This window comes from Coregonus lavaretus (genome assembly GCF_964263955.1).
Source record: "Coregonus lavaretus genome assembly, chromosome: 2".
In the NCBI taxonomy this organism is placed as follows: Eukaryota; Metazoa; Chordata; class Actinopteri; order Salmoniformes; family Salmonidae; genus Coregonus; species Coregonus lavaretus.
In genome coordinates this window covers 15,119,227-15,191,315 of record NC_139989.1, presented here as the reverse complement: position 1 = coordinate 15,191,315, position 72,089 = coordinate 15,119,227, and the positions used below count along the sequence as shown (strand labels likewise).

The 72,089-nt window shown below is 42.5% G+C and overlaps 2 protein-coding genes across 2 annotated transcripts; both read left to right on the top strand.

Annotated features, from left to right (window-relative positions):
- Window positions 1–12,247: 12,247 nt before the first annotated feature.
- On the top strand, window positions 12,248–16,442 carry LOC311144082 (ras-related protein Ral-A-like). The gene is made up of 5 exons (XM_084180040.1): window positions 12,248–12,316; window positions 14,123–14,383; window positions 15,340–15,548; window positions 15,645–15,819; window positions 15,983–16,442. The coding sequence occupies exons 2-5, from the start codon at window positions 14,270–14,272 to the stop codon at window positions 16,103–16,105; spliced, it is 621 nt and encodes a 206-aa protein (XP_084036166.1). The 5' UTR covers window positions 12,248–12,316; window positions 14,123–14,269; the 3' UTR covers window positions 16,106–16,442.
- Window positions 16,443–26,337: 9,895 nt separating this feature from the next.
- On the top strand, window positions 26,338–35,628 carry LOC311137891 (cyclin-dependent kinase 13-like). Its single transcript, XM_084172498.1, has 14 exons — window positions 26,338–28,035; window positions 29,158–29,700; window positions 29,824–29,991; window positions 30,128–30,267; window positions 30,495–30,665; window positions 31,480–31,669; window positions 31,894–31,950; window positions 32,124–32,225; window positions 32,365–32,442; window positions 32,614–32,730; window positions 32,823–32,954; window positions 33,092–33,291; window positions 33,467–33,934; window positions 34,169–35,628. The coding sequence occupies exons 1-14, from the start codon at window positions 26,891–26,893 to the stop codon at window positions 34,855–34,857; spliced, it is 4,200 nt and encodes a 1,399-aa protein (XP_084028624.1). The 5' UTR covers window positions 26,338–26,890; the 3' UTR covers window positions 34,858–35,628.
- The last annotated feature ends 36,461 nt before the right edge of the window (window positions 35,629–72,089 follow it).

Sequence of the window (72,089 nt, the reverse complement as noted above, 5' to 3'; positions counted from 1 at the left end):
GATATCTTTTGTAGATCTTTCCCCAAGAACTGAAGGGCTGTGTATACCTTGATCTTCGTCTCACTAAAAGATATTAGACTGGTTTAGCGGCATGATAACAGGCCAATGACATTGAATCTCAACTAGTGGTAAAAAGGCAGTACTTGTCTCCAGGGATGTTGTACAGGGAGGAAAGGCCTTCCAGTTTCACTGAGAATTCTTCAAACTTCTTTGACCTGTGCAGTAATAAACAGATAGGGGTAATCTGAAGAGCCAACATTGTATACTTTGATAGAACTTCGTAAAATAAAATGTCAGGTGACCTCAGTTTGTCAGTTGACAAATTGTATTAGTCAGACCTTGTGTATTACATCTTACTTCAGCAGTTGAAGAAGTGACTCGCTTGACTGTAACACAAAAAAATATATATGATATGAGTAATTTGAACCATTACAAATGTTTTCCTATATAGGAATGAAACAATATCAGTCTACTACCACAGGGGCTTCTCCGTGTTGGGCCAACTTGATGTCCTCCACCCCTCCCCCAGGCAACAGTAGGACCTCTAGGTAGAACATGTCGGCTGTGAGGTAACAGGTTGTCTCAGTGGGGCTCAGGTGGGACCCCATCCTGTACAAAACAGAGGTCAAGGCTCAATAATGAGAAATGCCATTGCAAACACCAGAGGAGAGGGTCTCTGACAACAAGAGTGTGATGAGGTTATTTTAGTGTATAGTTCATGTTTAACATCAAATGAATTCCATAATGTATAGGCCTAAGAATTTTGCCATCCCAAATCAGGACACTCAAGAGATGCCGCACTGACTTGGAGCATTCAAAATGGGTAGAGGTCCCTTGATTATCCAGTAGAGGGACACAGAGTCTCTGTATTATATTACAGAATGAAAACAGATTACAAAAGGAATCATATTACCCTCTCTGTTTGGCTATTATCTCCAACCGTGATACCATGGTGCTCAAAGAGGACACTGGAAAAAAGGACAGAAAACAGTTTGGGAAATAATTTCAGTGAAGTGACCATTTAACAAATGGCAGACACCATAATCATAATTCTGCATGATGACCTTCAACTAGAATGGAGTGCATTGTAACTGATACTAGTCTATGCAGAAGATTTAACTTAACCTTGATAGCTGATGTAGTGAATATAAATAGCTAATGTTTTCTTCACCATTCAGTGCTTCATGGAGTATTTTCAGACACCTAATCAGTGATTCACAGGGTTTGGTGTCACCTCTCGATTTGTCCTATAAAATACAGATAAAGACATTTCTGAGCAGCTCAAGTATCCTAAAAGAAAGCACTTACTGCATAGTATGACATCAGAGTTTATGAGAAAGCTAATCTCTTCGGAGTCTTCAGGAACTGAATGTATTTAGGGCTTAAGACTGAGCAGCATCGTTGAGAGCAGACATCTACATGGCCCAGGCCCAACTTCAGCTGCCTTATCCCCTCAGACCGCACATCACATCCCTGTCTGCCCAACAACCAGTCTCAACCCCCCACAGGCCCTGGAGACTGACTGCTGCCAAGCTGAACTTCCTTCCGAGGCTACACAACAACACAATCATACCCAGTCGTGGAGTGCAACTGGACAATGGCCATGGATCGATCAGGATAGATTCATCACATCAGAGTCCAGAAAGACAGTGTCCAACTGACGTAATTCCAAAATCCTCTAAAATGACAAACAAGAGCTTTTAATTGTACCCCCACTCACGTTGAATCTATACAATGATAGATCTGGGTAAGGTGTTGGAAAGGGGGTGGCACTTATTACTGGAAATTATTCCTGTTGGTGACAGATCATACCAGTTACTCATAGTCAAATAAGGGACCAGTTGTTATGTAGAGTTATACTAATCTGGCTAAGATAATCTTGGAATGCCAACATCTGGAAGGCATTTCAAGTCTTGTGGCTGAACAGTCACGGATGTTTGTCCTCTTGAGACAAGTTTGGTGAAGCATTAGCCCAAGATGTACTGTTAAGGAGTGAAGGCTAGCCTACTCTATTAAGGTCCAAGACCCTTCCTTATGTAATGTTCAGAGGTAAACTGGCTCTGGCTCTGGCAGCCAAAACAGCCAAATACTCCATCTAAACGTGAATCGGTTCTTAATCGCGATACGGTTCTAGAAACATAAGGCCCTCTACTTTCATATGAAAAAATAATTCCCCAAAATATGATTGTTTTAACACGCTTTGTTGCGGAGGTCCGGGGGCCTGCCCCCCAGGATATTTTTTTGTAGAATGACTGAGGTCACTTCTGAGGACAAAAAAAACAAACAAAAAACACATTCAACTCCAAAATGTATGAAAATTGTATTATGTTGACAACATCTGAAATATAACTGATGCGAGCCACTGCACTGTTGGGAAATGAGGAGGAGCAAGTGGCGTCTGTGTGATCGTGGCTCTCATTCGCACCACTGCTCGTTCCGTTTGCCTATACATTGTAACTTGTCATTGATCTTAAATGGATAGTGCGAGATTTTGGCAACTAAACCCTTTTTCTATTTACCCAGAGTCAGATTAACTCATGGATACCATTTATGTCAATGCGTGCAGTTTGAAGGAAGTTGAAGGTAGTTTCGCGAGCCATTGCTAACAAGCATTTCTACAGGAACAGCTAACATGCTAGATGTTCCCATAGAATTCCAGTCATTGCACCAATGCTAGTTAGTAACTTCCTTCAAACTGCGTGCAGACAAATCGTATCCATGAGTTCATCTGACTCTGGGTAAGTAGAAAAAGGCATAATTGCCAAAATCTCGCACTATCCCCTTTAAAAGTGCCTCTGCAGAAATAAATAAATATATTTTTGGGAGTGGCAGAAATGATTTAAATGAATATAGGGGAAACACTGATTAACATGTAGACAGAGCATCGGGACTGTTGCACACATTGGTGGCGCTGTTATAAATGCTTCAACTGAGAACCAAGAGCTAGGTGAAGCATTAGCCCAGGTTCTGGACCAAGGTTGTATCTCGGTCTAGCAGCAAAACACTAAACCAATGTGCAACTTATTTATCAGTCAGTGGACGGTTGGGAATGCGATGACGAGCTGTGCCCAGGAAATAAATCAAATTGTTAGATGTTAACACCCCACCTCCAAATCAAAACCAAACATGGATTCCATGTTGTGTTCTCACTTTGGAGCACACCTTCTTCTTCGGGATTGGGTTGGCGGATCTCATCCAACTTTTAGGTGCATACACCGCTACCTACTGTACTGGAGTGTGAGGCCAGTCATGGCCTACCTACATTTAATTAACAAAATTACCCTGCCAACTATTAGCCCTCACTAAAAAAAAAAAAAAACACCCCATTCCACTATTTAATCCTATCTAATCCTACTCCAGGTCAACGGTCTGGGAGGACAGAACACTACCATTCAACACCCCCTGCAAATCTTCTGCATTAAAACCTCGCAATCTCAAGTACTTCTCTGCAGCTGCCACCACAACCTCTATTTTCTGTGACTTACAGTACGTTCCATTTCTGCAGTACAGTTGACAACCATGGCTAAGAAACCCACCTTACTGAAGCACATATTCCCATCCCTCTCCATTGGTCTCTGCCTACTCACAGGAATCCTCTCAGGATCCCTCACCCTGTACCCAACTTCCTCTACAACGCTCTACACAGCTTCAGCATACGCCACTCTGTACTAACTGTGCCACTAGAGATCCTGGTTCGAATCCAGGCTCTGTCGCAGCCGGCCGCGACCGGGAGACTCATGGGCGGCGCACAATTGGCCCAGCGTCGTCCAGGGTAGGGGAGGGAATGGCCGGCAGGGATGTAGCTCAGTTGATAGAGCATGGCGTTTGCAACGCCAGGGTTGTGGGTTCGATTCCCACGGGGGGCCAGTATAAAAAAAATATGTATTCACTAACTGTAAGTCGCTCTGGATAAGAGCGTCTGCTAAATGACTAAAATGTAAATGTACTCTGACCCTGGCAACCTCAACCTGCCTTTCTCTCACCAGCCATCTCTGATCTCCAGCCCATTGGGCACCCCCACAGCTAACACACACACACACACACAACTTTCTCCACCAATACTATGCATTCCTTTGTCTCATGCCCTCCTGCACACATCTAGGAATCTCCCTCCTACACACTGCTGCAACATGACATAAGCTTGACACCTAAAACACCGTAATATTTTCAGAACAAAAGCTCTCACAGGATAACTGACACATCCTAACTTGACCTTGTCAGGCAAAGACATCTAACAATTGGATTAAATTATTTTCTGCACGGGCACTGCTCAGCAAATGCAAATGATGCATTACCAACCCACTGACTTACCCTCCGAAGTGGGAAAAGCATTGCCAAACAGGCACAGAATCAGGTTGGTAAATAAGTTGCATGGTGGGTTAGTGTTATAGTGCTAGACTGAGATACAAACTCTGTCTTGAACCTGGGCTAGGTGAAACATATGACATTGGAGGATTATTTCAGAAATATTTCATTAATACTTACCATACACCTGCGAACCAGTTTAAAGGTCTCATTCCATGTCTTTTCTGCATATTTTGTGTGCAGGTGAGAAATGAAGGATTTACTCCCAACCACTGATGGGCAGAAAATTAAGAGCTTAAGATACAAAAACATTGTATGGCGACATCAAACAGAAGACAGCAGACTGGAAATAACAATTGCCTTGTGTGTGGTGTGAATGGGGTCAAACACCAGGCTGAGCCTCTATTAGTTAAATATCTGCATTCAATTTCTTCCCTCAATTACAACATCTTGAATATTTACCTCTGTTTCCCTCTCTGAATTACATTAGTTCACCAAGCACTAGTCTGATTGAGCAGGCTGTAATGCACAATTAGCTGGTATACAGCCCGAAACTAATGACTGCAAAATTGTGTAATTGTTCTTTAAAAGCCAGAATGTTGAATAAAATACGTTTGAACTTACTCTTGTGTTGTCTGTACAGTTTGTCCTTCAGCCCCTCCCAATTTGAGACAACATATCCACAGGAAAGTATTGTTTACACGATTTTTTAGTGCAGAGTACTGAAGTTTACATTTCTATCACCTGGCACATGCGCAACACCATGTAAATACCTGCTGCCTTCAGTTAGTATGCATGCATCATGTGCACAGGTGTTTGCTCATGCACAAGATGGAAGTAGCCTACATGCACCCAATGCATGCATACTAACTGAAGTCAGCAGGTGTTTACATGCTTTTGCGCATGTGCCAGTTGATAGTAGAAATTTCTACTTCAGTACCAGCGCTCTAAAAAGTCAAGTAAACAATACTTTCCTGTGGATATTTTGTCTAAAATTTCGACCATTTGAAGGACCAACACCACGGACAACCAGTAGAATAAGTTCAGATGTAATTTTTATTAAACACTGCCTTGTAAGGAACGTTTACACGATTTTGCAGTCATTAGTTTCAGGCTGTATATACCAATTAATTAATCAGACTAGCCAAGCACATCTCTCACCTGCCATCTTCAATTCCATCTTGAACCAGAAGTTGGTGCAGATGCGGTTTCAGAATGAAATAAACTGTTGGGTTCCCTCAAAAATAAGCCTACTCTGAAACAGGTCAACAACAACAAAAAAATGGTGTGATGACGCGCACAGGAGAGCGTCCATCAAGTCGGACAGGACACCAATGATTTAAATATACACAGTAGATGACTGACAGGGGGAGCTGTTTTGAAGACCCTGCGCCTCCATTTTGGCACTCCCCCACCGCTGTGAAAAGTATTTTGGAAGCTATAGAAATGCATTAATTAATGTCCAAAAATAATAATTGTACGTTAATTATTTTACAGACACCTTAATATTTAAATTATATTGTGTGAGCTAAACAAATGAAAAATATAAAACATTTTTAAAGTATAATTTTTTGAATATTTAAAATGTCACTGTCCGCAATAAAACAAAACAAAAATACTTACATACCCGGTATATGTAATTTTGTCCTTGATACATTGAAATACTTTGGAATTAATTCATTCCTATGGAGGACTGCCTCATCTGGGGAGTGCCAATATGGCCTACAGGTGGCTTCAAAGACTCTCATTGGCCAATACATATTAATCACATCCAGGGTTTATATACATTATTTCATCACCCCATCCCTTCATTTCGCGCCAAACACATACTGTTTGCTAATGTTTGTTCATTTGTCTAACGATTTCAAGCACATTCCAATTGTAACACTGTTTAGGCTATTTAGAGTATAGATTGCATATCGCCAACCTGTAGCTTACTCACCGCGGATTGTTTGTGGACTGGACTCATTTATTGCAGAGTGCGCATATATTGGTCACGTCCACATAGTTATCCAGCAGGTGCAAGCACTTAATAATGTTCTTTGTTTTTCTTCTTCTTTGGAATTTGGTTGGCGGATTGCATCCAACTTTTAGGTGTGAGGCCAGTCACGGCCTACCTACATTAAGTTATCTTAATTAGGGCTGTTCTATGTTGAAGGGTGTGTTTCCTAATGTCTTTATTCCTTAAAGATGCACTATGCAGAAATCTATGCAGAAATCGCCATTTCCTAGTTGCTAAAATTGTAATAGTTTGCCTAATTTCAGTTTTATTTTACAAAACAAGCAAGTATAGTTTAGAAAATCATTGTACCATCTAAACCGCTGTGAAACATATTTTCCATAACCAAAAATATTGTATTTTCAGCTGTTTGAAGCTGTTGTACAAAACTGAAAGTGAAACAAGCAAATTAAACTTAAGAACGGAGAACATAGGAATAGCGCACATAGAACAGTTCTACCGCTTCTTGGACTTGCTTTCAATGAGAATGACAGATCTACAACACACATTTCTATGTGAATTTGGTGAGTTGCCCAAAAAGTTGCATATTGCAGCTTTAAATGTTTATGTGATATTATATCCTGATATTGTGAAATGTAATAGCCTTTGCATTGGCCATTGATACAATAACTATTGAGAAGTATTGATTATTTAGTGAAATATTCATGTTAAATGATGAAATACCGGTTTATTTGCATTTTGGATATCCCAGTGTCAGGCTTTAATACTTTGGGATTTTGGCAAAAATGCCCTTTATCTACTTCCCCAGAGTCAGACAAACTCGTGGATACCATTTTTATGACTCTGTGTCCAGTATGTTAGCGTTGGCTTGCAAAACTACCTCTAACTTCCTTCATGCTGGGCACAGAGACATAAGAATGGTATCCACATCTGACTCTGGAGAGGTAGATAAAGGGCCTCATTGCCAAAATCCCGAAGTATCCCCCTAACCTGTTCTGGTTGGTACTTGGGGAGCGTTCAGCAGGAAACAATGTTTTGTAACGTTCAGATAGAAATATATGTTATGTAAGCTAGAACAAACATGCCTCTCTGACATTTAGGCTGCGTTTACACAGGCAGCCCAATTCCAATCTTTTTTTTTAGCTAATTGGTCTTTTGACCAACCAGATCAGCTCTTTTGCCAATATTTGGGCAAACTATAATAGAATTGGGCTGCCTGTGTAAATGCAGCAGTAGAACAAGGAATCATGTCTAGCCATTTGGGGGCTCTAAGCGAGATTTGGTTGCCCCCGCTCCCCTCGCGGGCAAAACATTTTAGTGGCCACCCTCTTAATAATAATAATAATAATATGCCATTTAGCAGACGCTTTTATCCAAAGCGACTTACAGTCACCTGCAGTTCTACACATTTTGCCATGGGGTGACGAGAAAATATTGCAGTATTAAAGCAAGTTTTCAGCAGTTCTACACATTTTACCATGGGGCGGAGAGAACATTTTGAAATTTCATAACAATGTTCATGTAATTCTACTCATTTTGCCATGGGTCAGAGATAATTTTTGCAATTTTAAAGCTAATTTCCTGCAATTTTACACATTTTGCCATGACTTATGCCATGTTAATGATATATGAGTGAGCATGACCTATATGAGTGGGCATGACCTGCGTGCCCGGTTAGTACCGGTCGGTATTCGGCCATGATTACTACAAGTTTAGATAGCTGGCTAGACTAACTTACCAATCTAAACATTGTTTGCTGACATGGCTAATTAAGTGACTGACATAACAAGAGAGAACTTGCTGATGCACAACCAAATGTCGAACGTGCACCTTGTGTATTCTACTATTCTAACTCTCAACAGTAATTTGAGACCCGGACTGAGTTCCCAAAAATCCCCTGGCGGCCAGGGGCCCTAAGCAACCGCTTTTGTCGCTTATTCCTGGAGCCGGTCCTAATGTTGTCTCTCTTCATGGCATTTCTATCTGTAACGTTCGACAACATTTGGCTACTGAACGTGGCCCTGGTTGCTCATTTTCAGGAGAGATTAGGCTTGAGTGACCTGTTGTGCCAGGGCTCTCTAGACTCAGTTGTGTTAGGAATTATTGACACTGTCCTTTTCGGCATGTAGTGAATTGGCCATTTAGATAATCTATTTGTTATTTTGACAGTGTCTGTCATCAATGTTCAAATACTCCCACCCGTCTAGTTTGTAGAGTCGATTCGAAAAGGTCAGAGTACGTATTTTGAATAAGGCTGTTCATTTGGGAAACCCTTTTGAAGTCACGAGGATGGTGAAGAAGGCGTTGGGAAAAGTGGATGCAGTCAAAGTAACCAGGAGTGGTATGGTGTTGATATTGTGTGTATCTAAAGAGCAAAAGGAGTGTGCATTGTGGGTCGCAAAAATATCGTGGACAGCTTTGATTTTCGGAGCAGGGCACCGGTAAAAGGTGTTATCTCTGGCGTCCCGTTGGACATTGATAATCAATATCTTAGGCAAAAATGTCCAGGAGTAGTTCATGCACGTTGCTTGACCCATATGGAGAATGGGAAAAAGGAGCAAAGTGTATCTCTATTATTGATGGTTGATGAAGAGTATCTACCACCCTTTGTAAAGCTGGAATATATAAGATATGCCGTAAGAGCGTTCGTGCAATACCCAATGCAATGCAAGAAATGTACAAAGTTTGGCCACGTGTCAAATGTTTGCAGACGGAAGGAATATGTTATTGAAGAGTCTGTGAATGTAAAATGTTGCAACTGTGGTGGGGATCATATTCCCGAATTCCCTGAGTGCCTTGTTAAGGTGAAAGAGGTTGATGTGCCAAGGATCATGGCTGTACAGCACATCTCCTATGTGGAGGCAGTGAGGAGAGTTGAAGGGGCAAGAGGCCACAGTTCTGAAGAAGATATGGCGGTGGATGCACCGCAACCAGTTGCAAATGTTATACGTCAGTCAAATTATCTGAATACATTTATTGTGAAGATGGTGGATTTTGTAGCATTTATAGCCTCCGTTATTAATTGTACTGCACAAATATCCAAGAAGCCCAAGCAGCTGGACATCATTATATCTGCAGCTGAGAAGTTTTTAGGCCTCCAAGACTTCACGGCAGAAGCACTGCAAGGACTACTGTCGCCAGAAAATGTCCCGCCCTCACGGGATCCTTCTGAGCCTGTGTAGGGACCTGATTAGAACAGAAAAGCAGGCAGAGTTAGTTTCATTTAAATTCTGTTATTGATAGTTTGCATGGAATTGTTGTATTTTTTATATATATATATATATATATATGATCTTTACCCTGCATTATTTCCTTTTTGGGATCTTTATTATCCACCTGTAAAGTAGGTGGTGGAATGCACATATAATTGTTGCGAACGCCATTATACCAAAGAAGAGGTGGTCGGATTCCCATTTGGGGAATGGGAATTGGCGGCGAGTAGTGCGGACGAAATGGAGGAAATGGAGAAAAAGTTTGTGAAGCAACAGCTGTGCTGGAATGCGAATTGTTAATATTGTGTGGTAGCCAGGCTCAGCAAGATAATATTTTGGAAATGGAAAAGCTTAATGGGAAGAAGATTAAAAGCCATGTCCCTGGTGCTTATGCTAGATTGAGGGGAGTCATCACTGGGGTCCCAATATCTATGTCCACAGATAATGTGAAAATGTGAAGGGAGGCAGAGTGATTGAGGCCAAAAGGTTGATCAGTAGGAAAGAGGGTCAAAGAAGTGAAAGCTTATCAGTGATGCTGAGGTTTGAGAAAGTCTTGCAGAGAAAAGTACAGATAGGACTCCTTAGTTTGAATGTTAGAGAATTTGTCCCATATGCACTGCAGTGTTTTAAATGCCAAAGAATGGGACATGTAGCTGCTCAGTGTAAAGAAAATAAAAGATGTGCCAAGTGTGGAGGGGCACATGATTACGGTGAATGTGGAAGCAATGTGCTTCAATGCCATACAACACTCCTTCAGTAGCCTCCAACTGCTCTTAAACACTAGTAAAACTAAATGCATGCTCTTCAATCGAACGCTGCTGGCAGACCCGTCGCCAGACCTCAGTCTTAAGGGGGGCATATGAAATGCATGGGAGGGCAGGGCACAATTATTATTAGCCTACAGTACGTATATTTAATAATAAATTCCCTCAAGTGGGGGGGGGCACAAGCATTTTGGGGGGCGGGCGCGGCCCCCTATGGCCCGCCCATAGCGACGGGTGTGGCTGCTGGCACCCGCCCACCCGACTAGAATCACTACTCTCGACGGGTCTGACCTAGAGTATGTGGACAACTACAAATACCTAGGTGTCTGGTTAGACTGTAAACTCTCCTTCCAGACTCACATTAAGCATCTCCAATCCAAAGTAAAATCTAGAATCGGCTTCCTATTTCACAACAAAGCCTCCTTCACTCATGCTGCCAAACATGCCCTCGTAAAACTGACTATCCTACCGATCCTTGACTTCGGCGATGTCATTTACAAAATAGCCTCCAACACTCTACTCAGCAAATTGGATGTAGTCTATCACAGTGCCATCTGTTTTGCCACCAAAGCCCCATATACTACCCACCACTGTGACCTGTACGCTCTTGTTGGCTGGTCCTCACTACATATTCGTCGCCAAACCCACTGGCTCCAGGCCATCTATAAATCACTGCTAGGCAAATCCCCGCCTTATCTTAGCTCATTGGTCACCATAGCAACACCCACCCGTAGTATGCGCTCCAGCAGGTATATCTCACTGGTCATCCCCAAAGCCAACACCTCCTTTGGCCGCCATTCCTTCCAGTTCTCTGCTGCCAATGACTGGAACGAATTGCAAAAATCTCTGAAGCTGAAGACTCTTATCTCCCTCACTAACTTTAAGCATCAGTTGTCAGAGCACCTTACCGATCACTGCACCTGTACACAGCCCATCTGAAATTAGCCCACCCAACTACCTTATCCCCATATTGTTATTTATTTTGCTCATTTGCACCCCAGTATCTCTATTTGCACATCATCTCTTGCACATCTATCATTCCAGTGTTAATACTAATTGTAATTATTTTGCACTATGGCCTATTTATTGCCTTACCTCCATAACTTGCTACATTTGAACACACTGTATATATATTTTCTGTTGTATTTTTGACTGTACGTTTTGTTTATTCCATATGTAACTCTGTGTTGTTGTTGTTTTTATCGCACTGCTTTGCTTTATCTTGGCCAGGTCGCAGTTGTAAATGAGAACTTGTTCTCAACTGGCTTACCTGGTTAAATAAAACAATAAAAATGTGAAGGTTAAGTGCTGTAATTGTGGGGGAGAACACAGTGCAGCATTTGGTGGATGTCAGGTACAGAGAGAGGGTAGAGAAGCTCAGAGATATAGGATCAGTCATGATGTATCGTATGCAGAGGCTTTAAAACAGATTGGTAGAACTACAGTGTAGATTGATGGAGTTTACATGGATGTACCTGTAGTATGTGTATTTACTGTCGGGCTGGTGCTTCTGATGGTCCTGGCATGGTTTCGAGGCCTGTTCAGAATGTGCGGTGTCAAAGGACACTTTGATAATGAATAAAGTTGACTTCATAGCTTTTATTGGTAAGGTTATCAATACGACTCGGGTTGTGGAAAGCAGAAATGCCAGGTTTAAGGTTATTGTGGAGACGGCAAATAGATATTGGGGGTAACAGATGTTACTGTTGAAATGGTTGTTGACATGCTGAACAATCCTAAGGGTGGAGTGTTTCAGCATGATATAGATCAAGTTTAATGGGGTTCGGGAGGGGGGAGGGTGTGGTAGAAGTTAGGAATTTATTTGGTTTTGAATTTTCATGGTAATACAGAATTGGACAGATCATGATTGATCGTACATTCCAGCACAGGAGGTGGCGGCATGACTTAAAATATAGTTTGCGGACCACCATGATATCATAGAAGAAGAAGATGCCAACGAAGAAGACTTGACTGGCTCTTGTCTTGTTGCCAGGATCGCGAGAAGAGGATAAATGAACGATTTCCTCGCTACCAGCTGTCATTTTTGTAGCCTGTGTCGCCCAAATTGTCCCAAGGTAAGGGTATTTCCAATGCATGCTAGCTAGCCCAACCTTCTACCGCACTTTGAAGAACAAGTTAGCTAACGTTAGTCACCTGGCTAAAGTAGCTAGCTAGCTACAGTACATCTCGTTGTTTTAGTATGGGAAACTAGCTAGTTTGTAATGTAGCCAACTACGATAACTAGCTTAGCTAGGTGACGTTAGCTTGCTTAGCGTCTGCAAAACGAGCTAACGTTAACTAGCTAGCTAGGTTGGCTTCCTAGTGAAATGGCAGGTAGCTAACGTTATCTAGCTAAATCAGTGAAACAATCTAGCTAGCATTTTCTTAACTCTAGCTAATTATAATATTTATTAGCAAGGGCTTTTCAGTTCGTTGTGTCCTGGTAACATTAGCTAACTACCTAGCCTCTAACGTTATTCAGTGTTTTGTCAAGGAATCAACTGTTGCCATATGGGACGGTTTGCGTCTTGATGCAGTAGCCCTGCTTTTCTAGAAGCAGAGATGGTGCTTTCTTCCACTTAGATACACATGTAGGGCATTACGCCCACGTCTGTATCAAAAACACCATACAGCACTTGACATTTCACTTAGTTCCACTGAACCTAGCTTAGATCTTTATTTCCCTGACACATTGCCGCTCTCTTTCTTCCCTTACAGCGTCCTATTTCTTATTTTTAATGGACGGAATGCTAACCAATCCTTGTTTGGAATCAGGACATACAGTGAATTCGGAAAGTATTCAGACCCCTTGACTTTTCCCACATTTTGTTACATTACAGCCTTATTCTAAAATGGATTAAATAGTTTCCCCCCCTCATCAATCTACACACAATACCCCATAATGACAAAGCAAAAACAGGTTTTTAGAAATGTTTGCAAATGTATTAAAAATAAAAAACAGATCACATTTACATAAGTATTCAGACCCTTTACGCAGTACTTTGTTGAAGAACCTTTGGCAGCGATTACAGCCTCGAGTCTTCTTGGGTATGACGCTACAAGCTTGGCACACCTGTAGTTGGGGAGTTTCTCCCATTCTTCTCTGCAGATCCTCTCAAGCTCAGTCAGGTTGGATGGGGAGTGTCGCTGCACAGCTATTTTCAGGTCTCTCCATAGATGTTCGATCGGGTTCAAGTCCGAGCTCTGGCTGGGCCACTCAAGGACATTCAGAGACTTGTCACGAAGCCACTCCTGCGTTGTCTTTGCTGTGTGCTTAGGGTCGTTGTCCTGTTGGAAGGTGAACCTTCGCCCCAGTCTGAGGTCCTGAGTGCTCTGGAGCAGGTTTTCATCAAGGATCTCGCTGTACTTTGCTCCGTTCATCTTTCCCTTGATCCTGACTAGTCTCACAGTCCCTGCCGCTGAAAAACATCCCCACAGCTTGATGCTGCCACCACCATGCTTCACCGTAGGGATGGTTCTCAAGGATGATAAATGGAACAGGATGCACCTTTGCTCAATTTCGAGTCTCATAGCAAAGGGTCTGAATACTTATGTAAATAAGGTTTTTCTGTTTTTATTTGTAATAAATAAGCAAATAATAGGAAACTGTTTTTGCTTTGTTATTATGGGGTATTGTGTATAGATTGAGGAAAATACCTTTTTTAAATCCATTTTAGAATAAGGCTGTAACGTAAAATGTTTTGAAATGTCAACATACATTTTTCTAAATTCTCAGTTTTTCATTGATCCAGCCAAGTTTGTCTTAAAACTGCTGTGAGAGTGCTCCCTTGTGGCAGTAGTGCACAATGCAGCGGTGTGAATTATGTCTTTAATATACTGCAACTCGTCATGTTATGTCTCCTTTTTTTTTTTCATTCTAGGGGACAAGCTCAATCTGCCTCACGTTGCAGTTGGGAGTCTGCTGTCCAATCTATCTGTCTTACCCTCCGATCCTCCCTCTTCCCCCTCCTGGTTCCTTCCCGAACCTCTTCCTCTCCTTAATCCCTCTCTACTTGGAGTGAACCACCATGGCAGCAGCAAAGCCCAAAGGACAGAACTCTCTGGCCCTCCACAAAGTGATCATGGTGGGCAGTGGTGGAGTGGGGAAGTCAGCCCTCACTCTGCAGTTCATGTATGACGAGGTAAGAAATAATATTTGTCAGAAGAGCATGTTTTTCAGTCAAGGTTGGCTGTTTTGGGAGGCCTACTTCTCTTCTGGATAACATACGTTTTTGGCCTACATCCAACTAGGCCAGGGGTGGGCAAGCTTTTTGGCTCGAGTGCCAAATCAATATATAGATAGATGGATATAGATTTGGCCCTCGAGCCAAAAAGTTTGGCCACCCCTGGCCTAGATAGTTGGTTGTAGGCCATAAACATCTGTTATCCAGAAGTTATTTCAAAATATATAGGTCCATTATCATTTCTACATTCTGTCTGAATTTAGATGTTCAAGTTAGGGATGCACCGATGTGGATGTTCTGGGCTGATACCGATATCCAATTTTCTTTTTCATTTTATGGTCTTTTTAACCATTGTAGCACAGAAACTGCAGGTACATTTCTATGTTCATAAGGCTAATAAGAAAATATGTCATAACTTGAATATGGTAATGGAGTTACTATTTGCATCAGTATGTGACTGAAATGCATCAAATGTATTGGGAAGTTCAGGAAAACATCAGGGAAGCTCATCAGGTAATTATTGTTTGTGTAGAAAGGAAGTCCCTTATGTCTCCTGCGCGACTGGTGAGCGCTGTAGAGAATCCCCCCCCCCCCCCCCCCAAAAAGAAAACATGTACGTGTCACAACCGTTCAAAAGTTAAAGCCAAATTTGTACAAAGAGAACTGAAACCGCTCTGTCTGTATGAAACCGCTATGGCGGATATCTGAGTTTACTCACGTAACTATGGTTCTATGAACTAAGCGGCACGTTCAGTTGACAAGATACAAAAATATTCCAGGAACCTTCTGGCGGTCTAAACCAAACGTCAGTTTGGCCGGCCTTGATCTAGGCTTATCTCATTACCCCAATTTTGCGGTTGTGTGCATAAACTCACTTGGTAGTAATTGATTGTGTGTTGATGCTACCCCCTTAGTTTGTTGAGGACTATGAACCAACCAAAGCGGACAGCTACAGGAAAAAGGTAGTTCTGGACGGGGAGGAGGTCCAGATAGACATCCTGGACACTGCAGGACAAGAGGACTATGCTGCCATCCGGGACAACTACTTCCGCAGTGGGGAGGGCTTCCTCTGTGTCTTCTCCATCACTGAGGCAGAGTCGTTTGCAGCTACAGCAGACTTCAGGTTGAGCAGCACGACAACTCCATGTGGTTACATGTCATAGTCCCATAGTTGTTAAATGTCATAGGTCCACTGTCATCTAATGACTCTGCTCTGCAGGGAGCAGATCTTGCGGGTGAAGGAGGATGAGAGTGCACCCTTCCTCCTGGTGGGGAACAAGTCTGACTTGGAGGACCGGCGGCAGGTCAGCGCGGAAGAGGCCAAGGCGCGTGCTGAGCAGTGGGGCGTGTGCTACGTGGAGACCTCTGCCAAAACCCGTGCCAATGTCGACAAGGTGAGTCAGACGGGTTGAGGCGGGTTGCATCTACCAACCAGGGCTCAGCAGTCTGCTCCCAGCTCCTCTACATTCACAAACTGCAGAGAAGGTTGTCTTGGATGTTACATAGTAACATGGTGCCATATCTGTAGACGGACTGTGTTTATACTCGTCTTTGCAGGTATTCTTTGACTTGATGAGAGAAATCCGAGCGAGAAAGATGGAGGACAGTAAAGAGAAAAACGGCAAGAAGAAAAGGATAAGTTTGGCCAAGAGGATTAGAGAGAGATGCTGCATTTTATAGTGACAAGGGGGCCAGTGATGACTGCTTTATGTATATACATATTTCACCTATTTTTGCATTTGATTTGTGCCCATAGAATCCCCTTACTCCTGGTTCTGGTACCCAGATTCTGGTCTTGGATCAGAAGTAACTGGTTGTTTGAACAAAAGGTGAGTGGTACTGACAGTGGCAACTGGTTCATGGTCAGATTTGGCAGTCCCATAGGCCTTGTGTTGCTCAATCGATCCTTCATGCTCTGACACTCCTCAAACCTGCAGCCTCTAGTTCTCCTGGACCACAACTGTGGGACCACATGTTAGAGATGGCACAGACTTAATGTGGTAAGAACACCGGGCTTGGCTTCTCTTTGTATGCTGATAATATATATATATATATATATATATATATATATATATATATATATATATATATATATATATATATATATATATATATATATATATATATATATATATATATATATATATATATATATGAATATAACTTAAATGTAAGCATATCCAACAAGACCATGGTCATATTATATGACTGAGATCTTGGACAGCCCCAAACCCAGAACATTTTCCAATTTCTGAGAGGGACCATTTCCAATTGACATGATTTGACACCGATTAACCAGATTGAATGAGAGGACAAAAGCCTGCATGCCTCCAGGGCCGGGTTTCCCAAGTTCGTTAGAAACTTCGTAGGAGCATCAGTAAATCTCAGAGCTGTTTCCCAAAACCATCATTACTAACTTGCATTTGAAAACACTCGTAATCTAACAACTGCTTCAGACCACTCGTAGAATAGCTAAAGTGTGTCAGATCTTTCACCCTCCCGCATCACTTTACACACTATCTCAGTTAAACACAAAGTGTTTGTCTCTTTGACCGCTGTTAACTTCATAGTTGAATACATATAGTCTACAAAGTTTGCAACGCTACAAACAAGCGAAGCAATGACAAAACAGGCTTAAAATGAAAACCGAGATGACTATATTGTAAGATAGATATTAGACTACGTATTTCAGTCATATTGAAATCACTTTCTTGTTTAATCAATTGAGTTATATTTAGCTAATTGTAGGCTACTGTAAGATGTGCCACATCTGGTTTGGTGCATTATTATAGGCTAAACTGCCTCAATATTTGCGGCCATAGGTGATCGTACTTTCTCTAGGAGCATGTCCTTCATAAGTATTGTGTATTCTTTCTAGGCCCAGGACTAGATTTGAGTGGTATTGATTTTTAAGTCATAGTTGGACATTAAATTATTTTAAAAATAAACCAAAACTCTAAATCCAGGTATACTGTTGATGCGTACACTCATTTAAGTTTTCAAAACTTCAAAATTGTGTACATAAGCACACTAACAAGCTTTGTTCTCCTCTGTTGTGAGGGGAATCACTGTTTTATTATTTACACTCCCTTTCATTAATTCTTGGAGAGAAGACCAATTCTTTGGGTTCTCGTTCATTATGGTAGAATGGTGTGAAACGTTTTGAAAGTTTTTACCAGAACTTGTTCAGTAAAGTAATTTACCTGTCCTTTACTTCATTTACCTTTTCCATTGGAAAAGTTAGGTCCTGTAATTAATGAGCATGACCAGAAATCACCTTCATGTTCTCTCTCTTGGTTTCTATAGCACCAAGTCCTTTTCATTATTGCTGCCTCAAACCCACTTGTTACAGACTGGGTGAACTGGATTATATCTAAACATGTACTAGATCTTTGGTCTTAAAAGGCAACTGCACTTCCTAATTTGGCATTGTTTTAGACTTGGTTCATTAAGAAATGCTAGTGGCCATGACTGAATTCAAATGTGAGTTGGTTCGTGGTCTGGTTTGATTTGTGTGTTCGCAGATGGGAACAGTTAGCCAAATTAGTTAGCCAATTAGCTTCAGCCAGCTGGTGTGCTACCGTGGCAAAGTTGGTTTGACTTTGGATAGCCTATCTCTGGGAATAGTAGGGACCGTCAATAAATTACACAATGTAAATGGAAAAATATTTTCTCATTAATAGCATTAATAGTTGTCTCATTAAATGCTTTCAATATTTGTATATGAATTTCTAAAATTTTATATTTGGTTAGAGGTTTTAAAATCATTGAAATTTTGAGATATTGACCTTTTAAAAATATTGACCTATGTACATTGTGTAATTTACTGATGGTCCCTAACTAGCCCCATAGGCATTATGATTGGGTAGTGTGCAGCTGTGGTCCGAATTGATGATTTACTTGGGTGCTGCCAGCTGTGGGCAGGATTAAAATAAACCCAACCCACGGAAAACTGTTACGATAGCCTTCATTCCGTGACATCATTTTTATTTATTTTGTATCATCTCGCAAATATCCGTTTTGGACGAGACTGACTTTATGACAAATTAACCTACAGTGGGCTCCAAAATTACTGGCACCCCTTACTGGTAATGCACAAACAATACTTTAAAAAATATAAACAGTATAATTATAGAGAAACTCAAAATACCAACATGTGAGAAATACTGTACTATATTAATGTTCCAATGGAACCCACCAAAATTATTTATTAATTTAATTAAAATCAATGTCCTCCAAATCAAGGTTTCACAATTAATGGGCACCCTTAAAGATGATTGTAAATAACATCTACCAAAATTAAACCAGGAATTAAATTAAGTTGAAGTCTTAAGGAACTACATTGAGCCATTACATCACTTCCTGTTTCATTAGGGTATAAAAATGAGGTGACACGCATGCAATATCCCTTTGTCATCCAACACCATGAAGAAAACAAAATAACTGGCAGTTCAAAAGAGACAGATGGTTGTAGACCTTCATAAATCTGGTAATGGCTACAAGAAGATCCACAAACGATTGAATATACCACTGAGCACTGTCAGGGCAATTATTAAAACATTTAAAAGATATGGAACAGTTGGAAACCTCACGGGTAGAGGACGCAGATGCATTTTGCCCCCCAGGATAGGGAGGACGATGGTGAGAGAAGACAAAATCCCCAAGAATCACTGTGAAAGAATTGCAGGCCTTGGGGTCACCAGGTTTCAAAAAGCACCATCAGACACCACTTCCACAACCACAGGCTCTTTGGAAGGGTTGCCAGAAGAAAACCCATTCTGACCCCAAGACACAGACACAAGCGCTTGGAGTTTGCCAAATGTCATTTAAATTATGACTGGAATAAGGCGCTCTGGTCAGATGAGACCGTTTTGGTCAGATACAGCATCGGCATGTTTGGCGTCGAAACAGATGCATACAAGGAGAGGCACCTCATACCCACGGTGAAATATGGTGGTGGGTCAGTGATGTTTTGGGGCTGTTTTAATTCCAGAGGTCCAGGGGCACTGGTTAAGATTGATGGCATAATGAATTCCACCAAGTATCAGGCAATTTTGGCTGACAATCTTGTTGCCTCTACCAGAAGGCTGGGACTTGGCCGTAGGTGGACTTTCCAACAAGACAATGACCCAAAACAAACCTCAAGATCCACACAGAAATGGTTCTGTGACAACAAAATCAATGTTCTGCCATGGCCATCTCAGTCGCCGGACCTCAATCCAATCGAAAATCTGTGGGCTGAGTTGAAGAGGGCAGTTGATAAGCGCCAACCCAAGAATGTGAAAGATCTTGAAAGGATCTGCATAGAGGAATGGTCCAAAGTCCCTCCAAATGTGTTCCTTAACCTTGTCAAACATTACAGGAAAAGTCTCCATGCTGTTATCCTTGCCGGAGGTGGTTGCACTAAGTACTAAATGAGGAGTGCCAATAATTATGAAACTTTGATTTTGGTGACATTTATTTTGTATTAAATAATTGTATGATTTTGGTTGGTTCCATTGAAACTTTAATAAAGTACAGTATTTTTCACATTTTGGTATTTTGAGTTTATCTCTATAATTATATTGTTTTGTGCATTGCCAGTCAGGGGTGCCAATAATTTTGGAGCCCACTTTACACTTTTGAAGTAAATTTTGACACTAAAATAAATGTTTGACTCATATCGATGCTACTTAGACCATTTTCAAAACGAGAAGTTGCTTTTTAGGGACAGTCGCTCTTTAAGGTCCTCCATGAGAGCTAGGTTGTGTTCAATAGGCAGGGAAACAGAACATTTTGAAACTGAACATTTAGTTTGTGTAGTACCCCCGAAGGTTTATCTCTGAACATGACCCTGATTCATGTCAAAACAGGGTGGTGACTTGTGGCTATGCACCAAAGAAAATGACCATCTCAACCACCATAGTTGGAGCACACTGTCTGCAACTATATTTTCCATAAAGACCATTTACGCTGCAAGGCTTAATCATGCAACTATTGAGTGACTTTAATGCAACCCAGGGGTGTGTTCAGTTTGCGTCAACGTTTGCTACGTTGCATGACGGTTTGTACTGAACGACACATTTCCCAAAAACGTTCTTGAACACACTGAGGTATGTTTACTCAATTTGGTGGGTGTATTTAATCAAAGTTTCATATATTCAACTTCTCAGATGCATTCAGATTCAGTTTTCAAATTCAGTTATCTAAACTCAGATTCAAAACCAGAGACAACATCCTGGTACTTTGCCAGCCAGGAAAGGTAGAGGAGAACATATAAAATCAAATGCTCATTGTAGTAAACAGAAGGTTCTGGCAGATGGGCTTTCTGTTCCCCTCAGATGCTCACACGCTGCGTTAGGAGTGTCACAACAAATGTAATTTGGCCCCCATAGGAATATAGTTAAATAGCAATTTCTAAGGATAGCCTTTCCACTCCCTATTTAATCTTGCTCTTGTGACTGACTGGGTTCGAACGAAGTCTCCTGCATGTCACGACTGTTAGCCCACTTAGCTAAAGCCCATAGGGATGAATTCAGGAAGCTAACACAAGTCTTTAAGTCTCCAGTAAGGTTACTCATCAAAAGAGTATGGTTCATCATACCACCTCGGTTACATTTCACCCCCTTTAGACCTCGTACTCGGAGATCACGGCACCAATATAACTGACTGGGTTTGAAATCAGGCATACTGCACGACACTCTGTGGCAAACCGAAGCAGAAGTATCTGTGCACCCCATTTAATGAGAGTATAACAGAGGTGGTTTGTTTATCCATGCATGTGATGAGTATCCTCGTAATTACTAGACTGATTACCTTGTGTAGCAAACCATTCATGTAAGCTCTCCGGATCAGGCCGCTCGCGAGGCTATGTGATGAGCAACTTTGGCTGAGACATGAAGACGTATTAGTTTGACTGATGGGGTTCTACCCCAGGTCTCCTGTGCACCAGACAATGCAATTTTTCAGGTCTCAGACAAATTACTCTTCATATGAGCGTGGTCACTGAACCACCTGTGTTATACTTCACCCCCCTTTGACCACCTCCTTGAAGAGACCCATCCAAGTCACAGGACCAGTGCATAGGCTTTAGCTCAACAGGCTAACACAGTCTTAACCCAATCAGTCACATGTTTTTCTTATAATGAGTACCCTTGCCAGAGACTTGAAATCCGGGGCGGACTGGGACCAAAAATCAGCCCTGGCATTTCTAACACACAGGCCCATTATTTTCCTTGAGGCCCCCAGACTGGCCCATTTATTAGCCAGATAATAATCATTTTGCACAAAAAACCCAAGTTAGACAGGCCCACTCGGCTAAAAAATGGACCAGCACATCGGGCATTTGCCTGAAATGCCAGATGGCCAGTCCGCCCCTGCTTGAAACTCACACATCTAACATGAACAAACAATGTCAAACTAACACGTCTTCAGGTTTTCATCACATAAGCATGGATCACTAAACCATGCTCTTTGGATGAGTAACCTTGCTGGTTCTTGAAGACTTGTATTAGTGTAGCAGATGGGGATCTGTGAAACTCACTCCTCAGCCTGAAGTGTTGCCCATTGCGCAATTGAAAGCCTTTTTTTAATAGCACGATGGGTTGGAATGCTTCAGGACCGCGGTCAAGTGTGTTTACGAGGCAGAGGTCCTGAGTTTGAATCTTGGAATGCGCTGAATCAGGGGGAAGCGGTACTTATGAAGTAAGCAGTGTTGTCCTTTTCATGAACTTATCCCTATAGGCTTTAGCTAAGTGGGCTAACACAGTCTTGTGACATGCAGGAGACCTGGTTCGAACCCAATCAGTCACAAGAGCAAGATTAAATATGGAGTGGGAAGGCTATCCTTAGAAGGGCTATCAGAGCCCTTCTAAGGATAGCCTTTCCACTCCATAGCCCTAAGGATAGCCTTTCCACTCCCTTTGACACTCCCAATGTATGACATGGTAGCCTTTCCACTCCCTATGACATGGCTATTCAACTATATTCTTATGGGGGCCAAATTGTGTTTTTTGTGACACTCCCTTCTAATGCGGCTTGTGATCATCATAGAGGGGAATAATAATAGCTTATAGCCAAAACTGTTTGAATGTTAGAGTCAAATTCATAGGAAGAAAATGTATTCAACATGCCGCACTGGCATCAGAAACTGCCAGAAGTTAATGTTTACCACAGCGAGCGTTTGATTCTATTTGTTCTCCTCTACCTTCCCTGGTTGGCAAAGTGATGTTATGAGGGCTGTAGCAGAGATACTGTACATAATGACGAGATGGTCTTGTCTGCGCCCTAACAATGGGAGCCGTTGTCCCAAAAACGGGAAGGCAGGCAGACTGCTTATCACTGTATTCCCGCTTGGAGAAATTGACGGGAGTGGACCCTCCTAACTTCGCCTCTTCCTCTCTAGTCATCACGCTCAGTCATTAACATTAATGCCTTGCTGTCCATTGTGAATGTGAACAAGTAGACCAGCGTTTCCCAAATTCAGTCCTCGGGACCCCAAGGGGTGCACGTTTTGGTTTTTGCCCTAACACTACACAGCTGATCAAAGGTGATGATTAGTTGATTATTTGAATCAGCTGTGTAGTGCTAGGGCAAAAACCAAAACGTGCACCCCTTGGGGTCCCGAGGACCGAGTGTGCACTGAGCACCTTTTTATTTTCTTTGAGCCTCAAAGGATATTTTCCTTCTGACTGAACTCCTTGTTCTTGGAATTCATCATATACATTACATTTCAGACATTACATTTCAGACTACTTCAACGCTTTAACCCCTACCCGCCGTGTCTAGACTTGACAGTTCATGCAGCTTTTGTATTCTGATCATGGAGTTCTGATCATGGAATTAAGAACACGTCATGCGTCTACACCTACATTTAAATGTGTCCACATTGTGTCCGGATTCCCTTTTCCCATGCTATATTCAAATGCCAGTATGCATTATGCATATAAATCTGACACAACAACTTGATGGCAGTAGCCAACTAGTCAGCTAAACTAAAGGGATTGCATACAGGTTAGCATAACTCTAGCCAAACAAAACATTGTTTTTCTAAATAAGCTAGTTGGCTAGCATTTATAAAGCCAGCAAACACGTTTCTCACACGCTATGAATGTATTTCCTCCAACATTTAATGAAAAAAGGTGCTTCTCACTCCCAAAACAGTCTTCTGGAAATGTGTGGGTGGAGTGCTGATGATGTGTCCCAGATCATCACCTGATGTGGTCAGCCAGATCTGAACACAATCCGACCACAATGCGACTTTTGTGCGTCTAGAACTGCGATCTTCATATTCTGATAGCAGAAGTCGCATGTAAGTGTCAAGTGTAGACAGCCTTAGACAGGCAGTCTAATTCTGATATTTTGCCCAATTATGGCAAAAGAGCTTAATCTGATTGGTCAAATTAGTGGAAAAGATCAGAATTGGGCTGCCTGTGTAAACACAGCCTTAAAGTAACTGTCCAGTGAATGTTTTAAAAGTTCAATATTCTGTTAACTCAAACCCATATGTCGTGACTCATCCTATACTCATATTTGTGGCCAAAGCATAAATTGGAGAAAAAATACTTCAGAATCCCCACAAACTTGTATCTCAGACAGTTTTAAAAAATCCTTGCTATTTCCGCAGAAAGGATGATGAGCTGGCCAATCAGATGTCTACTCTCATGAATATTTTTAGTTGCCGGTATACACCCACACCATTCCAACACAGAAAAGCCGTTTTTTAACATACTTATTTACCATTTTTTGGAAGGAAAACTTCACAGATATTGTAATTAATTATCTGGAAACACTGGACTGTTACTTTAATAGCAATCTGGAAATGCTGGAGAGTTACTTTGTTTTTGGGAAACTCACCCCATGATAGTTTGACCTTTTTCAGTCTTAAATAACTTGAGGTTAAAAACCCTGAGTCTATTGACGCACCGGTGTGTTTAATCTAAGTAACGTAATAAAAAAAATCCCCATCAAAATCTGTCAGTTTAAGCTAGAGATATCTAGCATGGGCTACGTCTCAATCCGCCTATGTCGCCCTTCCACATCTGCGGTAGAAAGTGGCGGAGCTACAGCGCTGTTTGTCAGACCAGGAGACATCCTGAAAATCGGTCTTCTCACAAACATCTGTAGCATCTGAACAGTTTGGCCTACAAACTAATATGACCCCACTGCAGAAAGGGGAGACTCACGAACATGATGGTGTTCTCCGTGTTTTGCTCTATGACCCCCACAAGTGTCACTGGACCAGTCTAAAGGTAACCCATACAAATGAATGGAAGTATGGAGGTAGTTTTGTGCCTACCAAAATAAGGGGTTAAATATGTGTTTAAAAAAATACATTTCCTGAGCTTTCTTATATCCCCTTGATAGACAGACACTTCAAAACCTTATTCCTTATGATTTATTTTAGGACTGTCTATTTTGCCATTTATGAATGTGTTATTCAACACGTATGGGCTATAGTAGTAAAGGCCAAATTCAATATTTTATCTTTTTTTTTTTTTTTTTAATCCAAATTAAATAGCTAAATTATCCATGGTATGACCTTCTTAAAACAATTCCATATGTAATCTTAGAGACTAGGTAGGACGCTATTCAATTTGTTGCAGTAATGTGAATGCAGGTGAATTTTCTCTAAAAGAAACAGTTTGCTGTAATGTGAGTATTTTTTTATTTAATTTTTTACTGTACACATGTATTGCCTTTTACATGTTTTAATATCCTTTACTTTCAATTTGTAATATTATTTATCTCTATGATTTGTTTGATCAAACTGAAGATCAATCTCAATATGGATGTGTTGGTTATACCTGTATTGTGTAGGTATTATGTTGTCTGTTTACTCCTTACATCCTTAACAGAAACACTAATTTATCTTACTGTTACTGGGTACAATAATTGAAATGCCGTGTACCTTTTCAGTTTAATGTTTTGTGAGCTATTGGATGGACAAATAAAGTGATATTTAAAAAAAAAAAACAAATCCACCTATTTTTTTAATTCTGAGATTTGATTTACATTGCAAAAACAGAACAGTCAGTGAAACACAGCTGTAAATTGACAATTTAATATTTTATATAAATGTAATATTCACAGTAGACATCGCAAACTAAAATGACACATTAATTGGATATGTTCTCTTTCCAACATTAATTTAGGCTGAAGTCAACTCATGCAGTGTTTAGTGGGATAATCTTGACCAGTTAGGAATAATCATAGCCTATCTAGTCCTCCCTGCACCTAGCCTCCTGAAACTCAAATTGGAATTCAAGCATCAATGGATGAGTTATTAATATACCTATACTGAACAAAAATATAAACACAACACGTAAAGTGCTGGTCCCATGTTTTTTGAGCTGAAATAAAAGATCCCAGAAATTTTCCAAACTCATTCTGATTGGCTGGGCCTAGCTCCCCAGTGGGTGGGCCTGGCTCCCAAGTGGGTGAGCCTATGCCCTCCCAGGCCCACCCATGGCTGCACCCCTGCCCATTCATGTGTAATCCATAGATTTGGGCCTAATTATTTTATTTCAATTGAATGATTTCCTTAAGAACTGTAACTCATCAAAATCTTTGAATTTGTTGCATTTTGCGTTTATATTTGTGTTCAGTATTGTTTGATATGCTGTTTGTCCCATATGACATGTATGCTATATTTCTCCCCCCAAAATACACATTGAGTGTTATTGGCTCTCGCCCTGTGACGACCACTTGGTGCATCCTAGGGGTTGTAACTTGTTATGGCCTGGCTATAGGTAATACAAAGTAACGCAATATGATATTTGGAATGAAAAATGATTTAAATATTTTAGATTAATTGACTTTTCATTCCCAATGTTGAGGAACTTAAATGTGTCAGGAGTTTCCCTTTGGTAGTGACGTAAACACTGATCTGCACATCATTGGACGTAACAGCGGAAAAGTAGGCCTTCAGTTTGAAAGCTATGGTTTGCGTGCTAGTTAGCTAGCTACTTCCTTGTTCGTCCAAACTGGAGTGTGATGGCAAGCGTAAAGAAGTTTGCCTAAAAAAGCGAATATTTTGTTCTTATTTTCAGCACTTTGGGAATATATTTTTAAAGCCGATGTGAGCTGCGATATTCTTCAAGAAACATTTCCTTTCGAGCAGGAGACATTGGGCCTGCCACACTCAGCATGGAATGGAATGCAATTACGAGACACTGCCTAGCTAGCTACAGTTGCTAGCTAGTAAGCTCTGGCTTGCTAGCTAGCAAATCTTTGGAATTGCAGACCAGGATTATAATTTTGATTTATTTTTCTCGTATTATTAGATAAATTAATCTCATCGAGGGAAACATTGGATGGACTTGTGTGATGAATCCGATGGATTATCGTTTGGAATAGTTTACTGCTAGTTAGCTTTAGCTTGCTAGTGCTAGCTAGCTAATTTGTAGCAAATGTTTTGTGTGGCAAGGAACACAACACTAAAGACAACCAATATTACCAAAAGTATATATCACATCTTTTTGATAAATGCCTAACTCGGAGGTGTTTCGCGAGGGTCGGGGAAGAAGCCCATCCGCACATAGTAGTGCCAGACAGGAGCGGCACAGTAACGTTAAACCTGGAAGTGGTGCTACTCCGCACCGAGAGAAACACCGGGAGAAGAGGCGGACGTCCTCATCTATCCGAAAGAAACACAGTCACGCTAGGGAGAAAGGATCATGGCATACGCCAGATGAACCAGACAGTGAACGGAGAGGCACTCTTGAAAGAGAAGGTGAACTTCGGACTTTAGTGGAATATGACGACGTGAGTTCCCAATCAGAACGGTTTTCTGGGAGCCCTTCGCCGAAACCAGAACCGCATGCTACTATTTTGGTCGACCGACTTAGCGAAGTTGAGTTTACAGACATGAACGGACCGACATCCCCAGAGAGAAGGTCTCGAAGAGACAGGGCTATATTGCATCTCAGGAAGGATGAACAAATCAGTGGTTCATCCGAGAGGAATAGACAAGAGAAGGACCCGAAAAGAAAGGAACGCCAGAGCCGTGAGAGGGACACTTCGAAATCTCGTGGAAGTAGCCAGAGCGCCACCAAAAACAACCGAGACGGTGCGAGAAGCAGTGACAGTAACGGCAAGAAGACGTCTACAACCTTGGCCCCCATGACTTTGGATAAAAGGGAGTCTAAACGGCACAAAAGTAAGACACGTTCTGAAAAAGAGCCCCCGTCTGCATACAGGGATGCACCACAATCATACCGAGATGACCGTGAAGAACTCAGGGCCTACAGAAGAAGTCCTGGTTTCAAGGCAGACAGCCCACATGGGAAATCGTATTCCTATGGATACCATTCTCCTAGTGGTAGTTATAATAACCAGTTTATATCTAGAAGAAGTCCCAGTTATGGGAACAAAAGGCTGTCCCCAAGTTCGACATACTTTAGCCGAGATTCTGAGGTCTATGGTGCCTACAACATTTCAAAGTCGCCCAGTTCATACTCAAGCAACAAAAGAAAGCGGTCTCCAACGAGCCCATTCAACTGGCGCAGGTCTCCAAGTTATGGCCGACATAGTCCATTCGAACAGGGAGAACTTGCTTCAAGTCCCTACGGTACCCGTCGGCGATCACGAAGTCCATACCGAAAGTCACTGAGCCCAAGTCCAGACGTAAGGTAAGCAATTGATCAGAGGGTACTGTACCCGTATTTTTGACTGTATACGTCAAAGATAACATGCCAGTCTGGTATAATTCCAGGTGTCAATCCTCTAATTATCACTGTATGATTTGGACCAGTGCTCTAGCTGCTCTTGCGATCATGTTCAATATTTTGTATTATGCCAATGGAATACTTTGTTTACATTAGGAGTATACTGCCTCATTATGGAAATATGACCACACACAAGGCCTTAGTTTGAAAGGGAGACCAACTCCTTTTCAAAATGCAAGATAGCAGAATGCTCACAACCGATGGCTTATGAAGTGATAAGTAAACTTCACATGTGAAAGAATGGAAACGTGACATTAGTTGGCTAAAGTTATGCAACACAAGCTTGAAGGGATTAAATGGGAATGGTTAAAAAGTTAATATTTTTTAATCAGCCATTTTAAACCTTTGAAATTAGGCTACACATTGGACTAGCACCCTCCCACACAGGTGTACAGGTTGCTGAAGTCTGACAAATTAATGAATAGGTTCATGTGACTGGCTGAAAGTGAATGATTAATAGTCTACCATATGTTACCCTCCACATTATTAAATCTCTTGGGGATGAATGTATAATATATTTTTTTAGAGAACTTAAAACTTTAATAGTACTGAGAGACATTGTACTTTTGATGGCAGAATCTGGATCACCCAAGAGAGCAAAGCTTTGTGAAACTAATTTAGTACAACTGTTTTACTAGATTGTGATTCAGATTGTAATGATGCCTTAAATGCCACTGAAAGTGTTATTTTCCATTACAGTAGTCTGCTAAAATAGCACTTGTTAGACAAGATGCACCTTTAAAGAGCCACTGATCATGCCAATTGGCACTTGTTTTTCTGTTGCTCATTAGAAAAATGAGACTTCATTCTTGGAGGTGCATAGATGTTCCAAACTCTTTTTTGTTGTTGTTGAGGAGACTGACATTATGACCAAAATGATCCTATTTACACTTTGTAGTCAATTTTGACACTAGAATAACTGTTTCTGACTTGTTTTCAAAGGGATTCGTTGCTTTTTAAAGGCAGTTGCTCTTTAATGGGAACTTTTCCCCTATGAAAGATTCATCATGTCTCTCCTTTCTCCAGGCGATCTGGCAAGTCTCGAAGCAGGAGCCCGTATTCCTCCTCAAGGCACTCACGCTCACGCAGCCGCCACCGCCACTCTCGCTCCCGCAGCCGGCCCTCCAGCCTCTCCCCCAGCACACTGACCTTCAAGAGCAGCCTGGCGGCCGAGCTCAGCAAGCAGAAGAAGGCCAAAGCTGCCGAGGCAGCCGCCCGGGCCAAGAGCTCCAGTAACGCCTCAACTCCCACCAAGGTTCCCTCTGCAGGCTCCCACCAACCCAGCCCCAAGACCAACCACGCCACTAAGAAGGGCCCGAGGACCCCCGTGTCGAGCCAGCCCCAGTCCCCCGCAGACAGGACCTCCAAGAGGAGCACAGCGCCCCCCAAGCCCAGCAGGGATATAGATGTGAAGGGGAAGGATGACCCCTCAGTGCAACGAGACAAGAGGAAAGTACCAGCATCTGGACAGGGCAAAGAGAAGGAGCGAGTAACTGCCCCGACTGCCTCTACACTGACATCTCTAAACCTGCCCCCGAACATCCTCGAGCACTTAGCTGGAGTAGACAGGTAATCAGAACATAATAAAGAGCTTTTATGATAAGAGAACTCATTAATTTTTTCACTCTCATACATGCCTCCCCCTGTCTTTCCATAGCCTAACTTCTCATCTTATTTTACTCCCCTGTGCAGCTTGAAGGACGTCTTACCATCGCTCTCAGGGAAGAAGCCAGCAGAGCGTCAGAAGGCCCGTCACCTCCTGAGCGACCTGCCCCTTCCTCCAGAGCTACCCACAGGTGCCTCCTCCCCTCACAGCCCATACGACGAGAAGAAGACCACCACGCTTCGCCGCCGGCCCAAGTATGTCTGGGCCCCGTGACTTTCCATGTCTCACCCTACCACTTCAATGGCCTATGCTCCTCAATAATCTCTACTGCCTGGTGTTGAGAACCACCCTTGACCTAATCTCTTGTTGGTTTGTTTGTCTTTCTCCCAGGATCTGCGGCCCACGTTTTGGGGAGATTAAGGAGACTGAGATCGACTGGGGGAAACGGTGCGTGGACAAGTTTGAGATCATCGGCATCACAGGAGAAGGCACCTACGGCCAGGTGTACAAGGCAAAAGACAAAGATACAGGTGAGGACTACTAAATGCTTACGATGAAGATCATAGGGTGTAGCCCATTTCCCTGATAGTTCATATTCAAATTATTATTTTAAACCATCAAACAGAAAAATCTGTTTGGCAAACTCAAACTCACTCTTAACTCCAAATGTAAGTATTTCTATGCCCAGGGTAACTATTATGTATGAAAAAGTATCTACTAATATCCTCTGTCCTTTATCTCTATCCCCATGGTGTAGCTGAGATGGTGGCCTTAAAGAAGGTGCGTCTGGACAACGAGAAGGAGGGCTTCCCTATCACCGCCATCAGGGAGATCAAGATCCTCCGCCAGCTCAACCACAAGAGCATCATCAACATGAAGGAGATAGTCACTGACAAGGAGGACGCCCTGGACTTCAAGAACGACAAAGGTCCAAATGACAAACCTACTGAATTATCATGTTTGCATCCCAAATGGCACTCCATTCCCTACATAGTCCACTACTTTTGACCAGAGCCCTATGGCAGGGGTTCTAAAACTTTTTAGGGCCGGGGACCCCTTTTGTCATAGCAAATTCATCAGGGACCACCTCATAATCAGAACACAACTTGAGTGAGATAAAAATAGCATACAAGGAGTTTTATGACTTCGGCAGTGCAATGGCAAATGAACCAAGTCTCGGGCCCTGGGAAGGAACATTTTAAAGACACGCCTCTTGGCATTGGAGAGAGAATTTTGCAGTTGTTCAAGCTAATTTCCTGCAATTCTACACATTTTATCAAGGGAAAGAGATGTTTTGTAGTTGCATCTTTAAAGCGAATCTCCTGCAATTCTACACATTTTGCAGTGAGGCAGAGGGAACATTTAGCTGTTTTAAAGCTTAAATTACAATGCATTTTGTTTTTTTAAACATTTTGGGGGAATACAAGATGGCCTATTGAGTTTAACATTTTATAATAGGTTGACAAAAATTTAAAATATCCCTGTGAGCCTCCTAGGCCCATGTTGCCCAGGGTTAAGAAAACAAATTGTGGATTAATAATATCACATTGAATTGTATTACACACCCTAAACTTATCCCATGGATCTCTTGGCAAAAATTAGTGTAATCTGTTGTTAGTAATATTAATAAAAAATAAACATGTACAAAAATATATTTTTTTGAGATCTGGCTGCGGACCCAATGCAGTACCCCACTTTGAGAACCTCTGTTCCGTTCTGAAGGATCCATCCTCCTTTTACAGGTGCGTTCTACCTGGTGTTTGAGTACATGGACCACGACCTGATGGGGCTGCTGGAGTCGGGCCTGGTCCACTTCAACGAGAGCCACATCAAGTCCTTCATGAGGCAGCTGCTGGAGGGCCTCGACTACTGCCACAAGAAGAACTTCCTGCACAGGGACATCAAGTGCTCCAACATCTTGCTCAACAACAAGTGCGTGCTCCTCAGGATAGCTGGCCTGTTGGTCCCAGATCTGTCAATGCTGTCTTGTCAACTCCTATGGTCATTATAACGCCAAAGCACAAGCAGATCTGGGACCAGGCTACAGGATAGTCAAAGAAAGAAAAACAATTTATATCCGCTGCGGTATCAGTAGCAGTGTCTGACAGAATGGGGTTGGATGTCACGTTAATGCTGTGTTCTGTTCTCTATGCCAGGGGTCAAATAAAGCTGGCAGATTTTGGACTGGCTCGACTTTATAACTCTGAGGAGAGGTAAGTGTCCCGATATGGTTTACAGTCAATTGCTGCCAATAGTTATTGGCTTTTCAGATGTATTACTTTATCTATGACTGTTTTGCTTCATCAAGCATATTGGTTTCAGGTGTGTTTTGTTGTGGATGATGATATTATTGATACTTATGCATTTTTCTGTCCCTGTCGTGTAGCCGACCGTACACCAACAAGGTGATCACCCTGTGGTACAGACCCCCAGAGCTTTTACTGGGGGAGGAGAGGTACACACCTGCCATTGATGTGTGGAGCTGCGGGTAAGAGACACACCTACATTTAGTTGATTAGGTGTGGTGTTTCACTGGCTGAGATTCATGATTCTTGAACTGAGGACAGATGGTGGTCATGGTTCTATAAAGAGGATCATGCATTCACCCTGTTTTTGTCTTAAATCAGGTGCATTCTGGGGGAGCTGTTCACAAAGAAGCCCATTTTCCAAGCCAATCAGGAGCTTGCCCAGTTGGAGCTGATCAGGTACGTTGTAGTCTGAGGAGAAGGGTACTATAAATCCGTAAATATCTTCTCCTCAGTATCCATTTTAACTGTCAAAGACCTTCAGCTATCTCGTTTGACAGTCTTCTTGTTAGGGCACGATATTGAACTCTAGCCCAAACTGATGCCTTCTTTGGCTGTTCTCCCTTCCAGTCGTATCTGTGGCAGCCCCTGCCCCGCTGTGTGGCCAGACGTCATCAAGCTGCCCTACTTCAACACCATGAAACCAAAGAAACAGTACCGGCGGCGGTTGCGAGAAGAGTTTGCTTTGTGAGTTGATCTGCTTGTTTGAATTCAGTAATTGTGCTCATCATTGGTGTTTGAAAAGAATACATAACCACTTCGTCTTTCTCTTTGGTCAGTATTCCACCCTCTGCCCTGGACCTGTTTGACCACATGCTGGCGCTGGACCCAAGTAAGCGCTGCGCGGCCGAGGCGGCGCTAAGCAGTGAGTTCCTCAAAGATGTGGACCCAACCAAGATGCCCCCACCAGAGTATGTTTGGCCAAAGGCATATTACTTCATTGTGTCTGTGATTCATTACTGTAGAATCTAATTTTTATGATGACCCACCCTTTGATCTCCTTATTACCATTTTGCCTCCTGTCCTCCTTCCCATCTCGCTCCTCCAGTCTCCCCCTGTGGCAGGACTGCCACGAGTTGTGGAGTAAGAAGCGGCGGAGGCAGAAGCAGATGCCAGAGGAGCTGTCAGCCCCCAAGGCTCCCCGTAAGGAGCTGGGGCTGGGAGACGACAGTCGTAGCAACACCCCCCAGGGCTTCCCTCCGCCTGGGGGGCTCAAAGCCCAGCCTGTGGCTGCCTCAGCCCTACTGGGTGAGTTAATGGGCCTTTAGTCTAGTACCGCAAAGCCACCCCTCCCTAATGCCTTATCAGTTACACTCTCTCACTTTAATGGCTTATATTGCAACGACTAAAAACAACTTGGAGTGAATTAAGAGGTACTTTTGAGTAAATTGCTTAAAATATATATTTTCTTTGTCTCCCGTAGACCCAAAAGCTCCCAACTCCCAGCTGACCCAGGAACAGCTGGCGGTCCTCCTCAACCTGCTCGGCCAGTCCAAGAGCGCTGTCAACCCGGCCCAGATTGCCAAGGTCAACCCAGAGACTCTCCAGCAGCTCTCCAAGGTCCTGCCACCAGAACCCTCTGACTCCGACCGGCCCCCGGAGCCACCCCCTTCACTCAAGCCCCACAAGCTCCCTCAGTCGGGTGGAGTACCCCGCACGCCCCCCATGCCCAAGCCCCCATCGCCGCCTCCCTCGTCGGCATCGCAGGGGAAGCCTGATGGGGAGGCCTCAGCAGCCACCCAGACGGCAGTCACCATGCTGCTGGCCCAGCTCCTCCAGGCCCAGCAGAGGCAGGAAGCTGGCGATGCAGACGGCACAAACGCACCAGCAGGAGGACCTCCGCCACCCTCTGAGCCCAAGCAGCCCCCAGAGCCAATCCCTGTCTCGCCAGGTAACTACTCGTATAGAGAATATTGTGATGTATTTATAACCTCATTTTTGCTAGCAGAAATTGTGTATAGACTTGTATTCCACTGCTGTGACCATCCAGTAGGCTTATCTGTCTCAAATTCTGTACACAATTGTAATGTTGGATATCCCTATGGTAGAATACGAACTTGCAAAGTAGGACTAGAACTATCTCTTTGCTTTGAACTAACATCATGTCTTGTGTTTTCCCCCTTAGTGTCCAAGGGGAGCGGAGTTTCCTCCAGACCCATCCTCCCCCCCGACCAGAGACCCCCTGAACCACCCGAGCCTCCTCCCCGCTGCGAGGATTTGGACTACCGGCAGAAGATGGCGCCCAAGACGGGCCACCTGCCGCCTATGCCAACCTCAGGTGGAGCTGGCGAGGGAGGAAGGCTCCCGGAGCCAGACTACCAACCCCACCCCGGCACAGAAGGACCCGGCTATGGCGGTGACTACAGCCGCCCACCCCCTCCACCCTTCCCTCCTGCAGGTTTTGGAGACTGCTACATGGGCCACATGCTGGGGGGTGGCCTGCCCCCCCACAACCTGAGGGAGGTGTTCAGCAGCAGCACTCAGGCCCCGGGCTCGTCCTCGGCTGCCGGGTCCCTGGCCACCTCGCTCCAGGAGCCCTTCCCTTCAGGCAGAGGTGGAGGTGTTAGCAGCATGGTGTTCAGTGGCGACAAAGACCACCGCTTTGAGTACAATCACAGCCCCTCCTTGCCTTTGGAAGGGCAACCCAACCCCACCAGCATCCACCTCTACAACCATGCCACCCCTCCCCCACCCATCCCTCCTCCGGGCCAGTCCTGGAGCTCCCCTTCCCAGGCCGGGGCCCCACCTATGCCCCTTGGCTTCAACCCACATGTGAACTCAGCAGCCATCCGAGGACGACACCTCCCCTTCTGATTGGCTGTGGCATAGTGAATAGGCGGGGTGTGATGATGGATACACCTCAGACTTGTGGACTCAAAAGAAACTGAGCCCAAACCCTAACAGGCTAGACAAGAGGGATCTGGAAATGCACACTTGATTTGTAATAAAAATATATATAAGAAATCTGTGTAAAGCATTGTATTCCTCCTGTATCTGGAATGTGGGGTACGTTGCAGAAGGGGGGGGGGGTTGTATAGAGGGGGCTTTTTTTGCTCATACCGTTTCATATCATTTTTGTTTTTTATGTATTCTACTATTGTCTTTTAAATTAAGCTTTTACCTTTTTTGAGTGTACATTTACCAGGCTAGGTATGCGTTTTAAATATGTACCTTTAATTGCTCCCGAGCAGACTAGTATGTTTTGCACTACTGACTAAAGTAGTAATGAAGTGCTATATCTGCACAATTATAAAATTACCAATGTACTTTTTTTTTTTTTGCCAAGCATATGTTGAAACCAGGAGGGCTCCTGACTTGAAGATGGGGTTTGTTTTTGATGAAGAGGACTTGGCTCCCGAAAGACGGGTAGCACTTGGGTGACTGCAGTAAAACTGATAGCTACTGAATTACTTGATGGAGGAAGGCTGTGTTCACTTTAATTTCCACAAGCCCTCTGCCAATAGCCATTGTAAAACAAAAGGAGACATGTAACCCAACTTCAAAAAAGACTTTTTGTACTAAAATGTTTTTTCTTTTTTTGGGGGGGAGGGGGGTCTAATGTTTATTAAAGAAATACCAACAATGCTTTTTTTGTGTTTTACTTTAACTGTCGTTCATCAAAGAATCATACCTGAACATGTAGAACATACTAACCACTGGAGGACAGTGCAAGTCAACCAACTACTGAACAGATATTTGACAATTTCCTGATGTAAAACATTTGTAAATTCATAACATACTAGAAAAGACCAACTAATGAAGGACATAGATGCTTGTTTATTTTTCTATGCACTACTATTTTTGGTCGGAAGTTTGGCTGCCAAAAGAAGACATGGATGATGAAGGCAGGAACCACCTGAAATGAAGTCAAGAAAACCACCCAGAATAAGAGTTAAGGCCCTTTGCTCCACTAGGAGCTGAAAGGAGTAAGTCAGTACTCTGGTAGAAATTTCAACAAATCCCGGGCTGATGGCCTGTGAGGGAGAGAAATAGTCATTACACACAACTGTGAATTCAGCCATACTCCACTGTAAAGAACTCTGCAACTGTACACATTTCAAACTGAAGAAATTATGATAATCTATGGGTTTTTTTTCTCCAGATGCTATTGATATTGCTGCATCTACAGTACCAGTCAAAAGTTTGGACACCTACTCATTTTCTTTATTTTTACTATTTTCTACATTGTAGAATAATATTTGTTGTCACCTGGTATGCATTTCAATTAACAGGTGTGTCTTGTTAATTTGTGGAATTTATTTCCTTCTTGATGCATTTGAGCCAATCAGTTGTGTTGTGACAAGGTAGGGTGGTATACAGAAGATAGCCCTATTTGGTAAAAGACCAAGTACATATTATGGCAGGTGTTCCTTCTTAATGCGTTTGGGCCAATCAGTTGTGTTGTGTCAAGGTAGGACAGCTCAAATAAGCAAAGGGAAACGACAGTCCATCATTACTTTAAGACTTGAAGGTCAATCAATCCGGAAAATTTCAAGAACTTTTAAAGTTTCTTCAAGTGCAGTCGCAAAAACCATCAAGCGCTATGTTGAAACTGGCTCACATGAGGACCGCCACAGGAAAGGAATACCCAGAGTTACCTCTGCTGCAGAGGATAAGTTCATTAGAGTTAAGTGCACCTCAGATTGCAGCCCAAATAAATGCTTCACAGAGTTCAAGTAACAGACACATCTCAACATCAACTGTTCAGAGGAGACTGCGTGAATCAGGCCTTCATTTACATTTTTGCTTTTTTAGTCATTTTAACAGACACTCTTATCCAGAGCGACTTACAGTTAGTGAGTGCATACATTTTTCATACTGGCCCCTGTGGGAAACGAACCCACAACCCTGGCATTGCAAGCACCATGCTCTACCAACTGAGCTTCATGGTCGAATTGCTGCAAAGAAACCACTACTAAAGCACACCAATAATAAGAAGAGACTTGCTTGGGCGAAGAAACACGAGCAATGGACATTAGACCGGTGGAAATCGGTCCTTTGGTCTGATGAGTCCAAATTTGAGATTTCTGGTTCCAACCGCCGTGTCTTTGTGAGACGCAGAGTAGGTGAACAGATGATCTCTGCATGTGTGGTTCCCACCGTGAAGCATAGAGGAGGAGGTGTGATGGTGTGGGGGTGCTTTGCTGGTGACACTGTCAGTGATTTATTTAGAATTCAAGGCACACTTAACCAGCATGGCTACCACAGCATTCTGCAGCGATACACCATCCCATCTCGTTTGCACTTAGTGGGACTATCATTTGTTTTTTAACAGGACAATGACCCAACACACCTGCAGGCTGTGTAAGGGCTATTTTACCAAGAAGGAGAGTGATGGAGTGCTGCATCAGATGACCTGGCCCCCACAATCACCCGACCTCAACCCAATTGAGATGGTTTGGGATGAGTTGGACCGCAGAGTGAAGGAAAAGCAGCCAACAAGTGCTCAGCATATGTGGGAACTCCTTCAAGACTGTTGGAAAAGCATTCCAGGTGAAGCTGGTTGAGAGAATGCCAAGAGTGTGCAAAGTTGTCATCAAGGCAAAGGGTGGCTACTTTGAAGAATCTAAAATCTAAAATATATTTTGATTTTTTTAACATGCTACATGTGTTATTTCATAGTTTTGATGTCTTCACTATTATTCTACAATGTAGAAAATAGTAAAAATAAAGAAAAACCCTTGAATGAGTAGGTGTGTCTGGGCAGTTACTATAGCATAAGGGTAGAATGATGTGGAATATATGATCTATTATGTGCATTTGCTTACATTATTAAAAACTATGGAGGCCTTGACAGCGGAAAGTTCTCAGAAACCTGCAACCACTAGTGCCACATTGTCTTTAGACGTCTCGTTTTATTGTCTGACACCTCACCCCCTGATACTGAGTTTGTGGGAAAACAGGATTAGGAAGAATACTTTGTGGTTGCTAGGGCAAGTTCAGGGTCAGGGGTAAACCTCACGCTATGTGAAGGGATTGCTAGTATAAAAAGCAGAGATTGTTTTAGACACTTTTCAGAACTTTTGAAGAGCTACATTTTGCTGTTGTCTCTGTATTAACTCCTGTCTGCAATTGCATTACTAAAGGTTTTTTCATATATTTGGAATTCGTTGTCTGTGTCATTTTCTGATCTATAGTCTATTTTAATAACAACAAACCAGCACTGTGCAAAGAACCATCAACATTTTGGCGAGCTTGCCAGGAGTGAGTGACCACCCGCCGTTGGAGTGAGCGTCGACCTGATATATCTAAAGTCTGTAATTTGAACAAAGCACTGTGTGGTTGATGACTCATTCTGACACGTAAGTGGCGCCTCACTCACAGTATGCTGTTCATTTAAGAGACGAAACCTACATTGTGGTATATATAGATTTTTTTACTGAATTATTAATGGACAAACCTGTTGGAAACTGACACAGACCACCTAGGTGATAGTTAGAAATTCATAGGTGTGAATATGTATATGTTGACTTGGTGATAGGATTTGGGGAAAATCAAAGTATAAAGCCAATGGTTATATGATTAAAGGCCTGTAATTGTGTACTCCGGAGTGATAGGATTGTAAACGAGAAGTTTGTCCTGGTTATTGATTGTGGGACGGTAAACGAGAAGTTTGTCCTGGTTATTGATTGTGGGACGGTAAACGAGAAGTTTGTCCTGGTTATTGATTGTGGGACGGTAAACGAGACGTTTGTCCCTGTGTGATAATTATTGAATGTGTTGTGTTATCTATCACTATGACTGTTGATTAATGGCTGGATTATCTAGACACCTGTTTGAAGAAAGGGCGTTTTCATTTGTGGAGTGGATGTTTTGTAACAACGGACACCAGGTTTATATGCTAAAAATGTTATAGAAACTAACGACTTTAGATATAGGTTGTCCTTGTCTGTATTGAGGTTCCACCTCTTGAAACTGTCTTAGGGCCATTTCCAAATGAGAATTTGCCTGATGTTAGAATAATAATTCAGACTAAACCTATTACTTCCCTCGTCCCTGTGTTTGTTGAGCCTTTTACCTTAGCCTGGCTGGCTAACGGCTGTAATACTGTTAAATTATCTGTTCGCTTAGACTGCATTCAGTTTAAAGTAATTTACCACCATGTTTGTATGGGGATGGTGAGACATAAAACATAAAGCATTATATTGGTGTATACACTGTATTTCCACCTCACTGTTTTCTTACCTCAAACTATTAATAGAGGTAGTAGTAGGTAGATAGCGTTAGGCACCCACTGATATAGGAAATACATTTGCATTTTAGCCCACATTACACATAGGATGACCCCAATAAAAACTAGCAATCATGGCAGACAACTCAACAGTTCCTTCTCACAAGCCCTCGGGACCCACACCAATGAAGCCTGTTACTCCTGTTGAATACCTAGCCCAACAATACCCAGCACTCTAAAAATATCTTGTATGGGTGTTTAAGAAATGGCATGAATGGACAATTAGTCACAGGGAATTTTGGTTCCCCAAAGATGGGTCTTTTGACAAGAATCGATTTAACATCGTCCATGATATAGTGGAGAAAACAAGACAAGAAAAAGGCAGAGAGAAAAGCCACACTGGTATCTGTAACTGTCTTCCAACTACTCCGGTCAGAGGGAACCGTGTTTTGGGCACGATCCAGGATAAACTATCTACAGACTGTAGTCAAAATGGAAGAAAAAAAAATGAGACGCCAGAATAAAAATCTGAAAAGAAGCCCTATTAAAAAGAATATCCCGCCCTCCCAACAGCACCACCACCTCCCCCATATGATGATTGTTCCGGCTACAAGGGAGGTGCATTCCCTCTGAGACAGGTTGGCTTCGAACCAGAACCAAAAGTAAAAACAATAATCATTAGGGGCACCCTGGAAGAAACCGAAGAGGGAGAAGAGAGTTCCACAAACCCCGGGTCAGGGCCCTCTGTGGCAACCAGACTATCAGCTGAACTGAATAAACAAAGCCTGGATGCCAGAACTAAACCACTCCCAGCTACCAAGCCAAGGTATCCATATGTAAGTACAGGGTGGTCGGTGATGGGAGAACAACAAGAGGACCGAAGAAGAGAACAAGAAAGGAGGGAGGGGCTGAAAGAAAGTGAAGCAAGGAAACAGAGAGATAAATAAATGTTTGAGAGAGAGGATGCAAGACAAAGGGATAGAGAGAGAGAGGATGAAGAGGAAAGACAGAGAAGAGAAAGTGAATACAAGATAAGATGGGAAGGAGACACAGAAGGTGCTTTCTCCCCAGGAGCCAGACAAGACATGGAAGACAGAATAGCAGCTGAAGAGCTGGCGCTCTGACATAAATCCTACGATGATGTGGAGAGAATGAAGATATAAGAAGAAATGAGACTGGTGAAAGGTATGATAACACCCTAACCACTGAATAACTGTTCTATGACAGAGCCTGCAGAAACCTACCAGAAGCGGTACAACTGAAACTGAAAGAAGTGGTTGGCTGGGACCACAAAGATGGCCCTGAGAAAGAAGACTACATGAGACACCACTGCAAATTCTGGAAGAAAACAAAGGCAGAGGAGAAATCAAAGAAAACAGGCCTGCAAACTCAACTGCAGAAGGCCCAACTGGCTGCACTGGAGAACGGTAACAAACCAGACACAATGATGCTGAGCACCCCAGCACCTGCTCCAGCCCCGACACCTGTTCCACAACAATCGCCTCCTGCAGCCGCTCCAGCCCAACAGGTACAGTTTCCACCACAGCCTTATGGTAATCCACAGCCATTCCAGCCCTATCAAATCTACCAGAGGAGGCACATAGGTGAGCCTATAGTCTGCTGGGGATGTGGTATAGCTGGACATATGAGACACCAGTGCCCCCCTGCTGTGGACCAGGGAGGTTGGGCACCTCAGCCAGTCTTCAGAAGAGGCCGAGGTGGAACTGGCTAAGGAACCCCACACGTGTGTACTGAACTAATCGAACTTGATGCAAAAGCAAGACCTGACCTATTTGATTAACCTCTTGAGTTGGCTGACATGACACTTTTCGTAGATGGGTCGGCTTACATTGATCAGACGACAGGAAGGAAACATGCAGGTTTTGCTGTAACATCTTGAGAGAAATCACTACACATAGAGCAGTCCCTCCCTGATCATTTCTCTGCACAACAAGCAGAGTTACCACAGCTTGTGAGGCTGCTGAGGGAAAAACAGCGTATGTTTATCATGGGCAGGTGTTTGGAAGGCTAAAGGTTTCACCAATGCATCAGGGACTCCTATTAAGAACAAACCATACGTTTTGGCTCTTATTTCGGCTTTGAAACTTCCTGCTAAATTGGCCATTCTTAAAGTCCAGGCCCATACGGGTAACCAAGATGAGGCCAGTAAAGGGAATGACCTTGCTGACATTGCTGCTAAAGCAGCTGCTGCAAGGTGTCACACCCATGCTGTGTATCTGGCTTCTGCTGTGGCCTCGCCTGTTGTTGATTTGCAACAACAACAGGCGACTGACCACATGTCTCACTCCCTTTGGGAGGCCAGAGGTTGCTCCCGGGGCCCTGATGGCCTCTGGAGACACCTTTCAGGTAAACCTGTGTTGCCAACACAGGTTATCCCGTCGGTTTGCCGAATGGCACATGAGATGTGTCATTCGTCAAGAGGGGATATGGTAACCAAGATTGGTTTTGCCCAAATTTAACAGAACATGTGAAACAACACATTTTTAAATGCGTCACGTGCATACAATACAACATTGCCAAGGGGACACCACTTAAACCTGGTAATTTCCCCTCACCTAGTGGCCCATTTACACACATTGCAATGGATTTTATTGATATGACTGAAAGAAAGGAGAGAAAGAGCTATTGTTTAGTAATAATTGACAGATTCACAAGATGGGTAGAGGCATTTCCTACTACCAACTGTGATGCTAAAACAGTAGCAAAAATTCTGGTAAGGGAAATATTACCTAGATTCGGAATCCCAGAAACCTGCAGACAATGTCACCCATTTCATTAGAGATGTCATAGCCCAAATTGCCCTGATGCTGGGGATAGTAATGGGGTCACTGAGAGAGCCAACGAGACCCTTAAAAAAGGCCTGCCACTCGACACGCAAAACCTGGGTAGAGTGCGTACCTTTGGTGCTGATGTAAATGCGAAGCAGCCCTAACAGAGGTACTGGGTATAGCCCTCATGAGATGTTAACAGGCAGTCCCATGAATGCTCCATCTCATAGGCCCATGACTGACAAACAGACTGACCTGACTGGACTGGAAGATGACCTGTTAGGATATATGAAGGAACTAACTTCTACTGTTAGGTCTCTGTATTCTCACTCTAGAAAAGCCCAGGAGGTGCCAGATGGAGAGGACAGAGACGAAATCCCTGTCCAAATCGGTGACTGGGTGAAACTGAAGGTTCACAAGCGAAAATGGAATCAGCCAAGATGGATGGGACCATATCAAGTGATCCAGGCCACCCCGAACGGCTGTCAGAGTGACCGAGTGACAGGGATGGCATCACTTGTCCCACTGCCAGACGATGGAGAACCATCCACCAAAAGAGTGAAAGGAGACCAGAACCGGCAATCTGATGAAGACCTCGCGATCCTATATAAAATACCGTGAGCCACACCCACTGGGCCATGAATGTACTGTGTTATTTTTAATAATCGGTACTCTGCTTGCTTCCTCCCTCAGTCTCGGGGGTGGAGATTCAGAACAACCAGATGAAGTCAACCAATACCTTGGTTAATATGCTGCAGGGCCTGGGTAGGAGGGCAACACCAAATGGGTCCAGAATAATGATGTTCCCAAAACCTTCTTCAGCGGGTGAGCTATTTGGTACTATGAGAAAACCTCTATCAGAGGACGATATTACATGTGGATATTTCCACTTTATGCGACGAGATAAAGTTAACAAAGGACAAGGCATATTTTTATATATTGCCACTGATACGGATAGTAATAGAGCAACTATCCTAGGGAGACTCTCTAACAATGTACAAGTCCCACACATTAACGCTGATAACAAGACTAGGTATGAGGAATCTAAATTTCAGCCAACCAGGGATAATTGTGGGGTTGGATCTGTTCCCTGGAGTTGGTGTTGCTATCCTGTCCAAATGGGTGAATAACATTATCGATTCTCTGCAAGTACATATGAATTTGACTGTTAAAGGTTTCACCCAACTCTCCCTTGATGTACATAACTTAAAAACTGTGGTAGCTCAGCAGGAAATGGCTTTAGACTATCTCTTGGCATACCAGGGGGGATATTGCTCGGCATTGGGGCTAACCGTTAGTGGACAGTGTGTAATACTGCTCCCTGATTCATCTGACAACATGACTGAAATAATTAATGAAATAAGCATTTTGGCTGATACATTAGCACCAAGCAAAAATTATTGATTCTCTTCCTGGTTGACTTCCACCTTTGGGGAATGGGGAACCAAACTGCTCACCTGACTGTTACCAATCCTTCTGCCCCTGTTTTTACTCCTTATTGGTGTTTGTGTTTTGTGTTGTATGGGAAAATGTATAATTAACAAATTTGTCCCTGACCTTATGGTCCTCCACATAGATCAACAGGTTGAGTTTAATTACTATGCTGAGACCTCTGGGCATGTTTTGATCCCTTCTGCCCATCGTTATGGGGACCCGGATGAATGGTTGTAAGTCAACTGATATTAATATGGAATGATGTTTTCACTGGATGGTTTTAAAAATTCCTAGATTTTGTTGAGATTTAGCAGTCTCAAAGAGGGGAATGATGGGGAATATATGATCTATTATGTGCATTTGCTTACATTATTAAAAACTATGGAGGTCTTGACAGCAGAAAGTTCTAAGAAACCTGCAACCACAATTGCCACATTGTCTTTAGACGTCTCGTTTTATTGTCTGACACCTCACCCCCTGATACTGAGTGTGTGGGAAGACAGGATTAGGAAGAATACTTTGTGGTTGCTAGGGCAAGTTCAGGGTCAGAGGTAAACATCACACTATGGGAAGGGAGTGCTAGTATAAAAAGCAGAGATTGTTTTAGACACTTTGCAGAACTTTTGAAGAGCTACATTTAGCTGTTGTCTCTGTATTAACTTCTGTCTGCAATTGCATTACTAAAGGTTTTTTCATATATTTGTTGTCTGTGTCATTTTCTGATCTATAGTCTATTTTAATAACAACAAACCAGCACTGTGCAAAGAACCATCAGCATAGATTATATTGATGTTGCTGCCTACACCCAAGAGTAATACTTGGTTGCACAGCCTTTGGCCAAGATATCTGGTGACAAACGCTTCTTGTAGCCGTCAATGAGCTTGCTGCACCTTTCTACTGGAAGTTTGGCCCGTTCTTCAGTTGCAAAGTGCTCAAATTCTGCAATTTTTGAGGGGTGCCTTCCACCAACTGCTGTTTTCAGATCTCGCCATAGGTTTTCAATGAGATTCATATCTGGACTCGACCCTGGCCACTCCAGAACAGTCTAGCGTTTCTTCTTGAACAATTCCTGGGTGCTTTTTGATATGTGTTTGGGGTCGTTGTCCTGCTGTAAGAACCACAACCTTCGACAGAGACCCAGTTTTTGGACACTGGGTTGAACATTGGACTCCGAAACACCTAATAATCTGCTGTTTTCGTGATGCTCGCACACGTTCGAGGTCCCCAGTACCAGAGGCATATAAAGCAACCCAACAGCATTATCAAACCTCACCCATGTTAGATTGCAGGTGGGGTGTTATTTTTTTTTAATACATCATTTGGTCGGCAGTAAACATTGTGCTGGTTTGTATTGCCAAAGAGCTCTAATTTTGTTTCATCGGTCAATAGAATAGAATAACTGAATAGAATAACTATTTTTCCCAGAGGAAACTTATTTTCCCAGAGATTCTTTCAAGCTGCAATAGAACATGTATGCAATGTCAGGGAGGAATATTGTCCTCCTCTTACTTTATCGACAAGGCAGAATGCATAAAGCATGTTGTCAAAATAATGTGCACAACAGTTCACTATCATGAATGAGGCGGGGTGAGTGGCCTAAGTCTTGAATGTCTGCATGCTCCCCCCTGACTTGGGAGGGACTTTCTACTAGACTTTGCACTGACTCAGAGAAGTTCTTCATTCTCAGGATAACGATAAGATTGTGCCGAAATATGGTAAGCTTTTAAGTCAATCAAGAAAAGGGAAAGTGAACTTTAGTGATGGGCACCGATATGAAAAATCTACATTGATATCAAAAGCATTTTTTTGCACCAATATTAATATATCGGTTTGAATGATTAACATTGCAACTGTGTGGACTTCACTTCAAAGGCTTTGTGAAGTTCAGACAACTTCTTGCTGATTGCCCATTGGGGCATGTGTGAATGTGCTGGGGGCCTAACCTACCCAACCAGTTAGAATACAATGGGAAGCCCGTTGATGGCCAGTGAGATGGTTTTGTGCCTGCAGGAACATTCATGTATGCTCTTTTAACCGATATCATGAAAAGCCTTGGTAATATCGATATCAAATTATCTCGAATTATCGATATTGGTGCCCACTACTAGTGGTGTAAAGTACTTAAGTAAAAAATACTTTAAAGTACTACTTTAGTAGTTTTTTGGGGTATCTGTACTTTACTTTATATTTTGGACAACTTTTACTTTTACTTCACTACATTCCTAAAGAAAATTATATATTTTTACTCCATACATTTTCTCTGACACCCAAAAGGACTCGTTACATTTTGAATGCTTAGCAGGACAGGAAAATTGCTTAATTCACACACTTATCAAGAGAACATTACATTTACATTTTAGTCATTTAGCAGACGCTCTTATCCAGAGCGACTTACAGTTAGTGAGTGCATACATTTTCATACTGGCCCCCCGTGGGAAACGAACCTACAACCCTGGCGTTGCAAGCGCCATGCTCTACCAACTGAGCTACAGGGATCCCTTGTTGTTCCTTCTGCCCATGATCTGGAAGACTCACTAAACACATGCTTCATTTGTAAATGATGTCTGAGTGTTGGAGCATGCCCCTGGCTATCCTTAAATTTAAAAAACCAAGACAATTATGTCATCTGGTTTGCTTTATATAAGGAATTTGAAATTAATTATACTTTTTTGATACTTAAGTATATTTTAGCAATTACATTTACTTTTGATACTTAAGTATATTTAAAACCAAATACTTTTAGACTTTTACTCAAGTAGTATTTTACTGGGTGACTTTCACTTTTACTTGAGTAATTTTCTATTAAGGTATCTTTACTTATTAAGGTATAGGTACTTTTTCCACCCCTGCCACTGGTGAACATTGTTTTATGTGTCTCATTCCCAAATAACTTATCATTTTGAGTTTAACTTCAGATGCATGGGCTACTTCCACTTTCTCTTTGCCTTTGTTGACAGAATAATGTTCCATGAAATACTTTTGAGATCAAGGAGGAAGCAAATAGAGCCTAGTCTATATTTTGTGATAATATAGAACATTTAGTAAACACCATTTACAAGTGGTAAAATGTGTATTTTACAGGCTGCTTTGTTTGAGCATTCACCCGGGGTGCATCTCATTAGTCTAAGAGCTTATTCCAATTGAAAATAGTAAAAGTAGACCTACAGTATCAGGACTACATTTCAATTGACATTACATGTATGGAAAAACAGCCAGCTTCAGTCAGCTTTGTTGTGCTTCTTGTTAGGCAGCTAAGCCTCCTATTCGAGAAATGGGTAACCGCACATGTGGAGTGTGTCTGAAAGTGGGCATTGCGAAATAAATGCGAGGATCAACATAAGTGGGTGTATGGAAACTTAACAGCTAATTGAGCAGATTGGTTGCTACTCAAGACCGTTTTACGTGGCTGCTCGTTGCTTCCTTGTAGTATTTTAGCTAAGCCTGACCCTTTTCCTAACCTTAACCTCATTCTCCTAACATTCTAGGTTAGTTCTCCTAACCTGCCAGGTTAATTATCCTAACTGGCTATGTTAATTATCCTAACCTGCCACGTTAGTTCTCCTAACCTGCTTAGCTAAAACGCTACTAGGAAGCAGCAAGCAGCCATGCAAAATGTTCTTGAGTGGCATCCAATCTGCCCAATTAGCTGTTATGTTTCCATAAACCCACTTATGTTGATTCTCCAATTTATTTCGCAATGCCCACTTTCAGACACACTCCACGTATGCGGTTACGGTTTGCTATCCGGGATCCTTGGACGTCCCTACCCTAAACCCTAACCTTAACCATTTTAAATGTCAACTTCAATGGCGTATGGACGTCCCAAGGAACTCGGATAGCAAGGACCATGCAGTTACTCATACTTGTCATTGTCATATAGTTGTTCACGTGCTAGTCAGAACTAGGAACCTCAGAGTTGAAATGAACGTAAGTTATTTGAGTAGAGCTTCCTATTCCAACAAGCAAGTGGACACGACTCTATTTACAAGACGCCAACTTTCCTTTAGTTCTTATTGGTCAAGGTCACTCCAGTCAGTATTATGTCAGCGGTCAATATTCCCGGGACGTCAGTCAGTGTAGGACCCCAGCACGAGCAGGGCAGATGTCAGAAATGTGCTTTCATTGGTGATGGACATTCCGAGTCTTTTCGCTGAGCCGCATCATTTCGCTCCTTGATGTAAAAGAGTCGTATCATTTGGCTCCCAAACGGCTCTTCATTCAAAATGCTTGAAAATCGACCTAGAACCATAGAAAAATTTATAATCTCTAATGTAAAGCCCAAAAAGTAGGCTACCATTATGTTAGATCGTGATATGCACGTTCAAAAACACCTGGACAAGTTATTAGATCACCTGCAAATTAATTAATTTTTGATGCACTACTTAAAAATTAGCATGGACCAGAGTGACGTGCTCTCCCCACTTTTTATTGTTTCTGCAGTGAGGATTTACCATCTTCAGAGAATGATTTTGTAACTTATTTGTAGATAATGGTTGTTTGAAGCTCAAAAAGCAGCACGGCTAGTAGGCTAGCAGTGTGTAAATCAGGGAGTCAAACAAACGAACAGCTCTTTCACCAATGTGATTCGGTTCCCAACGTTCACCAAAAAGAGCTGTTCAAAAATACCAGTTTGTTCGCGGACGACCCATCACTAGCTTTCAGCAGAGAGGTCCTACAGGAAGAGATGAAGCTAGACGGTTTACTCCGGCCCAAAATCTTTACATGAAAATAAGACCATGAAGTGAGGAATTTTTAGATAGAGGTCAATGAGGGTGTCGATTTTGGTCAACAAAAAATGTAATTGCTAATTTGCTACGAGAGGCTTATTTGATCGAATAGAAGTTTCGTAATGGTTGGGTTGTTACGAATGCACTGGTATACACTGAAAAAATATAAAAACGCAAAGTGTTAGTCCCATGTTTCATGAGCTGAAATAAAAGATCCCAGAAATGTTCCATACACACAAAAAGCTTCTCAAATTTTGTGCACAATTTTGTTTACATCGCTGTTAGTGAGCATTTCTCCTTTGCAAAGATAATCCATCCACCTGACAGGTGTGGCATATTACGAAGCTGATTAAACAGCATGATCATTACACAGGTGCACCTTGTTCTGAGGACAATAAAAGGTCAAATGTGCAGTTTTGTCACACAACACAATGCCACAGATGTCTCAAGTTTTGAGGGAGCATGCAATAGGCATGCTGACTGCTGGAATGTCCACCAGAGCTGTTGCCAGATAATTTAATGTTAATTTCTATACCATAAGCCGCCTCCAATGCCGTTTGAAAGAATTTGGCAGTACGTCCAACCGCCTCACAACTGCAGATCACATGCAACCACGCTGAAAATCTCCCAGTTCTTCTATGGCCTGCATACTCACCAGACATATCACCTATTGACCATGTTTGGGATGCTCTGGATCGACGTACACGACAGCGTGTTCCAGTTCCCGCCAATATCCAGCAACTTCGCACAGCCATTGAAGAGGAGTGGGACAACATTCCACAGGCCACAATCAACAGCCTGATCAACTCTATGCGAAGGAGATGTGTCGTGCTGCACTAGGCAAATGGTGGTCACACCAGATACTGACTAGTTTTCTGATCCACGCCCCTACCTTTTTTTAAGGAATCTGTGACCAACAGATGCATATACAGTTGAAGTTGGAAGTTTACATACACCTTTGCTAAATACATTTAATCTCAGTTTTTCACAATTCCTGACATTTAATCCTAGTAAAAATTCCCTGTTTTAGGTCAGGTAGGATCACCACTTTATTTTACAATAAGTTGGGTGAATTTTGGCCCATTCCTCCTGACAGAGCTGGTGTAACTGAGTCAGGTTTGTAGGCCTCCTTGCTTGCACACGCTTTTTCAGTTCTGCCCACAGATTTTCTATAGGATTGAGGTCAGGGCTTTGTGATGGCCACTCCAATACCTTGACTTTGTTGTCCTTAAGCCATTTTGCCATAACTTTGGAAGTATGCTTGGGGTCATTGTCCATTTGGAAGACCCATTTGCAACCAAGCTTTAACTGCCTGACTGATGTCTTGAGATGTTGCTTCAATATATCCACATAATTTTGATGCCATCTATTTTGTGAAGTGCATCAGTCCCTCCTGCAGCAAAGTACCCCCACAGCGCCTGATCTCACCTCCTCTCGCCTGCCTTTCATCTTTGAGGACATGTATTTCCATTGTTAGAGCTGTCACTCGACCATCTCGTCAATATAATAGATCATCTTTGCTTTCAGTCAGAAACCTGCTTTCACCATCTTGACCAATGACTGTATATATGAATGGGCAAAGCCATCGATCACGTGACACCATTCCTACCTATGTGAAGACTCAATAGAGCATTGAAGCCAAATGAAGTCGGTTATGATGGCACCTCATGGACACATAACATGCGCAGTTTGAGCTACTCCAGGAAGTGAAGTTGCAGGCTAGCTCAGTGCTGCCCACTCTCATTGAGCACGTTTACATGCACACCAATATCCCGTTATTATTTGGGATACTCAAGTATTCTGTTTTTGAGTTGACGCATATACACATCATATCCCGTTTACAATAACCCGATTAAGCTTGTATCCTGAATTATGTGAAACCAGGATAAGATGTCTGGGATATGCATATCTTAGACAGGAAACTGTGGCATGTAAACATGCACAGGCTCAGTTGCACATACAGTGGGGGAAAACAGTATTTAGTCAGCCACCAATTGTGCAAGTTCTCCCACTTAAAAAGATGAGAGAGGCCTGTAATTTTCATCATAAGTACACGTCAAATATGACAGACAAAATGAGAAAGAAAAATCGAGAAAATCACATTGTAGGATTTTTAATGAATTTATTTGCAAATTATGGTGGAAAATAAGTATTTGGTCACCTACAAACAAGCAAGATTTCTGGCTCTCACAGACCTGTAACTTCTTCTTTAAGAGACTCCTCTGTCCTCCACTCGTTACCTGTATTAATGGCACCTGGTTGAACTTGTTATCAGTATAAAAGACACCTGTCCACAACTTCAAACAGTCACACTCCAAACTCCACTATGGCCAAGACCAAAGAGCTGTAAAAGGACACCAGAAACAAAATTGTAGACCTGCACCAGGCTGGGAAGACTGAATCTGCAATAGGTAAGCAGCTTGGTTTGAAGAAATCGACTGTGGGAGCAATTATTAGGAAATGGAAGACATACAAGACCACTGATAATCTCACTCGATCTGGGGCTCCACGCAAGATCTCACCCCGTGGGGTCAAAATGATCACAAGAACGGTGAGCAAAAATCCAGAACCACACGGGGGGACCTAGTGAATGACCTGCAGAGAGCTGGGACCAAAGTAACAAAGCCTACCATCAGTAATACACTACGCCGCCAGGGACTCAAATCCTGCAGTGCCAGACGTGTCCCCCTGCTTAAGCCAGTACATGTCCAGGCCCGTCTGAAGTTTGCTAGAGTGCATTTGGATGATCCAGAAGAGGATTGGGAGAATGTCATATGGTCAGATGAAACCAAAATAGAACTTTTTGGTAAAAACTCAACTCGTCGTGTTTGGAGGACAAAGAATGCTGAGTTGCATCCAAAGAACACCATACCTACTGTGAAGCATGGGGGTGGAAACATCATGCTTTGGGGCTGTTTTTCTGCAAAGGGACCAGGACGACTGATCCGTGTAAAGGAAAGAATGAATGGGGCCATGTATCGTGAGATTTTGAGTGAAAACCTCCTTCCATCAGCAAGGGCATTGAAGATGAAATGTGGCTGGGTCTTTCAGCATGACAATGATCCCAAACACACCGCCCGGGCAACAAAGGAGTGGCTTCGTAAGAAGCATTTCAAGGTCCTGGAGTGGCCTAGCCAGTCTCCAGATCTCAACCCCATAGAAAATCTTTGGAGGGAGTTGAAAGTCTGTGTTGCCCAGCAACAGCCCCAAAACATCACTGCTCTAGAGGAGATCTGCATGGAGGAATGGGCCAAAATACCACCAACAGTGTGTGAAAACCTTGTGAAGACTTACAGAAAACGTTTGACCTGTGTCATTGCCAACAAAGGGTATATAACAAAGTATTGAGAAACTTTTGTTATTGACCAAATACTTATTTTCCACCATAATTTGCAAATAAATTCATTAAAAATCCTACAATGTGATTTTCTGGATTTTTTTTCTCATTTTGTCTGTCATAGTTGACGTGTACCTATGATGAAAATTACAGGCCTCTCTAATCTTTTTAAGTGGGAGAACTTGCACAACTGGTGGCTGACTAAATACTTTTTTCCCCCACTGTATCATGGGTGTTGTGCAGTCTATGGTATTGTGTAGGGATGTTTTCATCTGATTGTCAAACAAATCACTTCAAAAAGTAGGCTACCTGCGCAGTTCGATCCACCATAAAAATTCCATAATAATTTTGCTGATACTCCGTACTGGACCACATAGCATAGTGGGTACTTTCACCCCTAATTTAGACACGTTTCTGCTTATAATTACCAACATTTGGTAGGCCATAATATAATTTTTGACATTTGGTAGGCCATTTGTCAACTATAGTTAGATACATGGAACTTCTCTTCTGTCATAAATCGTTGCCCTATAATGCTAAATAAAGTAGTGCTCAGCAGAATAATGTCTTACATCGATAGTTAATACTGGTAAAGTTTTCTGTTTCGCTTAGGGACCTGGAGAAAACGCAATAGCTCCAAAAGAATGGAAAGATTGGTCCTGTGCAAAATGTCCAATGTCATCAGTTTGACCAGTTTGAAGGAAATTAAAAGCTGAGAAAACGATGAAACACGTTTCTAAGACTTCAGTTAATCTTGGGTGCATATTTTATGTGGTTGAACTAGTCTGCTTGCATAGCAGTTAAAAGATAACACATTACACTCGCCTTCGCATTTTCTCAAGAGATGCTGAAATAAATCAATCATAATTCTGCAGGAGTTCATATTATATTACACTACATGTGAGAGGTTATAGGCCTACAGTCAGTGTCCATATTTCAGTTAATATTCCATTTAACCCATATGAACTTCAATTAGTAGTATTCTGTTTCTTCACTGATACGAAGGTGCATGTAAACAGTTTATCCCAAATAAGACCTTAAGCGGGAAAGTCAGTGTTGCCAACTCCTCAGTAAGGAAAGTAGCTATTAGCTGTCCTAAAAGTAGCTAGAAGTCGCCAAATGACGTCATCACCCAATTTGCATAATTGACCATGTGCATGTAATTGTGATGGACGCTGTAGGAACATCTCCTGCTCTGACTGCAGCTGGGAGGGACTGCTGCGCGAGGACTGGGCCGCCTGTGAGTGCTTTGGGACGGGGGTGGGGCCCACGGCAGCACCCGCTGCTCGTTGAGAAGAGTAAGAACGATACGTGCTTTCACGTCAGTCTCCAAAAGTCTCTTATATCGCACACATCGAAAAGTACTGGTTTTCTTTTACTGATTAATCCAGTGTATATTAAGTGCGTTAACTTTTCAAATGTTCTCCAAATCATTTTGAAATCAGATCATCTGCACCTCCAATTTAATAACATCACGAACGGAACCTCTATCATTATTGTCCTCAAGATTAGAGTGGAGCTGAATGGAGAGAGAGAACGTTCTCTGCTGAGTTTGTAAAAAGAGCAGCACGGTAGCGCAAAATTAGGTAGCTGTTACTCCCATCCCTTTTGACAGAATATGTACTAAAGTCGATTTAATCCACACTTGCATTAGTCCCCTCGTTTGGTGATTGGCATTTAGGCTGTATGTTTAGGTATGTTTTAGCAGGGAAGTTTGGTAGAGTGACCTGATTCTAGAGGAGGATAAATAAATAGAACAATTATTTGCTTAGGGTGTAGGGATGTCTTGTCTTCACAACATTGTATTATCTATTTACTTTATTTACCTGATCATTGGAACCATTCTCATTCTTAACAATGGGATAAAATATAGGGTAATTAGTGTACTTGTCAGCAAGAACACTAATATTATTCCCCACACTTATTTTATTATTCCACTTCTTCCCAATTTTGCCAGTGTAATCACATATTTGAAATCTGATATGCCTACTTGTGTCTTTCAAAATGAATGATATGAGGCTATGTATTTTTGCAGCCATTCATGGACAGTTTTGAATAAGTCATACAAATAAGCATTGGATATTAAATGCTCCAGGCCTCACATATCATTTTTTAGATTTTAATATTGTGCGCATACTAGGCAGAGATGGTAGGGGGACTCACAACTCATGAACGCATCATATTTTGTCAATGCAAAGTAAGATGATGACAAGGATCTTCAACTAGTAGGCATAAACCACCTGAGACCAGGGTTTAATCCCTGCTTCCAACCTTCCCACTGTTTCTCCTCATTCCATTAATGTCTGAAAAAAGTGTCAAACCACCCAAAACAATTGTACAAAATAATATTAGCATACTAAATTTCATCCCCCCAAAATCTGTAAGTAACAAAGTCGTCAAATTTTGAGTGTTCATTTAATAATCAAAGCATCCTGAATACACCTGACCTGTGGTAAAATAATAATAATAATCCAACCTGCTCATAGGCCTAAACCATGTCAAAATAGGATGAATTGCAGGAAATACGTTTTAAAACAGCAACATTTTCCTGGGGGAGGACACCCAGACCCCCATCTAGGGATTATGCCAGGAGGCAATGAAATTCACATAGTAAATCTCTCTCCAAGCTTTCTTCAAAAGTTGTCAGCCCTGAGGATATGAGCTATTTGGAATACTGTGCGCATGTAAATGTGGTCATTGAGTAACTCAAGTTGAAAGCCGACCTGGGTACTGCAGGCTGCCATTAACTAAATTATCCTTATAAGGTCGGCCTTGAACTTCCATGGCTTCAATGAGAGGGGGCAGCCATTCTCCCCTGATCCAGATGAGCATTTCATGTTTTCCCTTCTACTACTCTTCCTCTTCTGGTCACAATACATTTGCTGATCTGATGTTTTATTGTGCGTGCATCTAAAAGTAGGCCTAAGTGCCTTAAGATGTTGTGTTGTTGTTTTCAGAGCTCAAGATTGCCTATTGTTGTAATCAGCATTCATGTTGAGCTTGTTAGCTAGCTCGTGCTCATGCTAGCATTTTCATTTAGAATGCTTTAGGAATTAGCATGCCTATTAGCGATTAGCCGTTTGTTAGCATTTCTCTTTCCTGGTGCTAGGCTATTTTTTTGTTATCTGTGTATATCCAGTGCTTGACTTGGAATGAACTAGGTGCCGGAACTCATTTTGGGTGCCGGTACTGTTTATATTTAGGTGCAGGAGCTCCACAATACTTTTGAGCTAATATTCTACAAGACAGGGGTTCCCAAACTTTTTAGTCCTGCGACCCCATTTTTATATTTTAAAAAATTGCAATGTAATCAACGTAGGGTGACAACATTTTAAATACCCAAATGCGGGACAAAGGTATGATTTTGCGGGACATTGGCAGGACAGTGTCGCCTACATGAATAGCCTAAATATTTTTTTAATCACATTCTCACACTGCACTGAACAAGTTATTTGAAGCAAGCGTGCCTATAGGCTACTCTTTTGCACTGTGCAAAATTTAGTCATGCAGAAACGAGAGACCAAATGTGTGGCTGTTTTATGAAAATCAGGGAATATTTGGCCAATGAAACATTTCTGGTTGGTCTCAGGGAATATAAAACAGTCAGGACTTTGAAAACCAGATTAGATGGTACGAGGTAGACGGCAAACCGGATGTCATTGTTTTCAATGAGAGCATGTCAGTAAATGCCGTCAGCCGCTACAGTAGACAGGACTTGCCACCAGAGTTCAAATATTTTAACTTTTGCCATCTGCCATAGCGTTGTTTTCTACCGGATGTTGATTTGCACTGTTTGTTTATTTTGAAATCACCATAGCAACGCATACCGTTGTGCTGGCTTGCTTTTACCATCACTGTCTTTCTTGCTTTCTTGTCCCGCTATGCCGACTGGTATGATGGTTTTTGCATCCCTCCTCTAAATGCAGCATTACAGCTACATTTCATACCAAGCGTAGGCAAACCTTTACCGCAATCATGACTAGGTCAGTTGGCAGAAATAAAAGTAAAGGCTTTGTCGCTGGCGATACCTTTCATATAAAAGAAAAGTTGGCAAAAACGTAATGGTTTGAGTGTATGTTAACAAGTGCTGCATGTTAGGGAAGGGGTGGTGGGGTTGGAAAGTAATAAAGGGAAATATATTTAATAAAAGGAAATGTATATGTATGTGTATACAGCAGTCCTTCTCAAATAGTGGGGCGTGCCCCCCTGGGGGGGCTCGGAGCGATGCCGGGGGGGGCGCGTGTGACCCCGGGAAACATGCATTTTTTTGCCGCAGGGAGTAGGTTTTTCTTTGCACCGAACAAGAGCACAGAGCACAGAGCAGGAGATATGAAGTGCAGATAACAAACCCTTAAGAGACACCATGGAAACATATTTAACAGGGATGAAAAGAAAGGCGGAGAGAGACGGAGATAATGAGACAAACGTAAGTCTCCCGAAAGCTAAGACGAGGAAATATGACGAAGCGTATGTAGCGCTTGGCTTCACTGTGACTACGGTGGGAGAAGAGGAAAGACCGGTATGTTTACTGTGTCTAAAAATGTTGGCAGCGGACAGCATGAAGCCAAATAAATTAAGGCGTCACTTAAAGACATTACACCCCAATCACGCTGAGTTTTTTCAGCGAAAACGTGCCGAATATTGCCAACAATCTTCCCGCTTTGTGAATGCTACTTCAGTAAACCAGCGAGCACTGTTAGCATCATATAAGGTGGCGTACCAAATTGCTCAGTGCAACAAAAAAAAACACTCCATAGCAGAGGAGCTGATACTGCCTGCAGCATTAGACATGGTCTCTGTCATGCTGGATGACGCAAGTGCTGCAAAAGTAAAAACTATCTCTCTGTCCAATGACACTGTCGCCAGACGTGTATAAATGACATTGCTAACGATCTTAAAGAACAGCTGGTAGATAAACTCAAAGACAAACGTTTTGCCTTACAGTTCGATGAAGCAACTGACAGCAACAAAGACTGTTTGTTTATCGCTTATGTACGTTTTGACATGACAAACTCCCTGTGTGAGGATCTACTTTTTTGTAAATATGTCAGAGACAGAGCCACAGCTGAAGAGCTATTCAAAATGCTGGACTGCTTCCTGACTGAGAATGGGCTAAAGTGGGAGAACTGCATTGGTGTTTGCAGTGATGGTGCACAGACCATGGCAGGGATGAGAAAAGGACTTTGGGCACTCATCAAGAAGGCCTCACCTAATGCTGAGTGGACACACTGTGTTATACACAGAGAAGCACTGGCATCAAGGCACCTTTCCTCTGAATTAAGTGAGGTTATGACTGACATTGTAGGTGTAGTCAATTTTATAAAGACCAGACCACTAAAAACAAGAGTCTTCTCTGCTATCTGTGAGGAGATGGGAGCTGAACATCAAGCTGTGCTGTTTCACAGTGAAGCAAGGTGGCTGTCACGAGGAAAAGTCTTGTCCCGAGTTTTTGAGCTCAGAGAGCAGATAAGAATGTTTTCGGAGCAGGAGCACAAGTATGACCTCGCAGAAAAATTTACTGATGAGAACTTCCTGGCAAAACTGGCCTACCTGAGTGACATATTTGGAAAGCTAAATGAACTAAATCTACAGCTTCAAGGGAAAGGTCACAGACAAGATCAGCTCTTTCACTTGAAAGCTTGCAATGTGGGGCAGGCGACTTGATGAAGAAAATACTGATTGATTCGAGAACCTGCATGAATTTGTTGACACTACTGACTATGATGCTACCTCAGTGATTCCATATATTAAAGAGCATATTTCATCACTGATGGGATTCTTTAAAAAGTACTTCCCTGAAAACAGTTCCCAATATGACTGGGTGAGAGATCCTTTCAATGCACCAGCTCCAATTGGTTTCAGCTCTGCAGAGGAGGACCAGTTTATTGATATGACGTCTGACTCCACATTGAGACTGAGGTTCACATCACAGACCGAGTGAATTCTGGCTGAGTGTAGAGAGGCAGTATCCATGGGCATTCTTCTACCTTTTGAAACATCTTATCTTTGTGAGACTGGCTTCTCTGCTGTTGCTGCACTGAAGACCAAGTACAGGTCCCAGCTAAACATTGAGCAGGAGCTGAGAGTTGCAGTATCATGCTTCAAACCCCGTTTCGAAAAGCTGTGCACTGCAAAACGTGCTCATTGTAGCCATTAATCCTGACTTCCTCATTAAGTATTTTCTGTTACAGACTAAAAAACAATGTTAATAAAGTTATTATTTGTTGTAAGTTGATCTATATTTCTTTCTTTATTCTTTTTTTGTTTTCTTTAATGTTAATAAGGATACAATGTTATGCAGAGGTGTACTTATAACAATTTTATAGACAAATGATACTATTTACAGTCACGGCGGAAAGTTGGGGGGCGCGAAATGTTTACTTCTTCCTAGGGGGGGCGTAACAGAAAATAATTGAGAAGCACTGGTATACAGTGAGGGAAAAAGTATTTGATCCCCTGCTGATTTTGTAAGTTTGCCCACTGACAAAGAAATGATCAGAAAGGCCTTTTTCCCTTTATTCAGATTACAACCTCTCACTTTCAGTTATTTGAAAAGGAAATAATCTCCCAAATGTCACTATTTCTAAAACAAGCCATAGAAAGTTGGTTGCAATTTCAATTTAATCCTCCAGAAATGACAGAACAAATAATGCAACAAATATTGTGGTTAAATTCAAATATACTAATTGACAAAAAACCTTTATTTTTTGACAGAATGTTTAAAAAAGGTATAATCTTCGTAAATGATATCATCGGTAGGACTGGTGGAGTTATGTCGCACATGCAGCTAACAAAAACATATGGAAATGTCTGCTCTACCCAAAATTACAACCAAATAATTGCAGCCTTACCGCAAAAGTGGAAGAGGAAAGTTGAAGGGGGAGAAAGTAAGGAACTTGTCTGTCGGCCTTGCATTAAAGAACATAATTGGTTAAGGAAAACTGTGATAAATAAAAAAGTATATCAGTTTCACTTAAGGACCAAAGGATTGACAGCAGTCCCATATAGATTGCAAAATAGTTGGGAAGAGATCTTTGACGTACCGATCCCATGGCATAGTGTTTATGAACTGACACGCAAAACGACACCGGATTCAAAAATTAGAATCTTTCAATTTAAATTATTATATAAAATTCTTGCTACCAATAGAATGTTATTTATATGGGGGATACAATCTTCCCAGCTCTGCAGATTTTGCTGTGAAGAGATAGAATCATTAGATCATTTGTTTTGGTTCTGTCCATTTGTAGCTTGTTTTTGGACACAGGTCCAGGAATGGCTAAAGGATTGCAATATTTACCTGGAACTAACCTTGCAGATAGCATTACTGGGTGATCTGAAAAGTCATAGTCAATCAATCAATAATATAATAATACTTTTAGCAAAAATGTTTATTTTTAATTCACAATCTGTAGAAGCAATGAGAATAGAAAGGTTCAGAACTTTTGTAAAACATCACAGTATGGTTGAAATATATATGGCAAATAGAAATCCTATATGGATGGTGTTAAGAGATAGATGGGAGGTATTGAATAGAGTTGAAGGATGGGACTAATAACAAATAACAACAAATAATAACAAAGATAGCTAATAATGTAAGCATACTGTGTCCATAATAAGTATATAGGTTGTATGTTGGGAGCTTTTGGGAAAGAGCACAGTTAGAAAGATATGGCATTTAGAAGCAAACCGGATGGACATCATGAAAATGATCGGAGAGGTTGAGAGTAGAAGAAGTTCAGGAGCAAAAAAATAAATAAATATATATATATATATATATATAGATATAGATATAGAATTATTGTAAAATTAACTCTGTCCATAAGGTGTAGATAGTAAGTATAGACCGGAAGTAGAGGCCTGGGCGTTGTTGTTCACTAATTTACTCCAAGTAGGGAAAGGATGGTGGGGTTGAAAAGTAATAAAGGGGAATATATATATAAAAAATAAAAAAAACATGGGGGATTGGAAGTGATGCAGACAATTACATTGATAGAAGATACAATCTATCTGCAATATTAAGCTGATCCATCCCCCCGAAAAAAATAATAATAAAAAAAAATAAAAAAATAAAAATAGAAATGATCAGTCTATTATTTTAATGGTAGGTTTATTTGAACAGTGAGAGACAGAATAACAACAACAGAATCCAGAAAAACGCATGTAAAAAATGTTATAAATTGATTTGCATTTTAATGAGGGAAATAAGTATTTGACCCCCTCTCAATCAGAAAGATTTCTGGCTCCCAGGTGTCTTTTATACAGCTAACGAGCTGAGATTAGGAGCACACTCTTAAAGGGATTGCTCCTAATCTCAGCTTGTTACCTGTTTAAAAGACACCTGTCCACAGAAGCAATCAATCAATCAGATTCCAAACTCTCCACCATGGCCAAGACCAAAGAGCTCTCCAAGGATGTCAGGGACAAGATTGTAGACCTACACAAGGCTGGAATGGGCTACAAGACCATCGCCAAGCAGCTTGGTGAGAAGGTGACAACAATTGGTGCGATTATTCGCAAATGGAAGAAACACAAAATAACTGTCAATCTCCCTTGGCCTGGGGCTCCATGCAAGATCTCACCTCGTGGAGTTGCAATGATCATGAGAACGGTGAGGAATCAGCCCAGAACTACACGGGAGGATCTTGTCAATGATCTCAAAGCAGCTGGGACCATAGTCACCAAGAAAACAATTGGTAACACACTACGCCGTGAAGGACTGAAATCCTGCAGCGCCCGCAAGGTCCCCCTGCTCAAGAAAGCACATATACAGGGCCGTCTGAAGTTTGCCAATGAACATCTGAATAATTCAGAGGAGAACTGGGTGAAAGTGTTGTGGTCAGATGAGACCAAAATCGAGCTCTTTGGCATCAACTCAACTCACCGTGTTTGGAGGAGGAGGAATGCTGCCTATGACCCCAAGAACACCATCCCCCACCGTCAAACATGGAGGTGGAAACACTATGCTTTGGGGTTGTTTTTATGCTAAGGGGACAGGACAACTTCACAGCATCAAAGGGACGATGGACGGGGCCATGTACCCTCAAATCTTGGGTGAGAACCTCCTTCCCTCAGCCAGGGCATTGAAAATGGGTCGTGGATGGGTATTCCAGCATGACAATGACCCAAACACACGGCCAAGGCAACAAAGGAGTGGCTCAAGAAGAAGCACATTAAGGTCCTGGAATGGCCTAGCCAGTCTCCAGACCTTAATCCCATAGAAAATCTGTGGAGGGAGCTGAAGGTTCGAGTTGCCAAACGTCAGCCTCAACCTTAATGACTTGGAGAAAATCTGCAAAGAGGAGTGGGACAAAATCCCTCCTGAGATGTGTGCAAACCTGGTGGCCAACTACAAGAAACGTCTGACCTCTGTGATTGCCAACAAGGGTTTTGCCACCAAGTACTAAGTTATGTTTTGCAGAGGGGTCAAATAGTTATTTCGCTCATTAAAATGCAAATCAATTTATAAAATTTTTGACATGCGTTTTTCTGGATTTTTTTGTTGTCATTCTGTCTCTCACTGTTCAAATAAACCTACCATTAAAATTATAGACTGATCATTTCTTTGTCAGTGGGCAAACGTACAAAGTCAGCACGGGATCAAATACTTTTTTCCCTCACTGTATATGTATGTATATATATATATACACTGCTCAAAAAAATAAAGGGAACACTAAAATAACACATTCTAGATCTGAATGAATGAAATAATCTTATTAAATACTTTTTTCTTTACATAGTTGAATGTGCTGACAACAAAATCACACAGAAATGATCAATGGAAATCTAATTTATCAACCCATGGAGGTCTGGATTTGGAGTCACCCTCAAATTAAAGTGGAAAACCACACTACAGGCTGATCCAACATTGATGTAATGTCCTTAAAACAAGTCAAAATGAGGCTCAGTAGTGTGTGTGGCCTCCACGTGCCTGTATGACCTCCCAACAACGCCTGGGCATGCTCCTGATGAGGTGGCGGATGGTCTCCTGAGGGATCTCCTCCCAGACCTGGACTAAAGCATCCGCCAACTCCTGGACAGTCTGTGGTGCAACGTGGCGTTGGTGGATGGAGCGAGACATGATGTCCCAGATGTGCTCAATTGGATTCAGGTCTGGGGAACGGGCGGGCCAGTCCATAGCATCAATGCCTTCCTCTTGCAGGAACTGCTGACACACTCCAGCCACATGAGGTCTAGCATTGTCTTGCATTAGGAGGAACCCAGGGCCAACCGCACCAGCATATGGTCTCACAAGGGGTCTGAGGATCTCATCTCGGTACCTAATTACAGTCAGGCTACCTCTGGCGAGCACATGGAGGGCTGTGCGGCCCCCCAAAGAAATGCCACCCCACACCATGACTGACCCACCGCCAAACCGGTCATGCTGGAGGATGTTGCAGGCAGCAGAACGTTCTCCACGGCGTCTCCAGACTCTGTCACGTCTGTCACATGTGCTCAGTGTGAACCTGCTTTCATCTGTGAAGAGCACAGGGCGCCAGTGAAGAATTTGCCAATCTTGGTGTTCTCTGGCAAATGCCAAACGTCCTGCATGGTGTTGGGCTGTAAGCACAACCCCCACCTGTGGACGTCGGGCCCTCATACCACCCTCATGGAGTCTGTTTCTGACCGTTTGAGCAGACACATGCACATTTGTGGCCTGCTGGAGGTCATTTTGCAGGGCTCTGGCAGTGCTCCTCCTGCTCCTCCTTGCACAAAGGCGGATGTAGCAGTCCTGCTGCTGGGTTGTTGCCCTCCTACGGCCTCCTCCACATCTCCTGATGTACTGGCCTGTCTCCTGGTAGCGCCTCCATGCTGACAGACACAGCAAACCTTCTTGCCACAGCTCGCATTGATGTGCCATCCTGGATGAGCTGCACTACCTGAGCCACTTGTGTGGGTTGTAGACTCCGTCTCATGCTACCACTAGAGTGAAAGCACCGCCAGCATTCAAAAGTGACCAAAACATCAGCCAGGAAGCATAGGAACTGAGAAGTGGTCTGTGGTCACCACCTGCAAAACCAGTCCTTTATTGGGGGTGTCTTGCTAATTGCCTATAATTTCCACCTGTTATCTATTCCATTTGCACAACAGCATGTGACATTTATTGTCAATCAGTGTTGCTTCCTAAGTGGACAGTTTGATTTCACAGAAGTGTGATTGACTTGGAGTTACATTGTGTACAAGTGTTCCCTTTATTTTTTTGAGCAGTGTATATACAGTGGGGAAAAAAAGTATTTAGTCAGCCACCAATTGTGCAAGTTCTCCCACTTAAAAAGATGAGAGAGGCCTGTAATCATCATAGGTACACGTCAACTATGACAGACAAAATGAGGAAAAAAAGAGATTGAGATTTTTTTTCTCCAGAAAATCACATTGTAGGATTTTTAATGAATTTATTTGCAAATTATGGTGGAAAATATGTATTTGGTCACCTACAAACAAGCAAGATTTCTGGCTCTCACAGACCTGTAACTTCTTCTTTAAGAGGCTCCTCTGTCCTCCACGTTACCTGTATTAATGGCACCTGTTTGAACTTGTTATCAGTATAAAAGACACCTGTCCACAACCTCAAACAGTCACACTCCAAACTCCACTATGGCCAAGACCAAAGAGCTGTCAAAGGACACCAGAAACAAAATTGTAGACCTGCACCAGGCTGGGAAGACTGAATCTGCAATAGGTAAGCAGCTTGGTTTGAAGAAATCAACTGTGGGAGCAATTATTAGGAAATGGAAGACATACAAGACCACTGATAATCTCCCTCGATCTGTGGCTTCACGCAAGATCTCACCCCGTGGGGTCAAAATGATCACAAGAACGGTGAGCAAAAATCCCAGAACCACATGGGGGGACCTAGTGAATGACCTGCAGAGAGCTGGGACCAAAGTAACAAAGCCTACCATCACTAACACACTACGCCGCCAGGGACTCAAATCCTGCAGTGCCAGACGTGTCCCCCTGCTTAAGCCAGTACATGTCCAGGCCCGTTTTAAGTTTGCTAGAGTGCATTTGGATGATCCAGAAGAGGATTGGGAGAATGTCATATGGTCAGATGAAACCAAAATAGAACCTTTTGGTAAAAACTCAACTCGTCGTGTTTGGAGGACAAAGAATGCTGTGTTGCATCCAAAGAACACCATACCTACTGTGAAGCATGGGGGCGGCAGGTAGCTTAGTGGGTAAGAGCATTGTGCCAGTAACCGAAAGGTCGCTGGTTCTAATCCCCGAGCCGACTAGGTGAAAAATCTGTCGATGTGCCCTTAAGCAAGGCACTTAACCCTAATTGCTCCTGTAAGTCGCTCTGGATAAGAGCGTCTGCTAAATGACGTAAATGTAAATGTAATGTAAATTAAACATCATGCTTTGGGGCTGTTTTTCTGCAAAGGGACCAGGACGACTGATCCGTGTAAAGGAAAGATTGAATGGGGCCATGTATCGTGAGATTTTGAGTGAAAACCTCCTTCCATCAGCAAGGGCATTGAAGATGAAATGTGGCTGGGTCTTTCAGCATGACAATGATCCCAAACACACCGCCCGGGCAACGAAGGAGTGGCTTCGTAAGAAGCATTTCAAGGTCCTGGAGTGGCCTAGCCAGTCTCCAGATCTCAACCCCATAGAAAATCTTTGGAGGGAGTTGAAAGTCCGTGTTGCCCAGCGACAGCCCCAAAACATCATTGCTCTAGAGAAGATCTGCATGGAGGAATGGGCCAAAATACCAGCAACAGTGTGTGATAACCTTGTGAAGACTTACAGAAAACGTTTGACCCGTGTCATTGCCAACAAAGGGTATATAACAAAGTATTGAGAAACTTTTGTTATTGACCAAATACTTATTTTCCACCATAATTTGCAAATAAATTCATAAAAAATCCTACAATGTGATTTTCTGGATTTTTTTCCTCATTTTGTCTGTCATAGTTGACGTGTACCTATGATGAAAATTACAGGCCTCTCTTATCTTTTTAAGTGGGAGAACTTGCACAATTGGTGGCTGACTAAATACATTCTTTCCCCCACTGTATATATATATTTGCGAGAAGAAAAAAAACATATGGGGTATTGGAAGTGATGCAGACAATTACATTGATGGAAGTTACAATCTATTTGCAATATTAAAGCTGATCTACCCCCCCCCCCCCCCCCCCCCCCCCCCCCCCCAAAAAAAGAAAGAATTTTACAATAAGAAAATAAAGTCCTGCATGTTAACAAGTGCTGCACAGATTCTAAGGACTTTGCCCATTTTGTGCGTCAGGTTGATGGGAACAGTCTGGGAGAGGATTTTGAACACCTTGTCATCTGATAACTCTCTACATGTATACGTACATTAGCTATCCTTCTCGTGCTTGTGAAATCCTCGTCAGACAGCTGGCCTCCTTTCTGAGTGAAGGCTGGTATGGCAAGGTTTACCTTCCTCTCATACAGCAGATCTCGGATGGTGAAGCCCCTGTCTGCCATAACTTCATCGCCAGGCCTAAGGTATTCCAGGAAGCTAGAGTTTTGGATGATGAACTTGTCACTGCATCTGCCTCCATATGCAGGAGAAATGAACATAACGAGTCCACATGGATCAATGGCAACCAAATACTTACATTTACATTTACGTCATTTAGCAGACGCTCTTATCCAGAGCGACTTACAAATTGGTGCATTCACCTTATGATAGGCAGTGGGACAACCACTTTACAATTTTTTATGTATTTTTTCTAATTTATTTATTGTTAATCTTTAGAGTTTATTTTTAATTTTAATTTGTTTTATATATATGTGTTTATTTATTTATTAAAGAGGTAGGGTTTCAAGTGTCTCCAGAAGGTGGTCAGTGACTCCGCTGTCCTGGTGTCGTGAGGGAGCTTGTTCCACCATTGGGGTGCTAGAGCAGAGAACAGTTTTGACTGGGCTGAGCGGGAACTGTGCTTCCGCAGAGGTAGGGGGACCAGCAGGCCAGAGGTGGAAGAACGCAATGCCCTCGTTTGGGTGTAGGGACTGATCAGAGCCTGAAGGTAAGGAGGTGTCGTTCCCCTCACAGCTCCGTAGGCAAGCACCATGGTCTTGTAGCAGATGCAAGCTTCAACTGGAAGCCAGTGGAGTGTGTGGAGGAGCGGGGTTACGTGAGAGAACTTGGGAAGGTTGAACACCAGACGGGCTGCAGCGTTCTGGATGAGTTGTAGGGGTTTAATGGCACAGGCAGGGAGCCCAGCCAACAGCGAGTTGCAGTAATCCAGACGGGAGATGACAAGTGCCTGGATTAGGACCTGTGCCGCTTCCTGTGTAAGGTAGGGTCATACTCTGCGAATGTTGTAGAGCATGAACCTACAGGATCGGGTCACCACTTTGATGTTAGCGGAGAACGACAGGGTGTTGTCCAGGGTCACGCCAAGGTTCTTTGCACTCTGGGAGGACACAACGGAGTTGTCAACCGTGATGGCGAGATCATGCAGAGTTCACACGCTCAAGAGTTTTGGAGAGAAAAGAAAGAAGGGATACTTGTCTGTAGTTGTTGACATCGGAGCGATCGAGTGCAGGTTTTTTGAGAAGGGGTGCAACTCTCGCTTTCTTGAAGATGGAAGGGACATAGCCAGCGGTCAAGGATGAGTTGATGAGCGATGTGAGGTAAGGGAAGGGAGAAGGTCTCCGGAAATGGTCTGGAGAAGAGAGGAGGGGATAGGGTCAAGCGGACAGGTTGTTGGGCGGCCGGCCGTCACAAGTCGCAAGACTTCATCTGGAGAGAGAGGGGAGAAAGAAGTCAAAGCATAGGGTAGGGCAGTGTGAGCAGGACCAGCGGTGTCATTTGACTTAATAAATGAGGATCGGATGTCGTCAATCTTCTTTTCAAAATGGTTGACGAAGTCATCCACAGAGAGGGAGGAGGGAGGGGAGGAGGATTCAGCAGGGAGGAGAAGGTTGGAAAGAGCTTCCTAGGGTTAGAGGCAGAGGCTTGAAATTTAGAGTGGTAGAAAGTCGCTTTAGCAGCAGAAACGGAGGAAGAGAATGTAGAGAGGAGGGAGTGGAAAGATGACAGGTCCACAGGGAGTCTAGTTTTCCTCCATTTCCGCTCGGCTGCCCGGAGCCCTGTTCTGTGAGCTCGCAATGAATCGTCAAGCCACGGAACAGGAGGGGAGGACCGAGCCGGCCGGGAGGATAGGGGACATAGAGAGTCAAAAGATTCAGAGAGGGAGGAGAGGAGGGTTGGGGAGGCAGAATCAGGAGATTGGAGGGAGAAGGATTTAGCAGAGGGAAGAGATGATAGGATGGAAGAGGAGAGAGTAGCGGGAGAGAGAGAGCGAAGGTTGCGACGGCACATTACCATCTGAGTAGGGGCAGAGTGAGTAGTGTTGGAGGCGAGCGAGAGAGAAAAGGATACGAAGTAGTGGTCGGAGACTTGGAGGGGAGTTGCAGTGAGATTAGTAGAAGGACAGCATCTAGTAAAGATGAGGTCAAGCATATTGCCTGCCTTGTGAGTAGGGGGGGACGGTGTGAGGGTGAGGTCAAAAGAGGAAAGGAGTGGAAAGAAGGAGGCAGAGAGAAATGAGTCAAAGGCAGACGTAGGGAGGTTAAAGTCACCCAGAACTGTGAGGGGTGAGCCATCCTCAGCAAAGGAACTTATCAAGGCGTCAAGCTCATTGATTAACTTTCCAAGGGAACCTGGAGGGCGATAAATGACAAGGATGTTAAGCTTGAATGGGCTAGTGACTGACAACATGGAATTCAAATGAGGAGAGACTTGAGAGTATTGCTGGCATAATAGTGGCTGTATGACTCTACTCTGGAATCGAGATTGTGTGCTTTCTGAATAGTGGTTTCAGAGTAGTCGATGATGCAAGTGGAGTTGGGGAACTTCTCTTTGAAGCACTGAGGCATTGTGTTCTGGATTGTCTACCTCGGCAGCCATGGAATGTAGATCCTCATGTGCTCCTCCATTTTGTCAATCCAGTAGGAAAGGATTCTGCTCACTACTCCCTAGGACACAGCAAAGGGTTCAGCAAGATCACCCTGGAGTAGATTCAGCTTCAGCTTCATCAAGGTTATCAGTGATATGCATTTTGAAGTTAGCAGCGTAGAATTTCTGCAGAACTGCTACATGGTCAAAGAAAACACTAAGAGGAAGGCCAGTATACAACACTGAGCTAGTGTCATTCTTCAGGATGGTGTGGGTCAATGGCTCTGCACCACCACATTGGGTTTGTTTGTGGCAGGTGGGCTTGTTGATTGGTTCTCTTGACACGTAGCTGTGATCAGTCAGTGCTGGAACCTCCCATTGAGTATCAGCATCTTTATGCTGCGGTGGCATTGGCACACTCAGATCAGACTCTGCATCACCACAGTTGTCTTCATCTGTCAAACAAACATAAGAGAGACCACAAGTTTAATAAAATAAAATACACAGACAGCCTACTGGTCGTGGTTAGGTAAAAAAAAAAGAAAACACTTGAACGTTTAATAATTTAGCTAGTTAGACATTTCATGACCATCACCAGTGGCATGCCAGCAATGATGGGGATAATCATGGCATGGGGGAGACATTGTCAGACAGAAGTTGTTGGATAGCTAGGCTAGTTAGCTAACAACACTGTATCAGATGGGCTGCCCTCAAGCTAGCTAGCTAAGTGAGTAAGCTAGGCAACAGTTAGCTAGCTACAGTATGTTAGGACTTAGGAGTGGCTACCAACTAGTAGCATAGTTAGCTAAGCTAGGACACCCATCTGTGACAATAGCTAGCGAGTAGCAGCTAGCTAACAGCTACCTGTATGTGTTGATGTCCTGATGAGATGTCGCCTTCTGGTCTGTACTGGAGCATCATAGCCCAGCCACTTCTCAGGGAAAGGATGCTCTTCAGTCTGCCTCTTGTCCACAAAGTGATAGGAACACACATACGGTCGGTTTGGTAGTTTCTTCAAGTTCAATGCTTTGAGCCAAAGCCGAAGAGAATCCTAGTCCTTAGGAGGTGGGTGCAAATTAAAAGGCGCCTCACAACTGCACTTGCTCGTCAAAGAAGTTCGCTGGTCAAAACACTCCTGCTCCATGAACAGCTTCCGTTTCTGCCAGTTAGTGTAGCATTCCCTTAACGAACATAAAATACCAGTTTTGTGTGAATCCATGTTTGGAAAGTTGTGAGAAGCAATACTGAGTTAGTTAGCTACCTAGCTAGCTGCAAACTATTTGCCGGAAGTGCTTAACCGGAAGTCCCCCACAAAAAAACCTAAACAGACTCCGCCCATATTTCAGTTGAAAATGAGGTGTATAGTTATTGTTTATGGCCCTCTCATGATAAATTGGCTAAGACTTTTGGGGATTACATAGATTACATTTTCGATTACATTTAGTTACATTTAACTGGTTAAATTAATCATTAGGCCTACATATAGCCTAATCATAAGAGTTGCCTTCATTACGCCTTCTTTCTTCAATATAATCATTCATTCATTCAGAAGGTTAAAACGAATACACACGGAGCACTCTCCTTCCCTAGCTCAGATGACTGACCACAGCATAGAAGAAATAGGCTATATCTTTTTTAAAGATGATCAGAAAGAATGTGTCGGTACTTATTTAGCTTTATGCTGACAAATATAGCTTTGTGCTGCAAAATAGCCTACTAAATAGGCCAAGCCTAAACGAATAAATGAAATTGGCCAAATAAACTAGTAAATATAATAAAACAAATAAATGAAATAGCTCAGGTCTTGAAAATAATGGCAACCTTTTTCCTCTCCATATCCACAATGTGCATAAATGAGGCCCATCGACTTGCCTGTCGGTTTTTCCTCTCTGTACTCTTGTTCATTCTTTTCTTCTTCACATCAGCAAAGGACAACTCAATGTTTCAGAAACTCACTTTATACAGACCAGGGGCTATCATTCTTTCACATTGTGGTAAATAAAGCCAGTCCCCCAAAAAAATTGAGGGAGAAACCAAAAGCATAATCAGCGTTCTATCTCCCCATAGCGATAATGTGGTGGATTGACGGAATTTACCGCAATCTGCCACCATCAACCACAAACGTGCTGCAACATAAGCTAGAAAATTTTATTGAGGAACCACTGTCAGTTGGATGGGGAGGACATTTTTTGTTGTTGTAAGGGTAATAATACTCTATAAGCCAGATAGGCATATCCCGTACATGGCCATATCTCAGTCATAAGTCCCAAAGAGGGTGTTTTGTCCTGCTCCTGCATTCATCCCAGTCATCAGAGACAGAGCTTTGGGCTAGGCACATGTTTGACATCAATGTGTGTACAATTACAATGGTAATAAAATGGCACATTTTAGGAAATGTTATGCTCTTTACAAGTACAATGGAATGGTTTGCCTTGTGTGGTAGGATTTGTGGGCTTTGACATTCTTATGTAGGTGTCATAACCAGCCATAAAATATTGCAAGATACTGTATGTCACAACACCTGTAAATATACTGTGTTTTTCAACCCAGTTCATATGAGTGATACACAGGATTGTTATGATGTTGCAAAACATTGTCAGTGCTTTGAAGGGGCTGTATGAAAAGTGCTTTATAAATAAAGTTATGTTTATTTCATTCATGCTCCATCTATCTCATCCTGAGAAGAACAGCCGCCTGCGCCGGGTTCAGGAGGAGGCAGAGGAGGCAAAGGTCATCATGAAGAATATATTAAAGGACCATAATGAAATGGCTGAGGTGCAGGACCTTCACAAAACAGCTGAGGAACTGATGTTGCAGGTGAAACTGGGATTGCTTTTTACATATGCTTACACTGATACCATTTCTATTTGATCACTGATCTGATCCAATTCAGACATTACTAACAGTGAACGTACATTTTTCACAAAAGTTGTTCAGACCTCACTCTGGCCAAGCTTGCCACTAACCTGAGTTCCTTTTTGGTGTCCAAGACAGACATTGGTGTTATTACATTGTCAGTACGGTGTATTTTGACTTTGATATTTTATTGGTTTGTTTTTTGTGTAGAGCGAGTCCGTCTTCAAGAAGATGGTGAAGAAGAAGAAGAAGAAGAGTGTCATATTGTAAAGTAAAAAACAAAACAAAAACAGGACAATTGAAAGGGGATATTTTTTATCCTAATATTTTCTTGAATAAAAACATCCATAAATACCAATCCATGCATTATTTTTCTGTTGCCTTAAATGAAAAAAATAGTGGACACTACTTGAAGGATGCTACTATCGGTCAAAAGTATATTTTCTAGCTTCTGTCGTTGATGCTTTACTTGTCCTCGTACACCCATTGGAGACTCTTATTAGGTGCAAAACATCCCATTATTCAGAATCTTGAGGGGATTAACAGTTATCTATAAATTATTATCTGATAATATTGAAATCAGAAATTGTAAGACATTAGGGGTGATGATGAGATGGATTGGAACTATTTCCTTTCAACAACATTTATATAATTTATTACTGTGCATATTAGGATAAATAAATAAGGTTACCAACATTTTCCCCAGGATTTTGGCTTGTTTAGGTGGGTTTTTGCGAAGTTCAATCAGGGTTTCTTGTGTCTCTTTCAGCAGTGGGGTCTTTCTATGTTTACCAATGACCAAATGAAGCATTCAAAGAAAATAACACCCTTCCTACAATCAAACGGGGAGGTTTGATAATGCTGTGGGTTTGTTTTGCAGTCTCTGGTACTGGGGGCCTTGAACATGTGCAAGGCATCATGAAATCAGCAGATTATCAAGGTGTTTTGGAGTCCAACCAAGTGTCCAAAACTAGGTCTCCGTCAAAGGTTGTGGGTCTTCCAGCAGGACAACGGCCCAAAATAAGCACCCAGGAATGATTTAAGAAGAAACGCTAGACTGTTCTGGAGTGGCCAGCGTTGAGTCCAGATCTGAATCCCATCGAAAACGGCGAGATCTGAAAACACCAGTTGGTGAAAGGCACCCCTCAAACATTGCAGAATTGGAGTGGTTTGCAGCTTAAGAGTGGGCCAAACTTCCAGTAGAAAGGTGCATCAAGCTCATTGATGGCTAAGAAGCATTTGTCAGCAGTTATCTAGGCCAAAGGCTGCGCAGCGAAGTATTACCTCTTGGGTGCTAATAAGTTTGTCTATGCCGTTTGTTTTTATTTTCTAAATAAAAATTCTAAACTTACGTTTCAAAAATCTAAATTGGTTCTGCAATGTTGAACATCCAATAATGTGTGGAGACCAAACGTTTTCTTTCAATTTGAACTTATTTTTGAAGAAATAGGGAATTATTTAAGAAAAGTTCAAGGGTGCCAATATATTTGGCCATCATAATGGCAGATTCTATTGATGTTGCTGCCCTTGGGTCAGTAACTTGACCATAGTATAAGGTGAGATACCATACACTCTTTTAGAAAAAAATTGTTCTTTGGGGTTCTATATAAAACCTTTTGGTTGTTTTGACGAGATTAAAGAACCCTTTACTAAAAAAGGTTCTATATACAATGAATGTACAAAACATTGACATAGAGTGACCAGGTGAATCCAGGTGAAAGCTATGATCCCTTATTGATGTCACCTGTTAAATCCACTTCAATCAGTGTAGATGAAGGGAAGGATACAGTTTAAAGAAGGATTTTTAAGCCTTGAGACAATTGAGACATAGATTGTGTTGTGTGTGCCATTCAGA

What these genes read in the sequence shown, in the direction of transcription:
- LOC311144082 (XM_084180040.1), top strand. Translation starts at nt 14,270, where the DNA reads ATGGCAGCAGCAAAGCCCAAAGGACAGAACTCTCTGGCCCTCCACAAA. An exon ending in TGCAGTTCATGTATGACGAG is followed by an intron (nt 14,384 to 15,339) that starts GTAAGAAATAAT and finishes CTACCCCCTTAG; the next exon opens with TTTGTTGAGGACTATGAACC. An exon ending in GCAGCTACAGCAGACTTCAG is followed by an intron (nt 15,549 to 15,644) that starts GTTGAGCAGCAC and finishes TCTGCTCTGCAG; the next exon opens with GGAGCAGATCTTGCGGGTGA.
- LOC311137891 (XM_084172498.1), top strand. Translation starts at nt 26,891, where the DNA reads ATGCCTAACTCGGAGGTGTTTCGCGAGGGTCGGGGAAGAAGCCCATCC. An exon ending in AGCCCAAGTCCAGACGTAAG is followed by an intron (nt 28,036 to 29,157) that starts GTAAGCAATTGA and finishes TCCTTTCTCCAG; the next exon opens with GCGATCTGGCAAGTCTCGAA. An exon ending in TTGCGAGAAGAGTTTGCTTT is followed by an intron (nt 32,731 to 32,822) that starts GTGAGTTGATCT and finishes CTCTTTGGTCAG; the next exon opens with TATTCCACCCTCTGCCCTGG.